The 56,890-nt window shown below is 43.6% G+C and overlaps 7 protein-coding genes and 1 non-coding gene across 9 annotated transcripts; 2 read left to right on the forward strand and 6 right to left on the reverse strand.

Moving 5' to 3' along the window:
- Window positions 1–5,575: 5,575 nt before the first annotated feature.
- Window positions 5,576–8,214, reverse strand: LOC127756623 (RING-H2 finger protein ATL8-like). The gene is made up of 2 exons (XM_052281972.1): window positions 7,579–8,214; window positions 5,576–6,224 (listed from the first exon to the last, which is right to left on the reverse strand). Exons 1-2 carry the CDS (start codon window positions 7,899–7,901, stop codon window positions 5,831–5,833), a joined length of 717 nt encoding a protein of 238 aa, XP_052137932.1. The 5' UTR covers window positions 7,902–8,214; the 3' UTR covers window positions 5,576–5,830.
- Window positions 8,215–10,755: 2,541 nt separating this feature from the next.
- On the reverse strand, window positions 10,756–10,828 carry TRNAA-AGC (transfer RNA alanine (anticodon AGC)). Its single transcript has one exon. It is a non-coding gene; the product is annotated as a tRNA-Ala (tRNA).
- A 380-nt stretch (window positions 10,829–11,208) lies between these two features.
- LOC127757866 (probable glycosyltransferase 3) lies at window positions 11,209–13,223 on the reverse strand. Its single transcript, XM_052283449.1, has one exon. The coding sequence runs from the start codon at window positions 12,953–12,955 to the stop codon at window positions 11,564–11,566; it is 1,392 nt and encodes a 463-aa protein (XP_052139409.1). The 5' UTR covers window positions 12,956–13,223; the 3' UTR covers window positions 11,209–11,563.
- Window positions 13,224–19,565: 6,342 nt separating this feature from the next.
- On the forward strand, window positions 19,566–24,579 carry LOC127757865 (serine/threonine-protein kinase D6PKL2-like). The gene is made up of 2 exons (XM_052283448.1): window positions 19,566–20,150; window positions 23,205–24,579. The coding sequence occupies exons 1-2, from the start codon at window positions 19,618–19,620 to the stop codon at window positions 24,070–24,072; spliced, it is 1,401 nt and encodes a 466-aa protein (XP_052139408.1). The 5' UTR covers window positions 19,566–19,617; the 3' UTR covers window positions 24,073–24,579.
- Window positions 24,580–27,823: 3,244 nt separating this feature from the next.
- Window positions 27,824–30,098, forward strand: LOC127757263 (protein BUD31 homolog 3). 2 transcript variants are annotated; one of them, XM_052282755.1, is made up of 4 exons: window positions 27,824–27,960; window positions 28,925–29,032; window positions 29,121–29,308; window positions 29,658–30,098. In XM_052282755.1, exons 2-4 carry the CDS (start codon window positions 28,939–28,941, stop codon window positions 29,811–29,813), a joined length of 438 nt encoding a protein of 145 aa, XP_052138715.1. In that variant the 5' UTR covers window positions 27,824–27,960; window positions 28,925–28,938; the 3' UTR covers window positions 29,814–30,098. The 2 variants fall into 2 exon arrangements, with proteins under 2 accessions (XP_052138715.1, XP_052138716.1); XM_052282756.1 differs by having other exon boundaries at window positions 27,857–27,960; window positions 28,929–29,032.
- Window positions 30,099–30,302: 204 nt separating this feature from the next.
- Window positions 30,303–34,114, reverse strand: LOC127757262 (IQ domain-containing protein IQM3-like). The gene is made up of 9 exons (XM_052282754.1): window positions 33,713–34,114; window positions 33,406–33,520; window positions 33,142–33,207; window positions 32,792–32,880; window positions 32,517–32,604; window positions 31,897–32,043; window positions 31,691–31,783; window positions 31,145–31,246; window positions 30,303–31,055 (listed from the first exon to the last, which is right to left on the reverse strand). Exons 1-9 carry the CDS (start codon window positions 33,904–33,906, stop codon window positions 30,516–30,518), a joined length of 1,434 nt encoding a protein of 477 aa, XP_052138714.1. The 5' UTR covers window positions 33,907–34,114; the 3' UTR covers window positions 30,303–30,515.
- A 4,639-nt stretch (window positions 34,115–38,753) lies between these two features.
- LOC127756612 (60S ribosomal protein L26-1-like) lies at window positions 38,754–39,497 on the reverse strand. The gene has a single exon (XM_052281963.1). It carries the CDS (start codon window positions 39,455–39,457, stop codon window positions 39,005–39,007), a length of 453 nt encoding a protein of 150 aa, XP_052137923.1. The 5' UTR covers window positions 39,458–39,497; the 3' UTR covers window positions 38,754–39,004.
- Window positions 39,498–46,115: 6,618 nt separating this feature from the next.
- On the reverse strand, window positions 46,116–47,865 carry LOC127756892 (cytochrome P450 94C1-like). Its single transcript, XM_052282279.1, has one exon. It carries the CDS (start codon window positions 47,752–47,754, stop codon window positions 46,225–46,227), a length of 1,530 nt encoding a protein of 509 aa, XP_052138239.1. The 5' UTR covers window positions 47,755–47,865; the 3' UTR covers window positions 46,116–46,224.
- Between the last annotated feature and the right edge of the window lie 9,025 nt (window positions 47,866–56,890).

Consider the following 56,890-nt stretch of genomic DNA (forward strand, 5'->3'; position numbering starts at 1 on the left):
TTTATGATTACTCAATTGTAAACATGTTTAATTTTTCAATAATTTGTGTGGTGTTTCTATAAATGCTAGTAACCATCGCCAGCATATAAATTCTAAACTAAAATTACTTAAAACCATGCATTTTTGGTTTTATAAGAAAAAATATATATGAAACTATATATCATTTGTACATAGATATTTTCTACTAAAAATATGGCTAATACGACTACATCATCTAATTAAAAGAGCTAAATATGTTGAAATGTTGATTTAATTGTAAGTATATAGTATTAAAGTATGAAACTGCGGTTTAGCGATAAATGTTTTTCTCAATCAGAAAATATATTAGAAAATGAGACTTTTATTGCTCCCAAGTTGTAGTTTATGGTTGTATACTTTGAAGTGAAATTGTGTTAGATTTTGTTTCCAACATAATGCCGAAAAGTCAAATTTCCTATTATATTTTATTTAAACTTTTAGTTATTTTCATTATATCAGTACTCCTAAAATATTTGAACATTGAGAATGGGTTTCAAATAAAAAAATGTTAAATTTAGAAAAGAAAAGTTCAGTCTTCAATTATTTTTATCATGTTATTATTATTTTTTCTAGATTTCCATTCATCCAGCATCCCTTAAATGTTTTGATCTCTGCAAGTTGGAATAGAAATATAAGTGGGTTAAGGCCATACAACTTGGCATGGGATAAAGGCATTCTTAAATGTTTTCAATATGTTGTCTATGACAAATAGATCCTAGACGGGGTACATGTTATGACATGAAAAAATGATATAATTAAAAGTTTTTTCTCTAATCTATTAGTGGCAACAGATATCATATGTACAATTTGGATGTTATGATCATCTTAGGAAAGCTTATTTATCTCTAAAAAGATCATTTATTCATAAAAGCGCATCTAAGATCAAGTATAAGTAAATAGCCCCAATATGCATGTTAAGAGAAATTAACTACTTCCACTGATGAGGAAAAATATATCAATATTTATAACACCAAATTATATTTATCGAATTCAAAATTTAATATGCTTTTATAATATAACTGTTTTGTGTTGAAAATGTTATTATGTTTTTTATAAACTAATTCAAGTAATTTGACATAGACAAAAATTTAAAATGGCTTGTGATTTGAAACAGGAGGAAAAAGGTCATTAGATGTCTAGCATGGTATTAATAATGAGTTGACCCTTTTTTAAAAACATAAGGTGGGATATTTTAATTTTTAATAAGAAATTTTAGTATTTTATTTTATTTATTGGAGGCTTCAGGGTGGATAGATGTAGTCCACAATGCAAGTCAATACGTATATTAAATTATTGATTTAATTTAAAATTACAATAGTTTAGAAATATCATAAATTGAATATACGGTATACAAATTTATGATTATTTTAAAGTATAATTTATGTTTTTTACTATAAGTGCTAGCTTGAGGAGAAAGCTGGCTAGACTGGTTAGGCAAAGTCTATTTGTGGGAGTTTTTTTTTTCCCGTAAAGATAATTTTGGATTTAGTTGCTATGAAGATAAAAAGACCATAGAAGGAATGATAGGGAGAGAGGAACAGGAGGGAGGGAGTTTTAGGATTTTCTTTTAAAGGGAGACCTAACCATATAAGATAGTGGATCCATCGATTTAAGTGGAAACAATGGTTAGATGTTTTATTTTTATTTGTCACACTTATAGATTTTTTTTAATTTATTAAAGTGTTACGTGGTGATCGACTTACAAGCGTTTATGGGCATACCATTAGGCCCAGACATTTGTAGTTAGAACGGTTGCATGATCTAATTTTTAGATAACAAAATATGAGCAATATGGATTTTAAATTTTATATTTCATTATAAATAACACAACAATTGACAAAAACTGAGAATAAAATTGTAACTTGGGAGTTATGATCATTTAGATGTCCGAATTAATTTTTGATATATTGAGTGTTAATTAGAAAATAGGAGAGGATGGGAGATTCGGAGGGTCGAAGGAGTACATACTGCATTTGTTTTTTTATCTCATGTAGGTAAGGTGTTGGTGGTTGGGATACCAGATTTATTTTCTTCGAGATGGTGATCTAATGGTTAAAATTAGCAGGTCCATCAATTCAAAACAAAGTTGACGGTGTGATTATAGAATACAACGTGAGGATATAGAAGAATGCCATGTGGCGGCCGAGAGCGTTTATAGGAAATTTAATTGGTTTTTAGTATAAAAACTCATTGAGCTTCCTATAAACACTCTTAGGCCATCACGTGGCACTCGTATAAACGCTCGTAGATCACCACATGTCATATCTCTAAACTAAAAGTAATATTAAAAATTCTGAAAAAAAAGAAAAATATCTAAATCTGTATAATGTGATTTTATATCTATTAACACTTCCTCCTAAACTCCCGTTGTGTACTTACTATACGCGTAGTAGTAGTACTGTTTGCCGAAGGTGTAAACGAAACGTACTGTTTGCAAAAAAAAAAAAAAGGCGAAACAAATAATACTTACGTATAGTAATGTATGTACGCCAGTGGAAAAAAAAAAAGGGAACGTACATACCCTGCCCGATCCTCACCTGATCCCAATGATGGTGTACGTTCTCCTCCTATTTCTTTTTCTATATATTAGTTATAGCAAACACGTCATTTTTTTTCAAAAAAAGTGGGATACCAGATTTATTTTTTTATGGAGATCTAATGGTTAAAATTAACAGGTCCACCGATTTAAAAGAAAATCGACGGTGAGATTATAGAATGCCACGTGGCAATCTAGGAGCGTCTGTAGGAGGCCACATGACGACTTGAGAGTGTTTGTAGGAAGTTTAATGGACTTTTAGTATATAATAGATGTCGTTCTCTCAATTTTTCGGTGATGTGCATCCTGAAAAATTGGATTGTTTGAGACTTAGGAAAGGATGTTTTATATGGTTTAGCCTTGCATGTTTTGTAAACCAGTTTACTACAGCACATGGGTAGGAACAAAAGCAATGGGCTCTCACTCTTTACCCCTATCATCCCTATTACTGTCCAAATATATTTGCATTCTCTGTTTGATCTATTCCATTCCTGCAAGTCGCTAAAACTTTACTGGTTACTGGTTAGACATTTCTATGAATGCAATAATGCTTCAACGAAACAAATTATAATTATAGTGTCCATGAACTAACAAAATCCCAGCAGATGGCATCTTTCAAACTTTAGAACAACAGTTTTCAGCCAGTGGCATATTATATCATGTAATGTAATGGCCCGTTAATTTGACGTCATAATTGTGGAAGTAGGATGCCCATTGTCCTATCACCAAACCTCATGTGGATAATAATAATTGGCACATCCATAACACATGAAAATTTCTAGGAACATGTAAATTTTCCCATTACGCATCATACTTTTGTAAGACACTGAAATCATCAAATTTCAGTACTTCAAATGCTTCAACTAGATCATTTTTTTGAAAAGCATATCACATCGACTAGGACCTTTTAAACCAACCATCAAGTGGGCTCTTCTTTTTTACCCCATATACAACCGTGAATACTATGATACATATCTGCCGTTGCTTGCTATGAAGGCTAGAAAGATACCACTCCAGCATCTCTTAAAGAGAAAGTGAAAAAAAAAAGATAAAAAGTGATCACACCGCCCCCCTCTCCACATTACAATTTAAATGACAATGTAAATGGCTTCACATGAAAGCATTGTTTACCATGTTGTACTTCTACTAGTAAGCACCAAACATAGTCATTGCAAACCTGCTTTCGCCAAAGTTTCAGGCTTTCAGCGGTAAGCAGCTGTGAGATCATAAAAACTGTTTAGGAATTAGTTAAACCCATCATTAAGACCGAAAAGAAAAAGGGAGAAGAGTATCAGCAGCCAAAAAGATCATGGAAATTTTTATTCCAGGATTACCCTAAACATCTGAACTGAATTTACTGTATAATATAGCTGGATTACAACTAGTCAGCTACAACAGCTCAACACAATGGAATGTAGCAGAAGAAGCAGTAATGGAGCTTAGCTCCAACATGACACCTGCATATAGATCATAGATGGATGGGTACCTGAAAAGGGACCATTTATACAATGGATGATGGATGTTTGAGCCTTGATGGACAGTCCATATCATCATGATGCTGGCGGTGGCTTGGCAACGACGACGGGGAAATCGATGATGACGACTTTGTCCATTGCTGCCATGAACGTGCCTGCAAACTCCAGGTGTTTCTCACGGCTCATGTAGCTCGTCAGATCTTCAGAGCTAATTCCCGAAGGTCGGGGAGAAGACATGAGTGAAGCCCTGCGTCAGCATCTCTTGGTTCAACACGACTTTTCCCCTGCAAAAATGTGACAGATCCAACGAGTTTGCATAACGAATTTTAGCTGTTTCAAGACTGAAAATTACAGGTTTATTCAGATACTGACACTGGTGGTCTTCATCTTAATTCTTAGGCAAATTTTATCAGAATGTACTGAACTTCAGCTAGATTCAGAGCAGAAAACTAAGTCTGAAACTCTGAATACAACAGGGGTCGATGTAGTATTATATCACTTTGTCAGAGGATTTCACCATGTCCATCTCTGAAAAAAGCTTTGGTCATGCCATGCAGGATGTCATCCACCACGGTGCCTGCCATGAACATCACCAGGCAAAAGGTTCTTGATTTCCACCATGGCCGAAAAGCGCAAAGCTCCCAGCCTTCGGTGCCTTCTCGCAGAGTGCGATGATCACCACCATGCTGGCCACCATTTTAAGGGCAGAGTGAGTGAGAATTCTGCTCCGGCGAGGACCACCACCACCACAGACATGAACCACTGTAAAGCTCACTAAGGCCTTCCTTGGCAGTACACTACTACACTTGGTTGAATCATTTCTGCATAGATGGTCAGCGCACACACTGTTGCAGCAGGGAAGAAGAACCATTGCTGCTGCTGATGCTTTGAGCACACAAAGTTCAGATCTATTGTATGAGCCATGATTGGACCGGCCGACATCCATGCGTGGACAAACATATAGGCTGTTCTTCTGCCACTGGAGGCCCCTCTGGCCCTGCAAGATTTGGCTTCAGAAGAGATATCATATCACCATCTGAACCTGAAACTTCAGATCTTGGATCAGGAATTCAGAATTATTCAGCATTGTGCTGGTTCCCACCAATGGAGGTCATGTTTGATCGACTAATCCCAGAATCACACCAATTGGGCCATTCTACCATACTGTTGGTGCCATCAGACTCGACAAACATAGGACAATGAAGCCACATGCTGCTGCTGCCGTATGAATAGCAGCCACTGTGTGATGTCTGACTAAGCTCTCCCCAAGTAGATCGAAACAAGATGGCAAATTGGCCACTGATTTAGATGCTGTTCAGGAAGAATTTCTCCACGAACTGATGAGTGCGAAAGCCCCAACTTGCCAATAGACATGCATCAAGTTCCTCTCAAATGATCTGATCAACGAACTAATCAACGAGTACTTCAACCTGTTTGCCGGTGGCGTTGTAGGAATGTAGGTACTTTTTTTCTGTGTGATTTTTTTTGCAGGTGTGCTGTTGTTAATAGTAAGCCATTGAATTTGAATACAATGGGATCTTGAATATGATGACAAACAAATGTGGTTTTCTTAACAAGAAACCTGAACGGTTTCTCATATTTACATCAAAACCGCTCCAAAACTAACCTATGACAGCAATCCACGGATCCCCCTGTGTCGATGTTTCTAATATTACAGGTAGTTTCACCTGGCAGAGAGCAGACAGAACAGCAGAAATTTCAAGCAGCTAGTTGCAGGGTCCTAGCTTAGTGGATCATGATCTGTCATGAATATGAGGACTCTACTGTTTTTTGCTGGTTGTTATTTTTCACCAGGGGGGTTAACTTCAGATGATGGCAAGCTATTCCCCCCTTCCGCCGGTGGAGTATATAATGTCCGATTCACCTGGTCAGGTTCATTTCTGAGAACCTGCGATGTCCTTGGCGAATGACCTGTTCCGACGAATAGGCAATTGCATTGATCTGATCTTGATGCTTCAGGAGAACATGGAGGTAATGGTATTATCACTGCACTTGGTACAGGAGACATCGTGTGCTTGCTATCAGGGTAGTCGCACAACGAAATTCTACAAACTGGGCATGTTGAATGGTGCATTAGCCAAATATCTATGCAGGCCACGTGAAAGCCGTGGCCACAGTAGGGAAGAACACGGAGCACATCTTTCTCTTCGTATTCTGCAAGACAGACTACACACCTGCCAGTGATGAAGCAAACAGTTTAGAATCTAGGCTTGGTGGAGTTGGGAACAATTAGTAAAAATCGTATACAGTGTCATCTCATTATTTCTACTTTATTTAGTACAAGACCATAAGAAAGCAAACAACACCAATATAACAGAAGCATCTCACTCCAGATAACAGTCAAATGCATCAAACAATCAAGCTAATCCTCAATAGCAGTACCAGCATTGTCTTTCAAAAAGAAAACCTTGCTATTAGCACATCAAGCACAGATGAGGGGGTTTAAGTGTTTGACCCACTTGATGACAGTGACCCATCCTTACCCAAGAGCAGTTAAAATTTTGTATTCCTTTTGATTGATATAGTAGCCTTAGCTGTTCAGTAGCAATGCAAGTTCAGGGATCTCAGGACTCATAGTCAATCTCCAATCAAGCACAATAATCAAGACTTCGGTACTGAAGCAACTTTTTTTTTCCTCAGGGACCAACACCAACATGGACCTAGTTAATCTATCACATAACTTTTTTTTTTCCTGCACGGTGCTGTTTTTTCAAGATGTTTTAGTAGCAGTTGTTTATGACTATGGCTTGCCATGATCAGATATGTATGATACCAGGAAGTGAATAGAAGCAAGCAGACACTTCCCAAATCTCAGTACAGAAAATGCTAAAGGCAACAGCTAATTTTAGGCAACAGGTTGAGTGACTGTTGCTCACAAATTAGCGGTTGTCTAGCACGGCTCAGTTACTGAGCTTCTCACTAATATTAGTAGCTCATAGTGCAGTGTAAGCAACAGTCACATTCAACACTTGCAAACTGAACCATGTGACATACCCAAATCCTCCCCCAAGAATAACACTACTAGTAGTACTACTAGTTGCATGTTCACGCATACGTGAAGAATGAGAGAACACCAAATGAAAGTAACATCCGCAAGATTCCCCCAACTAAACAGTGATAATGACAAGTGCCGAAGCAGAAAGTATCCAATCCTAATTTTATAATGGGTAGCAGATCCCCTTTCCTCACCCATCCTGAGGGCGCCCTCGCAACTACGAAGACCACAATTTCAACGCCACTACTCACTTCCCCCCCCAATAATCAAGCTAATACTGATATAGTAGTAGAACGTGCGGAATCTGGTTTTGACAGTTCCACTCAAACCGCAGGTTCCACTCGTGATTGGATTCACCCAACGAACGAACAATCAATTCAATTCAATCCCCAATGCAATTAAACAATCGGAGTAGCTGCGGCGCCGCAACACCGCAGAATCGAAGCTTGGATTCGACGCAAACGCGACGGCGTACAGTAGCACGGGCGGAAAACGAATCGGCGATGCGGGGGGAAGGCGAATCGAGGACTTACTGGGTGGAGGCGGAGGCGGAGGAGGAGGCGGCGGGGGAGAAGGCGCGGGTGGGGAAGGCGGCGACGGCGGCGGGGTCGAGGCCCCCGGTCCCGGAAGCGGCCCCGGCGGCCGACGAGGGCTGGTGGTGGCCGTGGCGGTCGACGTAGATGGAGAGGACCCCCGATACGGCGAGAGGGGAGGCGCGGCGGAGGCGGGCGCGGCCGCGGCGTCGCCTGAGGAGGGCGCAGGCGAGGCGGGAGCAGACGAAGACGATGAAGAGGACGCTGACGCAGAACCCCAGCAGCGTCAGCACCATGCTCCTCGACACCCCTGCCGCCGCCATGCCCGCCGCCGCAGTGCCGATCCCGCAACGGCGCCGCCTCCTCCTCCGCTCGAGTCCACTACTACTCACTCGACAAAAGCGAGGCTACATGGATGGATGGGATGGGGATTGGTTGAGGTGGAATTTTATGGAAGTTGATGGGATGGGATGGGATGGGATGGTGGGAGGTGATGCGATTTTGCAATGTCAACCGCCGCCGCCGCGGAGCAGCGATTGCGTTTTCTCGATTCGATCGGGTGATGGTGGTGGTGGTGTAGTGGTTTGTGCTACGCTACTGTTGGTGTTGGTAGCTTTCACGGCTGCGGCTGCAACGGATGGATGGATGGAGCGCGACGTACTAGTAGATTACTACTACTACTACTAGTAGTAGGAGTACCAGCCTACCAGGGTGGGATGCACCAAGGATGGGTGATGTCGATGATACCATGTCAAACCCACGTACGCAAATACTCTCTCCATCCTTAAAAAAAAAAACTCAACCTAAAAATATCCTGATTCGTTGTTATAGGAGAGGTCACATCTCTTTTAAGGTTAAATTTTTTGACGGAGAGAGTACGCAATACCAAGTTTAGTAACGCCCGAAGGAGAACAAAGCTTCGCCCCTAACGCTACGTGAACGAACCTTTTTAAGGTTGTGTTCTTCTCCCATTTTCCCAACCCACATCTCTCGTTTTTCGCGTGCATGCTTTTCAAACTGCTAAACGATGTGATTTATGTAAAAACTTTTAATATGAAAGTTGTTTTAAAAAATTATATTAATCTATTTTTCAAAAAAATAGTTAATACTTAATTAATCATGTAAAAATACGAGCTTCGTTTTGCGTGCCGGGGAGGAGGGAAAAAGGTAAGATACGCCTAATTGGGCTATTAAAACACGCACGCACCCCAGAGAGGGAAAAAAGGTAAGATACGCCTTGACCATTATTAAATTAATCACTGTGGAGTAGAATTTTTTTTTAAAAAAATAGTGGTGGATGCTCATATGGTTGCATCCAATATATTAGTATGGAGTATATATGGAAAGAACTTCATCGTCTCACCTCACATGTTCTCAGCTTGAAACCGTCCGAATACGACAACTTCTTGGACCAATTGTCTTTGAGTATTCATGCCATGTCATCAAAGTTTCCATTGCATTGATACGAAGATGTAGTTGTGCCATCCCCCTCAAGCAGCAGCATCACCGGTCGTGCAATGGTAATCGTTATCTGCATTGGTCATCTTCAAATACTCATGTTCTTCTCTGCCAATTTCAAGTACCATGCCACGTCTTCTTTCAGTTGCCACTATCGTCTCTTTTTCAACTATTTTTGTTCTCCTCTACCCGTGGATCGCACTAGTATTTCTTCCTCTACGTTGCTCTATGTGTCGCAACCAATTTAGAGGTTGTCTCTAGTTCTCTTCTGCTCTCCTTCGACAATAGTCACGGCTCATATTGGCCTCCAACCTAGCTTGTGCGGCATTGCCAACACCACTACAGGCATTTGTCTCAGGTTACCTCTGGGCCTAGCAAATCCAGTGTGGCATCTTGTCATCCACAGTTTGAAAGCATTGGCCATGCGATGTCATCTTCCTAATTATTGGCGCGATCGTGACACCATACAGTCTTTATCTTCAGTGCGTCAACATGCACCTTGGTCTACGGTGCCATTGCACGCACTCGTGACCACTCCATGGCACTCATTATGCATTTTATGGCTTGGCAGGTAACTCATCATCGGCATCCGGCTTTGACTGCCTCGTCCACTACTACCATACACACAGCTATCTATATCAGGGCTTATCAATCTCTTCGCTTTGGTTACCTTGACAATGGAGAACATAGCTATCATTGTTGAGTACTCTCGTTTGTTTCTTCTCTGGTCTTAATATCCACGATACTCACGCTTGGAATACAGGGATGTTAGAGCCTATGTATAGGCCTCTAGAGTATCCGGTTATTATGGTGAAACGGATTAGTTTTTATCTCTGTCTTTTGGATTATTTGAGATTCAAGTCATGTTATCTGACATATACCGATCTTATGAGACTAATAAAGTCAGTCCATGTTATAGGCAGACATCTTCTTGTACAAGCTTTCACATATATAGCTCAAGTTTATAACACTTGCAATGTAAGAAAAACGTCCAATGAGGAAATTAATCAAATGAACATAGCGTATATAAGACTATCAATATGAAAAAGAAAACCCGAAGATATGGGATCTTATGTTAGCAAGGAAAAAAAATTAGAAAAGTGAAATTTGAATGAAAAGAAAATAAGCTTATAGCACTACGCAGTACTGCAAGCTTTGATATAGCTCAAGTCTGTAGCACTTGCGATGTAAAAAATATCCAGGAGGAGGAAATGAAACGTACATAGCTCAGGTTTACAGCACTTGCAAATTGCAATATAAAAAAAATGAAGTTTTTGGATCTTGTGTTAGCAAGTAAAAAAACGAAAAGTGAAATTTGCTGGGGAAAAGAAAATAATATTATAGTACATGCAGTATAAAAAACGAAGTTATGGGATCTTGTGTTAGCGAAAAATAAATGAAAAGTGAAAAATTGCCGGTGAAAGAAAATAACCTTTTAGCGAGGGGAAAAAAGGAAGAAGAATGAAATTTGCAGGGAAAAGAAGAGAAATTAGAAAAGAGAAGGAAAAAGGAAAGTGAAATTTCATGAAAAAAGGCAAGATTTTTGGAGATGCTGCACTGCTGCAGTAAAATAAGAGAAATTAGAAAAGAGAAGGAAAAAAAGAAGGGAAAAGTGAAATGAAAAATAAAGAAAGAAAATTGGAGATATGCTGCAGGAAAAGAAGAGAAATTAGAAAAGAGAAGGGGGGAAAAAAAGTAAAAGTGAACTGAAAAAAAAATTGGAGATGCGGGGTATCGATCCCCGTACCTCTCGCATGCTAAGCGAGCGCTCTACCATCTGAGCTACATCCCCGATGTGTTAGTGATTTCGTAAAAGTTTTACATAATCTTTGCGTCATCGAGATGCAGACAAGGAGAGTTTGTCCCTATGCACACAAGCGCAACGAAATTACAAATAATTGGCCCATTGAACATAAAAAAAAACAAACCAAACAATTCAACCTTTTTGAGTCATGGGAAAGCATGTGTCCATTTTCTCTTATCCTACTTTCATTTTTTGTCCCTTAATCCAAATACAGAACCAAACAGCAGCAGATGGTATCATTATCGTCATCATCACTATGCCCGTTGCCTAATAAAGAACCTGAAACGAACATTCAACAAACACATACCAAAAAAAAAAAAACTTGTAGCATCGATCACACATTTGATTATCTCCATGCGTAATTCAGAGCAAAAATTCCACTCTCTATCTTGGCGTCCATCTTGAGTCATGAGACTTCACAATATTACAAATCATTCGCGCACTTAACCTAAAATTAATCAAACCAAACAAAACAATTCAACCTTTTGAGTCATGGGAAAGCATGTGCCCACTTTCTCTTATCCTGTTTCATTTTGTCCCTTAATCCAAAAACAGCAGCAGATGACTTGCTGCGTCAACAATTACTGTATCATCATCAGTTCATCACTATGCGCGCTGCCTAATAAAGAACCTGAAACGAACTGTATTTGATTCAACAAACACATACAAAAAGAAAAAAAAAACTTGTAGCATCGATCACATTTGATTATCTCCAAGCTTAATTCAGCTCTCGATCTTGGCGTCCATCTTGAGCGCGGCCTCCTTGTTGACCAGCGGGTTGTCCGTCCGGTTGGCGAGCCGGCGAACCCGGGCGCTCGCCAGCGACCGGTGCCGGAATCCGTACAGCCGGAGCACCTGGTTGTCGGCGAAGTTGAACGCGCGCTCCATGCCGCCCAGGCAGCGCTCCCGCGGGTAGTCACCGTAGCCGCCGCACGGCTTGCACCCGACGAAGTGGGTGACGAACGGCCACCGCTCGTCGCCGAGGCCCGGGTGGTGCCTCTCCATCATCTCCTCGTACTTGTCCACGAGCCCCGCCCAGAATCCATGGAGGAAGTACTTGTCCTCCACGTACACCTTCTCCATCCACCTCTCCTTTTGCGTCAGCAGTATGTGGATCAGCGCCGACTGGTCGTCCGCCTCGAACGCCGGCCGCCCCGTCAAGCTCGCCGTCAGAACCTTCCCGGCCTCGTCGCGGACGCGGCCTTTTGGTCCCATGGGCGCCCACGCGTCGAGCAGCTCGAGTGACCATTGGCAGTTACGGAGGAGGAAGCTGCCGGTGTTGAGGGCGATCCAGGAGCGCTTGGCGAAGAGGAGCTCCGGGTAGCCATGTATGACGAGGTTGCTGGTGTCGTAGCGGGCGAGCGGGAGCTCGAACGCCATGTCGGTGAAGAGCGCGTCGCTGTCCATCCACCACACCCACTCCACCTCCGGGTGGGAGAGCATGAGGCGGCGGAGGAGCGGCAGCTTGGCCCAGTAGCCGGCGAGCTCGCGGTCGAGGTGCGCCATGCTGTGGACGATCTCGATGCCGTGGATGCGGCAGTAGTCGATCTTGTTCTTGGTCGCCTTGAGCAGGTAGTGGTCGCCCGCCGCGTCGTCGCACGGCGCCGGCTGCGACCCGGTGACGAGGAGGATCCTGGGCTTGCCGCGCGCGTCGCGGGACGGGAACCCCGGGTTCCGGGACAGCCATTGCCGCCGCTTGGCGTTCCACCGCGTCACCTTGGGCCCCAGCGTGTAGGTGTGGTTCGAGCTCCTCCTCCTCGCTGCCGTGGCCGTCGTCGTCGTCGAGTTGGTCGTCGTTGTCGTCGACGCGTCGACGCCGAGTGGCTCTTCTTCTTCGTCGTCGTCGTCGTCGTCGGTGTCGGAGCGGATCTCGCGGAGGATGCGCTCGATGTCCTCGACGACCCTGGCCTCCTCGGCGGCCGCCACGGCGTCGGAGCCGCCGCCGCCGCCGACGCCGTAGGTGAGGAGGTTGATGCCGACGGTGCCACGGAGGACGAGGAGCGTGATGAAGCCGCAGATGAGCGTGATCTTGACGTTGTTGAACGTCCTCTGCATCTGCTTCCCCCTCGCCGCCTGCTGCCTCGCCGCCGGCCTCCCGCCGCCGGTCACCGCCATAGCTACACACTACTGTGCTCCTCCGCTGCTCGATCGATCGGCGAGCGTCTGGAGATCGATGGAAGAAGAAGAAGAAGAAGTAGAGTTGGGTGGTCTGGTCAATGCGTGCGATCTGGATGGCGACGTGCCGGCGAGTGGGCGGCAACGACGTTTACACCCTCCTCTCGTTTCGATTCGGATTCCGAGCTCGCTGCAGCGGGGGGAATGAGGAAAGTCAGCGGCGCGCGACGCGGGAGCGCGCGAGGTTTGAGGCGGAGGTGGAATATGAAAATGGAAGGAGTGGCAGGCCAGCTTTGATTCCTGCTCTGCAATTACCATTTCCTCGCGGAGATCTGCGACTTAATAATTGGGACAAATTTTATATGCGCCCGAGTGATTTTTCTTTCTTTTTTTTTTACTGCGGTAGGTTTGCTCTTCGATAGCGAACGGAGGGTGGTCGAGGCCTAGGGGTGGGTGACATGTGGCGGGAAGAAAGGCCATGGAAGAATATTTTAACCTTTTCCCCTTTTTTTTTGGCGGAGAGGAAGAATATTTATTTGTTTTTTTTGCGGTGAGGAAGAATATTTAAATGTTTTTATTTTACGGAGAAGAATAAGGTTCTTAGATTCCGTTGACCATTTTGTTGTTTCTTGTGCAAGCCATTTTGTTATGCTTTGAATTTGAAGTACCAAATGGGCCGTAGCCTTTCCTGGGCCTGATTGTATACTTCAGGCCCATTTCAGTTGAACCAGTTTAAGCTTAGGAATAAGTTCACTTTTTGATCCTCAAAAGTGATCGAAATATAATCCGTGACCCTAAATCACAAAACCGGATATCTCGATCCCCCAGCTCTTAAAACCGGTGCAATTTGACTCTCTCAGCGGTTTTGAAGGGCGGTTTCGCTGACGTGGCGCATACGTGGCAGTATTGACTCGGTCTTCTTTCCACGTGGCGTTGGCGTGGCGCTTAGGTGGCATTAGAAATAAAAAAATATGTGTGGGACCCATTTGTCATTTACTAAAAGTATGGGTGGGACCCACTGACATGTGGGGCCACAAATCATGCTCTCTTCATCCTCCCCCTCTCTCTCTTTCACTTCCGTTCGGCGAGCGGCGGCGGAGGGCAAGCGGGCGAGGGCCGGATCCCCTAGTGGGAGGATGAGGGGAACGACGGCGGTGGCTCGTGGCAGTGGAAGGACGAGAGGAATGGTGGCGGGCGGGAGGGGAACAGCGGCGGACGGGAGCCGGTGCCGGACCTCACTCCCAGGGAAGACACTGCTCCGATGACGCCACCATGAGCCAATGGTGGGGAGCAAGCATGCATCGGGGGAGGAAGATGGAGGACGGGATGGCGAGCTCGAGCTCACCGATTCCAATCCCCTCTGTCTCGCTTCCGTCTTCTCACCGGTTCTCGCTTGCCGCAACACCTTCCTCGCCGTAGCCAAGACGATGAACCTGAGAGCTAGCCGGCGGTGGCGACACAAATCGGCGCGCGGGAAGGAGCTAGTGGAGGAAGAGATTGGAGCGGCGAATACCAAAGTCGATGGACCAGCCATGGCTCGACCCCGCCCTTCCTCCTCATCCCTTTACTCCCCGTCTCCTTGCCCACGCTTGCCGCCGCGACGGCCGCGTTGGTTGGCCTCGAGTCCTTCCTAGCAGCGACAGCCGTCCGCGACCTCTCCACCAGCAACGTTCGCCGCCCTCCCCGCCTCGGTCCTCCGCCAACTCTCGGCTTCTTCACCACCCGCCGTTGGGCGCCGTCCTCCTCACAGCCCGTCGCCGGCCTCCTCATAGCCTGTCGCCTGCTGAGGTTGGAAAAGGGAGGAAGAGGGAGATATAGGTGGAGCCTGCCGCCGCCGCCGCCAGCTCCCGCCTGCCGCTGGCCCCCATCCCACGGCCGCCGCTCGCCGAACGGAAGGGAAAGAGAGAGAGAGGGGTGGAGGATGAAGAGAGCATGTTTTATGTGGGCCCTACATGTCAGTGGGTCCCACCTATACTTTTGGTGAATAACAAATGGGTCCCACACATATTTATTATTTCTAATGCCATATAAGCACCATATCAATGCCACGTGGAAAGAAGACCGAGTCAATACTACCACGTAGGCGCCACGTCAGTGAAACATCCCTTCAAAACCACCGAGGGAGTCAAATTACACCGGTTTTAAGAGTTGAGGGGTCGAGATATCCGGTTTTGTGGTTTAGGGTAGGATTAGATTTCGATCACTTTTGAGGGTCACAAAGTGAACTTATTCCTTAAGCTTATTTGGGCCGAATTCCACTGGTTGTTGCCGATCATGGGGCAGCCACGGCCCACAACCAACTCTCACAATTCCAGGACAAATACGACCGTCTGAAACCGTTGTTGGGTGTTACATATGCTTCGGGCTTCAAGCGCATCACCCAGCTTGCAACAGAAAACAGCAGCAACCAACTCGCAGAAACGAGGCAAACGAGCATCGCAAGAAATGCTGCCTGCCTCCGCTCTCGCCGACAGAGCCATGGGATTTAACACGTACAGATGCTGTAGGAAGCATGCAGCTAGCTCGCGTCAACTTCCAGTCTCAAACAATGTCGCCAGTTGACCCTGCCTGGCTGCCTGCCTCGTACACAGGCAAAACAAAACAAAAAAAACTTCATGTAAATGTACCTGAAGGGCCTACAAGAACAGATGTACTGTGCTACTATTAAGACAGTACTGAAGTACTCGAACGAAAAATGCTATACACAAGACCGTTATGTCCGACTCTTGTACGACCGTAACACAAGCGAGTGCACGACTTTGCCTCACGCCGTCATGCACCAAGCTGTTCTGCCGTTTAGTCGTACATCGGTCGAACAAACAAGTCGGACGTATAGCAAAGTTGTACTCGATTATGTTTGCATTGGACAAGCTACGACAATGAACAATGTATTTCAGTAATGGTGTCATGCCAAACAACATTAGTCGACCGGCTAGCTTAGCTGATCATCTGATGTCTCGCCGAGAGACATTAGGTTCGCAGTGTGTCGACGTGTCGAGTTACCTAAACGCACTAGGTAGGATATGCGCCGACGTGTTGACTCTGCTCGCGCTCCTGTTGAGCTGCTTGCCCCTTACCTGGGAGACGAGTTCTTCGACCGTCTCGAGGGCGCGCAGCGTAGGTAAATAGAACCATGCCTGCGCTGTGGAGATCGTGGCTCTGAGTCACCGTCCCCTCGCGCCGCACTGGATACGAAAACCCTAAAATCGACCTCTCGCCCCACTGATTCATGTCTCCCACACTCGGATTTGGTCACTCCCGGGCTTGTATTCTCGCACTTGTTTGGCTTCGTGTGTGAACCTCATTTCCGCCTCGTCATCTCCACCGGAGAAGTCCACCCTCTCACCTTGTGACGCAACTTGCTAGCGCCATCCCTAGACCTCTTCCCACCCTACTTCCTTGGCCGGTCAATTGGATAGGGGATACGGAAGGGAACTCACCACTATAGGCTGCGTAGCCTCGAGGCGTATCATCAGCCTGCACTAGACCCATTCAAATGCATTTGTGAGCCTACACTGCACTGTGAGAGTTGTATCTCAAGTGATCCTTAAGGGCAGTAGTAGTGCAAGGCACACTATGCATGTCTCTGGCCTATTTGTGTGATGAAATTGGCTCGAAAGCCACGCACCTCACAATGCTCATGACCCAACAAAAAATCATCGACCACACAACCACCTAACCCTTCGTGCTTATCCTCATGCATCAACAAAAAAAATCCGTCGCTTCTCCTCCCCATCACCTGCGACGCATCTTCTCCATCGCACCGCTTCTCCCCCAATCCACACCGGCGCATCGATTGATCCTTCTCCGACGGAGATGGCGAGAGGTGAGTGTGGGAACGTGGATGTGAGCGCACTGGCCTTCTCTCTCCCACTTTCCCCTTTCCACTTTCCTGGCTCTCATGCACAACAGCGGCGAGGCCACAACGGAGAGGATACGGTGTCGTTCGGCTCGTCACCGGCAAGTGCTGCCTGCCCTGATGCCGAGCGGCGACGACATCCCCGACTTCATCTCCGATAGCTATGGGGCAACCCGTGTGTCGTCCCTGCTTTGAGCAGCGGAGGGCGACGATGGCGTCACAGATCCAAAGCGCTGCGAGAGCTCGTCATTTCTCCCTCCTCCCTATCCGCTGGCGCATCGATGTAGACGGAGCTGGACGGGTGCGAGGATTCCAGCGCGGGAGCGATGATGCAGAGCGAGGGAGTGGAGGATTAGAGGGACGACCTCCACAACACAGGCATGGAGGAGGTTCCCTGCGCTGTGCGCCCTCCCTTCAACAAAAAGACTCATCTCCCAGATAAAGGGATGAGCGACTAAGCAGAGCACCGCGCTTCGTCGCCACGTATGTACGGGTCCAATGTGGCGCGGGAGGTAACTCGCCACGTCCCTGCAGTGTGAAGGGCATAAGCCTATATAGCAGCTAGAGAAACTCAAACATTTGAATGGCTTACACTGCTATGGCCGTGTTTAGTTCGGCCTAGAGTTTGGAATTTGGTTGAAATTGGAGATGATGTGACTGAAAAGTTGTGTGTATGAAAGGTTTGATGTGATGGAAAGTTGGAAGTTTGGAAAAAAACTTTAGAACTAAACATGGCCTATATATTGTCATAAGATATAATGTCCTGACAGTAGAGGCAGCAGTGTGCTCATGCATGCATGAACAAATTAATATTTGAGGGCCCTACGAAGCTTTGCAGATGAATATAATCCCCCCTGAAAAGGAAACACCACATGTCTCGCAGAATCCGACCTCAACTGCCACCCCGACAGACACGTCCGTCCTAATAACATGGGCCCCGGCCCTTCAGATTCATCAGATCGACTTTCAGTGAGAAAAAAAGCTGGAGCTCGAACAAAACAAGCGGCTAGCTTCATCACCTTGGTCCATATCGCAATATTGGTCCATCCCATGAGCTAGTATAGCAGAGGAAACGAACAGAGCAAGTTCCAGCTCAGCTAGCTACGGGGCTACGGAAGAATACACACGCATTGTATCTCCATCGTTTGGTCCAGTCACTTGTCCCGGCTACACTTGGACGTACTCGATCATGCTCTCTTCGCATCCACGTCAATGTAGTCCCATCCGTTCAAGATTGCTACTACCTTCATTTCATTTTATATTATAAGTCATTTTAATTTTTTTAAAATAATTAAATTTATAAAAAAATAAAGTAATATTTTTAACATAAAACAAAAAAACTAGCAAAATATATTCATTGTTAGATATAATAAAACTGATTTATTGCTATAAATGTTGCTGTATTTTTATATAAACTTGATTTAACTTTCAAGAAGTTTGAGAGATAGACTATAAGTCGTTTTGACTTTTTTCTAACCAATTTTTTAAAAGTTTGATTAAGTTTATAGAAAAATATAATAACATTTTCAACACAAAACAAACATATTATCAAAATTCATTCAATATTATGTACATTTAATAAAATTTATTTCGTGTTATACATATTGCTATTTTTTTTATAAATTTGATCAAACATAAAAAAATATTTAACTGTGAAAAAGATCTAAAAGACAGATTTATAATATGGGGACCGTATCCTATGCACACAGGCCCTCGCGTGTACACACCGTGTACACCAACTAAAAATTATCACAAAAAATTCTAGGAAAATTCATACATGTACTTTCAATAGTATTACATCTACGTGCAAAGTCGCATCTTCAAATTCATTCTACATAGAGAATAACAAAAAAGATAAAATTCTGACAAAATTGCAACCTTAAAACTGTCAGATTTTTTGTTTTTTTGTTATGGCTAAAATATAATGAATTTGACGTTAAGATTTTAACCCTAGGTGTAATACAATTGAAAGTATGTGTATGATTTTTTCTAGATTTTTTGGTGACATTTTTTAGTTGGTGTGCACATGTGTACATGTGAGGGCCTGTGTGCATAGGATATGTTTCCTATAATATGAAACGGAGGGGCAACTAGCTTCTCTAACCACAGTGCCACTTCTAGCTCGGTCCTCCAACGTGCGTGCGCGTGTGGTTCCAAGCGCAAGCGGCCAATCCCGAAATTATAGTGCCATGCAAACTAGGCGTTATATCACGAGATTGGGCAGGCAATTTCGTGCGGTCGCCGGCGCCGTTTGCGATTGATTTCAACCCAAGCAACAATAATCTCGTCATCGAGCTTGATTACCGGTTACTGCATGCTCGCTCGCTCGACCGGCAACTCTTCCTTTTTCGAGCCGTGAAATCACCACTAGCTAGAGTGTAGCACCCAATGCCATTAGGTCAAAGCAGTTGATCATTAACGAGGTAATTAATTTAATCTAATCCAATCAACCTGCTAATTAGTATACTGTAGCATTTGCAATGGAATGTTCTACTGCCTGTTAATCCAAGTATGGTATACTCTACACTACCCGTAGAACAGGGCCTGCATGTTCCCCGGAAATCCAACCCCAAAAACAAAGCCAAACCAATAAAAAAATAAAACAAAACAAAACAAAATAAAATAAAAACCCAATTGCGTTTGGACCGGACGCGTGATCCCGGCCCGGCCCATCACCGTCACCCTCCCTCGTGTCCTCTTCAAATTAAAAACCCACCTCATCACCACCACCACCACCACCACCACCTGCGCCCCCCCATCTCCCCACCTCCACCTCCGCCGCTGTCTCCCCCCCTCGCCGGCAATGCCTCCCGATCACGGCGGCGACGCCGATCTCGCGGCGGACGAGCTGCAGAGCCTCAGCTTCGGCTCCTCCGAGCGTTCCCGCTCCGGCTCCACCGTCTCCACCGCCACCACCGTCTCCACCACCACCTCCGGCCCACCTCCTCCTCCACCTCCCCCTCCTCCTCGCGCCGCCGCCGCACCCCGCCTCGGCGCGGTCTCTCTCTCCGACATACGGTTTGTCCGGAGGCTCGGTTCCGGGGACATCGGGAGCGTCTACCTGGCGGAGGTGAAGGGCGCCCGCGGCGGTGGGGCGGCGGTGGTGGCGGCGAAGGTGATGGACAGGAAGGAGCTGGCCGGGAGGAACAAGGAAGGGCGGGCGAGAACCGAGAGGGAGATCCTCGAGGCCGTCGACCACCCCTTCCTCCCGCGCCTCTACGGCGTGGCCGAGGGGGATCGCTGGTCCTGCCTCCTCACCGAGTTCTGCCCCGGCGGCGACCTCCACGTCCTCCGCCAGCGGCAGCCGCACCGCCGCTTCACCGAGTCCGCCGTCAGGTATAATACTGTAGTACACTACATCTCTTCGATTCGATTGCTCGATCGCACAAATACATTATTCTCATAATCTCATCCGTATCGTAAAATGTCAAAAAAAAAGTTCCATTTCTTTTTCAACTGACGAACCAACCCAGCATGAATCACTCACCACCGTCCTGTTAATTTTACATTCAGTTATAAATAAGCATTCCTATGTTTTCGTGTGTTTAGTTCACGCCAAAATTGGAAGTTTGATTGAAATTAGAATGATGTGACGGAAAAGTTACTCCCTCCGTCCCAAAAAAAGGCAAACCCTGGGTTTCCGTGTCCAACTTTAACTGTCCGTCTTATATGAAATTTTTTTATAATTCGTATTTTCATTGTTGTTAGATGATAAAATATGATTAATATTTTATGCGTGACTTGTCTTTTTATTTTTTTTTATATTTTTTTCAAATAAGACGAACGGTCAAACGTTGGGCACGGAAATCAGGTTTTGTCTTTTTTTGGGACGGAGGGAGTAGAAGTTAGGAAAGTTTCGATGTGATGGAAAAGTTGGAAGTTTGAAGAAAAAGTTTGGAACTAAACAAGGGTTTTGTCAAAATTTTAGAACTAATTCACTTTGCCACTTTTTGAGTATTGGATCCTCAAGTAGTAGTGTAGCTATTAAGCTAGTGATCATAGGCTTTTGGGAGAAGAATGTGGCTTGTTTCCTGCGTTCTACTAATTCCCTTTGGTTTTACTCTCTGTGTGTGTTTTTTTATGCATAAAGTATAGTATATTCTTGTTATTATAGGATCTAGTGGATGAAGCTCTCTCTGTTCTCTTCTTTGCTTGGCCCCATCATGTCTTCTGTTAGGCATGCATGTCCATCTTTATTCAGTCGGAATGTGTTCAATCATGAAAACATACATAATGCTATTTGATGGTAGCTAGCTGCCTTTTGGATCCATCCTTAACCCAAAAAAAAGACACACAAAAGGACTAATATATATCCTCCAAAGCAACATATGAATGCGATGTATATGAATGAGTGTTTTGCGAATTAGGTGATGGACATTTGTGCTCAAAGTGTCTCCCTTTCCTCTCTTCTGAATAAACAGACAGTGCAAGGGATTGGACATCATGGATGGGAGGGAGCTCACTGTCGCTTTACATTTTCCTTCCTATAGGAGCTTTTGAGCTACACTACACATCCGCACGCCCATATCACCTTGCAATCACTCACTATTCAGAGCGTGTTCAGTGTTTGCATGTGCACTCCTCTGCCATTCTGAAGCCAAGCCTGACCTTGTGGAAGTAAAGCTGTTCTTGTCATATGCGTTTGCAGGTTTGTTCCTTCGAGGAAATTAGGCATCTTTTGCATCACACAAAACTAGTTAGGATCTTCAGCTACCTTATCTGTAGGCGACGATCACTACGGATGCTGGTGTGATTACGCTCCGGGATATAACTTTAATGCAGAATCAACCTCGGTCGTATTTCACTTGTGAGGAATATCGTGTAGGCCATAGCCGATATTACGGAGTAGAAGACAACAAAATATGTCAACTTCTACTAGACTGTACTGATCGAGAATAATAGTAGCAGCATTATTCGGTACGTTTGTTCCCATTACAAGCATCATGTGGCCACATTCATTTAGTCAAGGGTACATCAGTATTCAGTAGTAGTCCGGCCATAGCATTCACCACACAACCTACATGGCTACATACTGCCAGTGCATAGCTTGTATGGCATTCACTATATTTTTCCATTTTTAAGTATAAAAATAACATGTGCAGTCTAACATATACTATTGAAGTTAACATTGCCAGTTAGCCTTTGGTGCAGATAAACTTTGTGGGAAAAATAATAAGAAAACCATATATAACTCACTCTCACATATTAGCTTTTTGTATCACTCATATCAGCTCAGTGAAGAAGTCTTAAAACCATAGTACAGCCTTAGATACAGAGTTGCATTGTGTGTATCCCTACAAAAAAACGAAATGAATGACTAGATCTCGTACGCTTTTATGGTGTAGTTGTACATGGATGGCACACCTACCTACGGCCAACAACATTGCCATCAATCAACTCATGGTAATGGGGTCGGTTAATTTGTGCTAATCCCGGTGTGACACGAGCCAAAGCCCTTGTGCTACGGCGCAAGAACCGTTTGGAGAACATGATCATATATTATCACTCCCTCATAGGTGTAAATTGCTGCCATTGGTCAATGAGGCTTTTATTAACCCCCATGTGATGACTGATGAGAGTTAGAATCACAGCTCTGAAAAACACATACACAGGGCCCTATGGCTAATGAATGGTTGGATTCAGAAGAGATCAACATGGGGGTAGTAGGGTACTTTGCTGTAAGGATTAATCTAATTAACCCAAGGAATTATCAACTGAGTGCCCACATGAAGAACCTTCCTTTGTGGCAATTAATTATGCTTCAGCCGTGCAACTCCCCCAGCATCAATGATGCACTGACTCGAGTACTGTCTGTTTTTAATCTCTTTTTTTCTCTCTGCTCTGCTCTTGCCTCTTTGTGACTTTTGCTTCGTACTGGAGTCTGGAGGCTCACAGTGGCATCCACCATGGTGGCAAACATGAACACAGATGTGGATAGTTGATACAGGTGGCTTTGTCGTTAGTCGTCGCTACACAGAGTTGTGGGTTCCTTAAGGTGACATGTGACTAAAGTCCCAGGATGTCATGCAACTTCCATACAGTTGCAGTATATATGCAATAGTAACTTGCTTTGTACATGCAGTGGTTGCAAAGAACACTAGCAAGTTGTAAGAATTATTAGTTGGTGATTGCTACACTTTCATCAGCTGAATTTTGATTAAAAGTTTGCAATGGGATAATACATCTAGCATGGCCAACTTGTTTGCTTTACATTCTCCATTTGAATTTTTTTAAAGATAATAATAACATGCTCCATTTTGTTTTATAGAATGACATTCTCCATTTGGTCACTCTATATGATAGCAGTGGCTGATTAATGATGGTTTTATGTGGAGCTTAGCTGAATGATCATGGCATATGACATTGTTTGTGTGATGGTGCTCATGGTAGGTTCTACGCGGCGGAGGTGGTGGCGGCGCTGGAGTACATCCACATGATGGACATCGTATACCGTGACCTGAAGCCGGAGAACGTGCTCGTCCGCGCCGACGGCCACATCATGCTCACCGACTTCGACCTCTCGCTCAAGTGCGACCCGACGGCGCCGACGCCGGCGCACGTCATCTCGGACCCCATCGCCCTCGCCGGCGGCCACTCCTCGGCGTCGTCGTCGTGCATCATCCCGTCCTGCATTGTCCCCGCCGTGTCGTGCTTCCAGCTCTTCCCCGGACGCGGGCGACGCCGGCGCCATCGCCGCAAGAAGAAGACAGCGAGTGGTGGCGGCGGCGGCATCAGCGGCAGCAGCTTCCCGGCCGGTGGGCTGGAGCTGGAGTTCGTGGCGGAGCCGGTGGAGCTCCGGTCCATGTCGTTCGTCGGCACGCACGAGTACCTCGCGCCGGAGATCGTCTCCGGCGAGGGGCACGGCAGCTCCGTCGACTGGTGGACGCTGGGGGTGTTCGTGTTCGAGCTCCTCTACGGCGTGACGCCGTTCAAGGGGTACGACAACGAGATGACCCTGGCGAACATCGTGGCGCGCGCGCTCGAGTTCCCCAGGGACCCGCCCGTCTCCTCCGCAGCCAAGGACCTCGTCACGTCGCTCCTCGCCAAGGACCCGACGCGGCGCCTCGGCGCCACGGTCGGCGCCGCGGCCATCAAGCGGCACCCGTTCTTCAGCGGCGTGAACTGGGCGCTGCTCCGGTGCGCCACGCCGCCGTACGTTCCCCCGCCGTTCAGCGTCGCGGCCGCCACCGCCGCCGCCGCCGCCGCCGACATGTCGGACGATGACAGCTGCCCCGGCACGCCCGTGGAGTACTACTAGAGACAAGCAAAGCCAAGCCAAGGAAGCTGCCACCATGGCTGGCACCACCATGTCCGTGCAAAAGGAAAGCTGCTGCCGCCATTGGCCAGCGCACGTGGTGGTGGGGATCCCACCCATGGACCGTGGCGCATGGCGCGCACGAGGGCAAAGCCGGCCGGCGGAGCAGGCGTCGAGTAGTTGCCGGGGGCGTGTCGAGGGCGCGCCGCGCCGCGCCATGGCAAGCGACAAGGAGCACACACACACCCACCGTTCCAACGACTTATTGTCAAACTCTGAATTTTTCTCTGGCATATGCTGCCCGTCTCACTCACCTACATGCTAGCATAACATCAGCATTAGTCCTATAGTATAATAGTACTACACTTTAACTTAACCCATCTAGAACAGACAATTTAGCTTTATTATTTCGTCCAATGTTTCATGCAAAGTTTATGCATTGTACTCTCTTGTAACGAGTTCAGACTTCAGAGTTGTATTTATGGGTTTTTTTTTAACAAGTGAAATCAACTGGACATTTCTGATTTCTCCGATCTTGTGATCATTGGAAACAATTGGGGACATGGCTAATGAAAATGATACGCAGTGTTAGGGCGTTGGGGGGACAAGAAGAGACTCAAAAAAAAAAAAAAGGCAAGATGGCGCGAGAGAGAGGTGGCGATCATTTCATTTCCCGGGAATTCTGCGCGGCCACTTTGCCGTGCTCGTGCGCTTCGCTTTGCAACCGCATCAGTCTCTCTTGTGGTTGTGTCACTGCTAGCTACTGCTACGACGTGAGTGAGTGGGGATCATATCATTTCTAGACGCGTACTTCTAGATGAAAACAGCTGTGTGTACGCATCATCGCCGGCAAGCGCCTTTCCTGGGCTGCACAGATGATCATCATCTTGAGGAAAAGACGACGTGTATACAGTGCAGCGAAAGATGTCCATCGTTTATCCCTTCAGCTTAATTATAAGATGTCGCTAAACTTTTAATTCTAAAACTTAATTTTAACATTGGTTTTAGGGTTTTTAAATCATAGTTTATATTTTAGTATTTTCTTAAAAGCATTAAGAATATGAAACTTTTATATATAAATTATGTTATCTTTGATAAATTTTGATGCTAGGATGCATAGCTGGGCTAGAGGCAAATGTTGCAGCTATGCACAATGAGCAGGATCATGCTTTGTGCCATCAAAAGCAAGTCAACCATATAGTAACAGGCTTACAGTTAACCGATGGGAGCAAGGCTGTCCTCCAGCTTGATTGCATAGTAACACTCAAAGGGGTCAAGAGAGGTTTTAAAAGCGCAGAGAGTAATCAAAAGAAAACAGTACATTTACCTTTCTTGGATCTGCAGGTCAGCAGGTATGCAAGCACGCTCTCTATAGTAGATATGTACTGCAAAAGCAGAGCATCCAGGTCACTACCAAATGATAACACCAAGAATTTGCTGCCACTTCACTGGCTAGTTAGGGTTACATTTTAGGAGTTATTCAACACTATCTATGTATATTAAATAAAAAGCCAATAATTCTTAAGACCGCATACATGTACATTCAGGGGCGAAGCTAGAAAACCCTCAGACTGAGCAAAGCTAATGATGATTCAAATATTTTCACAAATTACATAGCATTTAAAAATTTCTTATGAAAATGCTATGGAACATTTCATACTTGGGTGTGTTCTTTTCTCATCTTTCTCAACTTTACTTCCTTGTTTTCTACATGTGCATTTCTCAAACTACTAAATAGTGCAATTTTGAAAAAAATATATTGTGAAAGTTGCTTTAAAAACATAGTAATCTATTTTTAAGTATTTTAGCTAACACTTAATTAATTATGTGCTAATATGTTCTTCTTTTTAGCTGCAGTAGGTAGTGTGGGTGGCTGTTTGTTCTCGAACAAATGATAATAAGAAAAGGAATAAGTTTACCGGATGTCCCTCAACTTAACAGCGGTGCCTGTTTGTTCTCGAACAAATGATAATAGGAAAAGGAATAAGTTTACCGGATGTCCCTCAACTTAACAGTGTGAGATTTTTTTTAGTCCTTTAACCCCAAAACCATAAATATCTACCCCTAAACTCACTCAAAACGTTCAAAGGAGGTCCCATGGCAGTATTCTTGTCCAATTTTGCTGACGTGGCATCCTAGTCAGCAAAAAATAAAAAAATAAATATGTAGAACCCATATGTTAGTGAGAAAAAAATGTGGGGTCAACAATCCTAATCAGCATCCCTTTTTCTCTCCTTCTCTTTCGTTTTCAACTTTTCAATTTGCCGCAACAAGGAGTGGCAGCGGCGCGCAGCCGGAGGCAAGCGGAGAAGCGGCGTAGGTGGGCGAGCGCGGCGGCAGCGAGCGAGCTTCGGATCCAGGCTCGGGAGGAGCAGAGGGGATTGGGACGCGGGAGGCGCGTGGCGGGGGGCGAGTGCGGCTGCGGCTGCAGGCAGTGGTGCACGGCCGGAGCAGGTAGAGCGGCGGTGTTAGCGGGCGAGCGCGGCGGCACGCGCCACCGCTGCAAGAACACTCCTTTGCCCCACACCGTCACTGCCGTCACCGCTTCGCACCTCGCACCATCGCCGCCGTTGCTATTTCGCAGGAGTCGAGTAGACGCACACTGAGAGAGAATGTGGCGGTAGGGGTCCCTGCAGAGGGGCGGGGGTGGAAGTGGAAGAAGGATGCCGGCGAAGGGGGCCCCGGCGTCGTTGGCGGCAGAGGGGGCCTCAAATCCCGTCGGCCGGTTCGTCGCGGGAAGCCCCCGATGCCAGGCCAGACGTACAACCGCCTCGGCAGCCTCAATAAGGTCACCGCGGGCGCGCCGTCTCTCCCGTCGGTGCCACGGTCTGCGACAGTGGGGTCCCTGTAAAGGGGCGGGGCCGGAAATGGGAGGAGGACACCGGCGAAGATGGGCTTGGTGTCATCGGCGGCAGAGGCAGCCTCAAATCCCGCGGCAAGCGGCGGGCGAGTGCGGCGGTGGGTGAGAGCAGCGGCTGCCTCTCCCGCCGGCGCCCCCCTCTCATGTCGGCCGGCCTCCTCTTTCCCCTCTTTGGCTGGCACCAGCTGCTGCTACCGCCGCCGCCGCCTCTCACCCCTCTCCCGTCGCCACATGCTCAACTAGCTGCCATCTCCGTTTGGGACTCCTCCCGACGTAAGCTCGCGCAAGCATCATCCCTCCACCGCCGGCCGCTCCGCCCCTCTCTCGGCCTTCTACTCCCCCATCTCACGCCGACGCGGTCAGTCGCCTCTCCCCTTGCCGGCCACTCCGCGCGTTGCCGCCACCACAACCCAGGCGGGGTGACGGCGGGCGAGCATGGGGGTGGCGCGCGGAGTTCGTTCGGGCTTGCCTCGCTCGCCCCCATCTGCCACCGGTCGACAGTGAGCTGAAGAGAAGAAAAAAAAAGAGATAAAGAGAGAAGAAGATAAGTGGTCCCCATTTTTTTTTAATTTTTTTGCTGACTAGGATGTCACGTTAGCGAAACCACCCATATATAATGCCATAGGACCTTGTGTGTACGGTTTGGGTGAGTTTAGGGGTACACATTTCTGGTTTTGTTGTTAAGCGACCTCAAAAAATCTCGCTGTTAAGTTAAGGGACCTCTGGTGAACTTATTCCATAAGAAAATACTAGTATACTGGGCTGTGATGAAGCTTATTATATTCTGGCCCATTAACCTCGAAACCTTATGATATAACAAGTAGGCCCTATGAGGCCCAGTTCGGCCCATTCCATGTCCCCTCGCGGCCTCACCGTGGGCCAGACCAGCCGAACCCACCAAGCGGCATCTTCTTCCTTCCGCCCCGGCCCCCGATCCTCCGTCCGACCACTGCTTCCTCCCACCTGCGGAGACGGAACCCTAAAAAATTTCTTCTTCCCCTTCTCGTCCGGGCAGCGGAAGGAGCTCTATGGTGATGCTGCTACTTCTCCTCAAATTTCTAATCTGCTCATGGCGGGGGCGGGCGGGTGTGCATGCGTTTCCGTTGTGAATAAGTCCCCGCGCTCCTGTTGCTGGTGTAGTAGTATTTGCGTAGAGAATAGGGAGGGTTTTGTGCTTGGGCTTCGATTTGTGCGTGCTTGGATGGTAGCTTGCGCGATTTCGTGTTTTCCCCGATTGATTTACCGCGGTTTGGTGCTAACTTGCGATTTCGTGGTCTCTGGATTGATGATTTAGTACGGTTTCCCCCAATACTCCAGTGATGCTGTACAAGGTAGAATACTTACTCGGTAGATAATGAGTTGTGACGGGGCAGTTAGTTGTAACATTCAGTATGATGATTCTTCCTATTATTACTGGAGCAAGAGTAGCTTGATTGTGCTGATGAAAGAATGGAGCACTTGTTGCAGCAGATTATATAGTTCATTTATCTTTATTTCTTCCCCTTAACCCCCAATCAGTTAGAACCATTTATTAATATGGTGTTTCCTATGATTAGATGTACAACATGAAAAAAACATGATTGTGCTGAAGAATGGAACACTTGTTGCAGCAGATCATATATATACTTCATTTATCTTTACTTCTTTCCCCTGACCCCCAATCAGTTAGAACCATTTATTATGGTGTTTCCTATGATTAGTTTTAGAAAATGAAAAAAAAAAGGTTTTGCTGAAGAATGTAACACTTGGTGCGGCAGATTATATGGTCCATTTATGTTAACTTTTTTCCCTTAATTTTTGGTACAAATTTATATGATATTGCCCAATCCAATCTTCATGTATTTTGGTTACAACCTCATTAGAAGTGCATAATCTTTTTGAGCGGAATTATGGAATAGTTTTTTTCCCCCCGACAGATCACTATACTTCATTTCTGTTTAGTTTTCTTCCCCATTTTTTCTGTACTCAGATTTCTGATTGTATCACCATATGCAGCCAGAAGAAGCATCATGCCTAAGATAAAAACAAGTGGTGTGAAATATCCCGATGGGTGGGAGCTTATAGAACCTACCCTCTCAGAGCTCCATTCCAAGATGAGAGAAGGTCTGTCTGCTTATCCAATCTCATTACAAACATGTGCACTGTTAGTTAGTAAAACTGATGCATTTCTTACCATGTATGCTTGGTGTAGCTGAGAATGATCCGCATGATGGGAGAAGGAAGTGCGAGGCACTGTGGCCCATCTTCAAGATCAATCACCAGAGGAGCCGATATCTTTATGACCTTTACTACAACAGGAAGGAGATATCCCAGGAGTTGTATGAGTTCTGCCTTGACCAGGGACATGCTGACCGTAACCTCATCGCCAAATGGAAGAAGGTATGCACTTTGTTCTTCTTGGGAGGTGCTCATGTGCTACCTGCACCTCCATAAATACAGTTTAACCGATGACTAAACTTAACACTGGTACACCTAAAAAAAAAGATTGACCATTTCTCCAGGGAAAATTGATTATTCCTCTATGAATAGAAATGAAACAATCTGCAACTGATTTGGGATTTCAGTCCACATTTTGCTAATGGTTGAATTGGTTGAGTCCATGAAAATCTTTGATCTCTCTGAAGTGACAAATCTCACATGCACATTGGACCTCATATATTTAGTCTTAATGTTGTGGTCCAATTTGCATGGCCAACTGACTGAGTTTTTTTGCATTGGATAATTGCAGCAAGGCTATGAGCGTCTCTGCTGCCTGCGCTGTATCCAGACACGAGACCACAACTTTGCGACCACCTGTGTTTGCAGGGTTCCTAAGCACCTAAGGGAAGAACAGGTGATAGAGTGTGTCCACTGTGGTTGCAAAGGTTGTGCTAGTGGTGACTAAGTATCCACTATTGGGATTACTTTTCAAGTTACATCAGGAGCAAGTTGATGAATGTAAACTGAATAACTGATGTAGTGATATCTCTGATGTACTTGGAAAAATGCCTAGCCTGTCTAGAGAGTAGACTGAATGTACTCGTAAGATGATGGATGTGGTAATGTGAAAAAAACTTGAGTTCTTCTACCACTTCTATCTTATCTTATTTCCATTCCTTCTTTTTTCAGTTTCTGTTGACAATCTCACTAGCTTACTAATTGCTCTCTGCTGCTGTGCTCTGAGTTGACAGTACGATTTGTCCATTTACTGTTTGAGCAACCTTCCCTGTTAAATCGGTCATGGTTTTCAGTTTCTTCCCTCAGAGCTTTTCCTTATTGTCATAATCAAACTTTCTATCACATCAACTGCAAAATAGCTTGGCTTGACAGGAAATTTTTGTGCTCAAGCTGTTTCTGGGACAGTTAATGTCGGCAAACAAAGAGCAAGCAAGAGTTATATTAAACAAAATTCAAACATGGAGGATTTATATTACTAATCTTATTGATTCATTCATGGCACAAATAGATCCACATAACCTTTGAAAAGCAGCAGGCATTAACCTCTAGCATCTGACTCTGGCCAATGCATTCTACACCAAGAGCTTAACTGCAATTCTGCAATGGTGTCTCGCTGCTGCACATACTAGTTACATACTCATATGCTATTCTAACTTGGCTGGGGCAGTGAAGTCTGGATTGGTCCAAGAGGAGATGATGGTAAGTTGGGTGTAGGTGAGAGGCATGCTGGCAGCCTCCATGACGGCGATGGAGTCGACGCACTTGGTGACAGGTTTACCATCTCCAGTGCTTGCATTCTGAGCTCCATTGGGTAGTCCTTCACACATCCAATCCTTGGACCAACCCCAGTGCTCCATTTCAGGGAGAGCCTGTGCCCGAGCTGATAGGATTTCGACTCTCCCTTCGATTTCACCCTCTCGAGAATTGCTTCCCGCGGGACATCAGCAGCTCTAGGGCTTTTCAGACCACCTGAGAGGGTTCTTTGGTAGGTTGGCTTTGTTTGCACTTTAGGAACGTTATCGCTTTCGGCACCTTCAGCTTGCGAAAACGGCTCAGATGCCTTATCTTCTTCTATCATGTTCTGAGGGAGAATCAATTGTGGAGGATTGGATTCCATGACGGTAGCAAGAGGGTTCTGTTTATTAGGCACTGGATCTTCATAATAGTCTTCGTTGGTGGATGAGCGCACCTGAATACACAAAAACAAGCTAGTTGAAGCCACCTGATATTTGCTTTCATAGGGGTATAATAGGTTTCATGGGCCTGAAAATGGCATACCTCAACTTCTTTCAGATCAACTCCATTCTCTTCAAGGAAGTTCATGAAGTTGGCGAGGTTCTCTGCACTTGGTTTATAGTGACCACTATAGGCCCAGATGGACTGAAATAAGAAAGTGATCATCAGAAAATAGCAGAAAGCAGCGATGCACCCAATCAACATGCAGGAGAACAAGACAAACAAATTATCAGAATGATTACCATGCGCTAGTAAGCAGAAGGATGGGAAAGTAATGGCCAAATGTTTAAAAGAATGTAGTTTGATCAAATATACAAAATTTAAAAGTCGAGAATATGTTTCTAAAATACATCCAATCTTCAGGCATTTTCCAATCTCCCTCACAAAAGGAGGCAAGCCTGAAATAGTTATTCATGGCAATCCCAGAAACACGAAAGAATTGTTTGAAGTACTATTAGCAACTGAATCACCAATCTTTTTAGATCACAGATGTGGACACAATGTAAGAACATAAGCAGTCATATCAATAAAGGAAAACACTGAGCGTAAATAGTAACATTGACAGGGCACATAGTTCTTCATCTCTACCTTGATAACTCCATTTTCTGCTGTAAACCTCCCAGCAGCTATGGTAGCACCTCCTGCTAAAAAGCTTGAGTGCTGGAATACACCTCTCTCTTTCTGGATAGAGAAAAATCAGCTTATGATAAATAAAAATAGCAATGGTAAACTAGCTGAACATAATTTAGTTCAACAGCAACAACATGAACAACTTGCCAGAATGGGAAAACTACCTTGCCAGCATAAAGTTTCTTTGTTGTGCTCATAACAAAAATCCATTTTGTCCCTTTAGGACCCTGGCTTGTATCAAGTGGTTCTCCAGAGTGCTTATGGATAATCTTCCCTTCTGTAACTATGTATTCATAGAGCTCACGCTCTTGCTGCAAAAATCCAGAAAATATAGATTTCATGTAACATTATTTCATTAAAATAAAATAGTTTCATGCTGCAACTTTCTACGGTGTCAAATATGAGGATGAGTTAGCATGAAAAACTGAAATATTGTGTGAATGGAAGTAGGCCAGGGTATGCTACTAGTTGCTAGGGTATTATATATTGATAGTCAGATCTGTGGATTGTGCACCTCTGGCTTTGCAGGGTGTATAGCTTAATTGCACAACAATATAATAATAGCAACACAGAGACATAGCACATGTTTTAAGTTCAATAAAATTCTAAAAGGTGCACATGACAAAAAGCCTTAACTCCTACTCCCTCCGTCCCAAAAAAAGGCAATCTAGGAGGGAATGTGACCCCTCGTTGTACTAGGAGGGAGTATGCAGCTCTTCTTAGTATTTCAACAGTATACGCGATTTTGAACTAAGATAGGGAACAATTATAGACATGATCTTACCGGACCAAGATATTTTATGCATTGCTTCTTCAGGCGAGCTCTGGGACACTCAGGAAGGTCAACATCTTTTCCTTCCCCAATATCAAGCCTACATATGCATAAAGATTATTGAATTCAATGCACAACCAAACCACTCACTGAAATTTCTGAGATAAGAGTGCAACACTGAATCTATTACTCTGCCTGCAAATCTCTTGTGTCACAGACATCCAACCCATTTCTTCCAACAACATACTTTGCAAATGCAAACACACAAAACACAACCAACTTCTTACCAGTAGAAGAATGGCTGGCCGGCCTGGCTTTGGCACCAAACATCATAGTAGAAATGCAGATTGTGACCATATCTATGCCGTGGGTCAATCTATACAACAAGTAAACACAGGGTAATCAAGTTGCATTGCACAATGAACTTAAATAAACATGGACAGAAGCTTCTATGACAGTAAGATATGGAGCTTTTATGATCGATGTTCACACACAACTGAAAAGGTCCAAGTCAACCCATAACCGAAAGCGGCCTCTTTTCACATTTGTGAAACAAAAGTAGTGATATCTAAAGCTAAAGAATCCTGGTACAGCTATACTAAAAAAACATCAGTTCATCTGTACGATTTGTACTCACAGCCTCGATCCAGTGCTGGAATGCCAGCTTCAGAGCCTTGCCGTCTCTGGATAAACCCTGACCCACCTGCATCAAAGCACAATTTTTTTACACAACAATTTCAAACACAAACACGCAGAAGAGCAGTCAAACAAACACAAACACACAGAAGAGCAGTCAATGAAACTTGGTCCAAGTAAAACCCAAAAGAAATCGCTTTCTCGAGGGTTTGTGGTGGTAGCGAAGTGGTTGCACAGAAAGGGAAGGAGAGGCCGAGATCGGGACCTTGGAGGCATTGAGGCTGACGCGGTTCCATCGCGACGCTACGGTCTCCGGTTTCGGGTCGTCGAAGAAGGAGACGGTGCTGTGGCTCAGCCGCGCGAAATCCAACGCTTGCCACCTTCATCAACAATCCAATCCACAAACCATCTCAATTAAAAATCAAGCAGTTTTTTTTAGATTATGGAATAAATTCCACGAAACCGAACAGTAAACAAATCCGGAGCAAGAAGCTTCAGAAGGATCAGTAAAAGAAAAGAAAAGAAAAGGGAAGGGAGAAGAAAGATTGGGGTAGGATCTGTGGAGAATTTACCAGAGCTCCTCGACGACGACGGCGGAGTCGGCGAGCTTGCGCCGGGTCCGGTAGCTCCGGTACACCTTCTGCAGCTTGGTCGCTGCCCCATCCTCTCCTCCGCCGCCGCCGGCCACCGGAGAGGAGACCTCAACCGGAGGATTCATCCAAGAAGAGGCCGCGTCCATGCGATCCGGAGCAGCGTCCACCCCCATTCTTGACTCCTCGAGGTTTAAGGTGGAGGGAGGAGGAAGACGAGTAGAAATGGCTGGACGGGTGGGCGAATTTAATCGGAGTTGCGTCGCTGTAAACAGTGAGATTAGGGAATAAAATACAGCAATTGAAGGGAGGTTATTATATTCTATTCTGAGAATTGATTTGTTCGCGCGAGGAAGAAGCAGCTGCCATAGCTACCTACCAATCTCATCCATTTGCAAATTGCAACAAAGTTATAATAGTTCTTGGCGAGGGCAGAATCGTAATTTCTGCAGTGGCAGGGTGGCAGCAACTGAGTGGTTGATGCAGATTTTTGGATGGAAATTGACTTGCCGGCATTTCTGGTCTCTGAAGATGTACTCCTCTTCTTGAGTTCTTTTATTTTTATTAATAAGACGGATGAAAACAATGGGTGGTTCGTATTGATACCATTTCAAAACATATCATTTGTTAAAGTTATAAAAAATATGTATATATTTAGTTTTTTTTACCAAACTTTGTTAAATACATAAGGAATCCTACAATACTTTGTAATATTGTTAATTTACTAATATTTTGATATTGCCAAAATTTGATAAGGTTTATTTTGGCTACAATCTTAACAAGCCTTAAATAGTAAATTATTGTGATTAGTTGATAGGAGGAAATAGCATAAAAGTTTGTAAAAGGTAATTACAATTGATTATGGTGATAAATTAGATGAAAGAGTTCTGATGGAGTAAACTTTTAACACTGTAAATTGCTAAATTTTGAGTCAGAGAGGGTAGCCACTGGATAGCTTGTCAAGTCAACAATGGTCACTGTCCTTGCCGGTCATGCACATGTGCATACTACGACCGTGGACGCCAGCGAGCTGACGAATGTGTGGATGTCTCTGGACTGGATCGGTTGGTGCATTGTGTTTCATGGCCTCATTGAGGAGAGTTAATGATGTTGCCTGGTTAGATTACAGCACATTAATTAGTGGGGGGGAATACACATATATACACATACATATACGACAAGATTATTTTGTGTTAGGTTGATTCTCAGCAATCAGCATCACACCTGGTTTCACATCTCAAAAGTAATGGCTGGGGATGATCTGGTTAGTGAAATGGTGATAAAAGCTTTTAACTGATGTAGAATTGCTATTGGATTAGCATACCTTTGATGCTTTGTAAATAAGTACATTCCAAAGTGACTTTGGTGTTTTTTACCGTAACAAATTACGTGTTGATTGATGACACATTTCGACACCGTCTGTCTGTCTATAGTTCTATTTTAAGATAGAAGTTGGAGTTTTTGACTAGCTAAAGTTGGAGTTTTTGACTGGCAAAATTTTCCAAAACCTACCTGCTCCGCATAGAAAACGTTTTTTTTTAATTATTTTTTTGGGAACAGCATAGAAAACGGTTGGATGCGTATAGTCCAGGCAGTTTCCCAAGCTTGGCACATGTTGATTAATAATCCATTGGTAGTAGAACTAGCATTTTGTTTGCTTATGGGAGTTGTCATTTTGGCACAATCCGTGGTCCGAGGAGTAGGGCTCACTTAGGGTCTATTTTGAGAGAGTTTTAGATTCTGAGAAGCAGATGTTTGGTAGCCAGCTTCTAAGAATCTGGAAAAGCTCTGAACCCAGCTTCTCCAGCTTCTTCTACAGATTCTCAGAAGCTGTGGACTGTTTAAGGCAGCTTCTAGCAGAAGCAGCTTTTAGGAAAAGCTGCAGCTGGGAGAAGCTCCTCCAAACAGGGCCTTAGACTGTGTTTAGTTCAACACAAAGTTTAAATTTTGGTTGAAATTGGAGACGATGTGACTGAAAAATTACATGTGTATGATAAATTGATGTGATAAAAAAGGACTGGAAGTTTAGATTCAAACTTTAGATCTAGACACAGCCTTAGGTTACCTTTTTCTAAGCTGGCACGCGCTGCACGAACACAATTAATTTGCAGCTGTGTACTAGTATAATTAATTATGTACTGCAATGCAGTAAGAATGTACTACCACTATCAGCAGTAGTATCCAGCACTACTAGTGGAGTATTTTCCTAGCTGGCAGACGCATGGACTAGGAGTAATCTTAATAATAGCTTGGTAGTTATGAGCAAGTACACGGTTTACCTTCTTGATTGGTTAGAGCAGGTACAATCACAGACTATAAGCTACTATAAATATATTTTGAGAAAATAAAATAGGAGAGGGAATAGCAGAGGGCTACATATTTATAGCCAAATGCAATATGGACTCCAAGATGCATGTGTGTATGACAGGTGGGACCAACTAATTATTGTGTAGTACTCCCTCCGTGCCATAAAAAACCAACATAGTACCAGATGTGACACATCCTAGTATTACGAATCTAGACATACATATGTCCAGATTCATCATACTAGAATATGTCATATTCGGTCCTAGATTCGTTTTTTAGGGACGGAGGGAGTATACGTTTATAGGTAACTATTGAATGAATCGGCTATTAAATTAACTAGATAATTTGGAGCTGATAGTTGACTATACTACTCTTAGTGAATTTTGAGCTACATGCATGGAGACGTTGATTATTGCTAATTATTTCAAATGAGTTTTAACGAAATCGAAACAAAACCGTTCGAGATGCACATTTCAAAGTCTCATCTTCAAAATCATTTATATATGGAGCGCAAGAAAACAAAATTCTAACCAATTTATATCCTTTTGTTGGCTAAAATATAATGAATTTGAGGATGATACAGTTAATTAATATTGGAAGTATGGAAGTATATGTACAATATACAATTTTGTATAGATTTTTTTGTTGAAATTTATTAATTGATGTGCACGGTGTATACATTGCAAGCTAATCATGCATCTTTCATTTGGTCCGGTACTCCGGTAGGCACACCGACGTGGCCTTTTGTTTCTTGTGGATGATATAGAATGATTGACACGATCGTTAATTAGGGCTCCCACATTATCGATCCATATTTGGTTGGACCATTACATCACTTCGAACAATTTATATATATTGCTCAATTGACTATATTGCTCGTTTGCTAGCCACATGATGTATTTTTTTAATGAATTTCCGGAAAATGATGTTTTGCTTTCATCCTTTCAGAAAAAGGCATCTTTGTCGACAAAAAATACAAAATGATCGATGATTTGTTTGTCAATTGTCATCCATGAGTGTTTTGTGCTGTAGGGTAGGTATGGCTAGGTGGCTACCACCTACTCCCTCTGTCCTTAAAAAAAAAAAAGACAAACCCTGGTTTCCGTGCCCAACGTTTGACCGTCCGTCTTATTTGAAAAAATTATGAAAAAAATTAAAAAGACAAGTCACGTATAAAATATTAATCATGTTTTATCATCTAACAACAATAAAAATACGAATTATAAAAAAATTTAAAAATACCTAGAGTTTGCCTTCTTTTAGGACGGAGTAGTACCAATCTACCTTCATGTAGGTATAGTACTACCTAGTAGCAGTAGGCCAGGCCTGGCAGGATGAGCTAGTGCCAAGGCCCATTATGGCTGTATTTAGTTTCTGAAATTGAAGAGAAGTTTGGGGAAAGTTGGTAGATTGGAAATTTAGTTTCTGAAATTGAAGAGAAGTTTGGGGAAAGTTGGTAGATTGGAAAAAAAGTTAAGAGTTTATGTGAGGCTGTGTTTAGCTCCTGAATTTGAGAAGTTTGAGGAAAGTTGATAGTTTGGAAAAAAATTGAGAGTTTATGTGAGTAGTAAAGTTTTAGATGTGATGTGATGGAAAGTTGAGAGTTTGGAGAAAGTTTGGTATGAACTAAACCGGACCTAGTAGGAAAGATTTGAATGTGATGTGATGGAAAGTTGAGGATGTAGGAAAAGTTTGTTATGAACCAAACAGAGCCTGTACCAGGGTTCGGACCAAAATGAAGCCCTAACATTACGGGCCCGTTATCATATAGATCAAATTTCTACTCAGAATCTTCAGAATTCGTAGTTATAAAATCTAAAATTTAAATTAGATGCCAAAATAAGGTGAGAAATCCAATTTGGTGAGAAATCCAATTTTTTCACTCTCACCAATTATTTCTGACAATCTCGAGGTTATCAAACATGACCTAAATATACATCGAGGCATGCCGACATGAACCACTGCTATAAAAACCATCATAGAGATCGGTCTTATAGGTGTCCTACAGGTGCCGGTTCAGGCATTTTCTCATCTCCCCACGCTGAAAAAATAACCGGCACTTTAAGGCACACCTATTGCCAGCATCAATCTCAGCCAGGTGATATACGATTAAGGCCTTTTGGTTAATCCAACTCACAAGAGGATTAAGAGAGGATTAATTCCACGTCTATTAAAGGTATCAATCTCTTGGGATTAACCTAACAAGGAGCTGGAAGGTTTACAAAACCATGCAAGTGTGCAACTATCGCGGTTACCACGTTTAGTAACCCTTTTCAGTTTTTGAAACCATGATGTACCTCGCGGTTTCCGTCAAATCGTAGGGTGGCACTACCCTCACTCCAAACAATTTGGTAAACCCTGGCTGGAACCAAACCAAAACTTAGCAGCAGCAACACTGTATGTCGGTATGCAGGACAGCCAACATATCAACTGATCTAATGCTGCTTCTTTTGCATAATCTCGTATCAGCACTCGAGCAAATCACTCCCTGAAGTTGCACAACACACGACCAAAACCTCGTGCACAATCAGATACAAATGACTAATTGTATCAGCACTTGAGCAGATCACCCCTAAAGTATGTAACAATGCATCCACAAACCCAAGATTAATATTAACGATAATATTTCTAGCTATAACCAAAATGATGGCTAAATGATACTACTATCCTACTATTAGTTACTGACACTCTTCGAAAGATGAATGAATCTACTATCTCCCTGACGAATTCCATGTTTCCATTGCAGCTGCCTAATTGCAGTTTCAATTACAGACAAATATAGCAGTAAACGTCTAAACCATGATCAATTAACACATAATGAGTTTTTAATCTATCAAAATGGAAGACAAATATCAGTTCCAAAACTCTTAGAAAAGATAGATTATGATAATAATTCTTTCAAGCAAGTAGCATAAACTTGTAACAGAGGAAGGAGTGACAACTGACAAGGTGGTACAAAACCAGCTCCTAATCGATCTCCTGGAGCGAGGCGCCGGCGGCGGCCACGTCCTCGGCGGTGAACTTGCCCTTGGCCTTGTCGGCGGCGCGGCCGCTCGCCTTGCGGTCGAGGATGGCCTTGCGGTCCTTGTCGAGCTTGAGCTTGGTGACGACCACCTTGGAGGGGTGGATCCCGACGTTGACGGTGGACCCGTTCACCTTCTCCCTCGTGATGCGCTCGACGTGGATCACCCACCGGCGGCGGTAGACCTGCACCACCTTCCCCTCGCGGCCCTTGTAGCTCCCCCTCACCACCTGCACCTCGTCGTCCTTGCGGATGGGGATGGAGCGGACGTTGTACTTGTGGCGGAGCTCGGTGGAGAGGGCGGCGGACATGAGGACGCGGCGGACGGAGGACGGCGCCGTGAAGTGCGCCTTCCGGCACTTCCGCCGGGAGCTCGTCACGCGTGGGTTGCGCTTCATGGCGGCGGCGCGGGGGGAGCTAGGGTTTGGGGGTGGGTGAGAGGGTGGAATGCCGCGGAGGGAGGGTTTATATACCCGACGGCGATGGCGAATGGACGGCGTGGATTCGTTGGAAGGATGGAAGCGTCTGTGGGCTTCGGCCTTCAACTAGGTCTCGTTTTTATGGGCCTCAATTTCGGCCCGGTCATTTTTGTGGGCTTCAACTTTAGTAGTAGATGGGCCGGAATTTCGGTTTATCCGAACAAGGCCTAACCAGGCCACATTGCGAGGTAACGCACGGCCTTACTAAGTCTGTCATTGGGCCCATTTCATGGCCCGATCTATTGCCAATTTCCTCGTGGCACAATATAGATAGATAGATGATGCAACGTATACGCCCGTCTTTGTTGACGCTGACGCAAGGATGTATAGTAGAAAATCTCGTACGATCGTGCATACGTACACGCATACATAGACGGCTGGGAGGTCGATATGATGGTAGTACCGTTTTTTTTTTTGGGAGTACCGTTGAATGTTGATGCTTGCTAATGACTCGTCTCGTTTAATTGATTGGGAATTATTACGTGTAGCTGGTGGCTACCTGTACCGTTGATGCTATTTCACGTTGGCATATGCACCATACGTATTTTACGTGCAGTGTGTGTGAGATATGCACATATGGTCCAATGAGTGTATGTACATGTGACTGTACCGCTTTACCTCCGCCGTGAAAATGATCAGCTCCCTCACACACACATGATCTTTATAATCTTCTGCGCGTTTCTTCTAATATATTGATGTGTAATCTTTTGCGTGTTCGCGCACAAAAGAACGAATGTATTATATACTATCTCAAGAAATAATAAATGTTTTAAAATACGTGCAGCTAACACTCTTTAAATATTTTGATTCAAGTTTTAATTAATCAAAAAATGATATGGTTAGATTGGCTCTAGAACATTTTCAAAATATTAGTGAAAGTTCTATATAAGATGACTGTGTTATTGTTCAAAACATGTACACAAAAGTCACACCGTCGCATGTCTTGGTCCTACCTAGCTACCTACTACATCCGTTTCTAAATATTTGACACCGTTGACTTTTTAGCATATGTTTGACCGTTCGTTTTATTCAAAAACTTTTATGAAATATGTAAAACTATATGTATACATATAAGTATATTTAACAATGAATCAAATGATAGGAAAAAAATTAATAATTACTTAAATTTTTTAAATAAGACAAATAGTCAAACATATTTAAAAAAGTCAACGGCGTCAAATATTTAGGAAGGGAGGGAGTAGTTAGCATGCGCATCTCCGGCTTCCGCGGGCGGCGCCGGCCGGCCGCCGTCCGCCGGCAAAAGGATGGATGCCCATGCGGCCATGCCGCCGCCGCCTTCTTCTTGTGGGTCACTCATATCGCTATCAAATTAAGCTGTGCCGCGTCACCCAGCCAGCTAATTAATTAAAACCCAAAACCACACCAACTCCGCCGTACGTTAATCCGTTGGGGGAAGTATATACCTTGCATCCACACCTCATCCTATTTGACCATATATATCTGCATAATCTGCTGCTATGTACTCCCACCAAGAAATAATTTCTACTAATCCTCCGACAAATTAGTAACAGGAAGAAGAATGACTATGGTGTCTGTCTTTTCTGTTGTTTTCCTCTTTTTCATTTTTATGTAGTAGTTGCAAATTTTGCAATGTGGACAACACGTGTTTGCATATGTGCAAGGGAGAAGGATATTCTTTCCTGAATGCTAAACTTCATTCCAAATAAAACTCAACTACTTCATCGTCCTGAAAGGCAGAAAGCTACCACTATGCCATCCTTGTGCATTTTTGATTGATTTCCTTGATTCAATTCATTGTTTAAATGCCACGTGTGGTTGTTGCAGGTTACAGTGCCCCAGGTTACAGATTCCATGCTACTGATTTTTTTTTCTGGATATCCTATTCAGACTTCGCTTAATTTCCACTGCATTACATTATTATTCAGTTTCTCTTTAGAAAAAAAAAATGTCTCTGCCTCCCATGTGCCAATATGCCATGGATCGAGGTAGGTACAGACGATCGATAATGATAATTAATTAACTGAAAACTCGAGTTGAGTGTTCATCATGCAATAGATATTGATATATTGATCTAAGATTGTTGACTGAATGCTATAGCTGGGGTAGATTAGATACCTATAATATGACTAAATCACAGAGTGATGGTCGATCGGTCAATTGCGTCTCATCCAGGAATACACCAGTAATTGTATATGTTCTTATGGGCTTAATTAGTTAATTAGCACAATATCAACACACCCCAAGAACAGATCAGCCAATGATTTTGTTGGTAGAGTACCATATCACTCCAGATGCCAAATTAAGCAAGGCGATCAAATCTCCATATATAGATTGATCTATACCATGATACTACAGATCAATCATATATTGCATGATACAATCCAGTTTCTATACAATGATATACTGAAACGAATCTCTGCAGCTTCATCTCCAGCTAGCAAAGCTTCCCCCTATATGTTCAGAGCTATTTCGCCTTAATTAGCATAATCAACACTAGCTTAGCTACTAGTAGTTGATAATTACATGATGGCACAGTCAGCATGCACAATCTCTATGCTGTAGTAGATGGCATGAGAAGAAAGTGAGGCCTGCGTGCTCATTTTGGACGGCACAGAGCAGCTAGAAATTAAGGCCAGGTTAGTGCCTCCTTTTACTTTGCATTCAGGCCACTTGATTCCTCAAGTGCACATGTATTCTCAGGCAAAGAAACTTCTAGTCACAGTCTTTTTTCTTGTTTGTTTCTGAAGAGTGAAGACTAGTCACAGTTTAGAACTAGTCACGAGAGTTGTGAACATATTGGGCACAGCAAGCAAAAGACTTTTCAGGCAACTGACCAGCAGCTCATTAGCAAGAACACATGCCATGCTGCTAAGTGAATTGACAGAGGTCATTTTCTTTGGACGTCTTCCGGAAAACCACCAGTTTGTTTGATGCTTCAGTATCTAAACTCTTTTGGTTAGTGATTAATTCAACCGGGAAACGAGAAAGAGACAGTAAAATCATGGTATGAGAACAGTTCAAGCCACATTCAGGTGGCATAACATCTGACCGAGAGACGAAAACAAATACAGTTATTCCACCGTATCTGAAAATAATAGCAGACTTATCTCTCTGTCCCAGTACGATGAATTGGACTCATTTGAGAGTGATATTTGCAGTAATGGACAACGGTTGGAAAGTGTAGAACAAATCATTGCCATCCTTTCAACTTTCTAACCATCATTTGAATTGCGAAAAAAAAAGTGTTCCCGTGCCTGAAGAAGTTGTGAACAACTAGCCTTTGCAGATGCTCCACTGCCATCTCTCTCTAGAAGATGTGCAAACGTCTTTTCTTTCTCTTGATATGCCTGGACAAAAAATGGAGACAGAAGCTTGAGCAAAGAGCAAGTGATCATCAACTGGCCTGTTCTTTATCACGAACACACATGCCATATTGCCATGCTTCAGAGTGTGCTCTTTTCTTTGGACATGATCTGGAACAACAACTGGTTGATTTCTTATCCATATCTGTATTATGGACTTTGGCTCTACACTGTGGCCACAAGTTTCCTGTCTGATTCTTGGCGTGCTGGCAGCATCGGGATGGATCACGTTGTGGGCAGTGTATCAACTAGGATCAGAATTAGTGTTAAATATTGACGTTATGTTTGCCCACATCGTGTTTCAATAATCCCATCAGTGACTCATTATGTCGGAAGCGAGTAATATAATAGTGAAGGAGACATCAGGTTTAAGCAGGTGATGAATTGTGATCAAGTGACGCAGCTGACAAGGACAAGCTATCAGAATATTAACAACTCGGCCACTTTTCAAGCGGCTGTCAGTAAAATTTATCTCTAAAATATATCATGTATGTAAAAAAAAACTATTTCATGTATGAATTAGTGATAGATGAACTTGATAATACTCTTTGGAAATTGGTATACAATTCAGTGGAATTTTCTCGTAATAAAAGGGTAGGAGAAAATGACAACGGCTAATGACGCTGGATAAGAGGGGAAATGGGAATGCATGGCATATATTATCTTTGGAATCATCTTTTCACCACGTTCAAGGTAATTTCTTTGTTATCCATTAGGCTCCGTAACAGAATTGTTCTTTTATCTTATGACTGGGGAAGGAGAAAGCGGTGGTAAAGTTACAATTTCACTTTCACATCGCAACTTCAGAGCATAATTCACCGTAATCTACTAATCTGATAAGCACCGTCCGGCATTGCATCTATTCAGAGATGGAGACAAATACAGGAATCGGTCGTTTTCACCGTAGCCTTATCTGCAACCATGAGCACAATCATGCTGCTATTAGTGAACGTGCAGTAGATTCCTACGCTAGTTTTGGTGACAAAAAATATTGCAGAGTAACCGTTTGACCACTCATCAGAACGGTCTGAAACTGACACTCTTGGTCATTTGTATGTATTCTAGATTGAGCATTCAACATAGCACAGAGAGTGGAGTACAAAATATGTTGTTAAATGTCCAGCTGTAGATTAAATCCCTAGCTAATTATGGACCACAGTAGCAATGGATCTTGGCCAATTTCCATGAAGAAAGTATTCAGGCTAGAGGTAAGTCAATGACACAGATAACCAAGCTAACAGGGAGTATATCAAGTGAAGTTCTACCGAATCCCGAAATCAAAATTTTAGCATTCAAAATTTATTCTAAAATATACTCTCTACATCCTAAAAGACTATACTGTGCAATTTATTAGTGCGGAAAGAAAACAAGAAGAAGAAGAAGGGAGTATTATTGTTTAATAGAAGATAGCTACAACGAAGTACTTAAAGAGATATAATGAACCATAATCTTAAAGTACTTTTTTTAGACAAATTCTTATCTAAAACTGTAGTCTTTTATGAGGGTAGTAGCAATATTTCCTATTCATTTCAACTTTTCTTAATACATGTGCCCAAGTCCAACTCTAAAAGATGCTACATTTTTTTGAGACGAAAAGAGTATATGTAAAAATGTGTGGATTAATAAACAATGCCAGCCCAAGTGTTTTAAGTCAAGTATACCAGGGCCTTGTTTGGTTCCATGGGCTAATTATTAGCCTCACCTTTTAGCCCTGAATTAGCCCTCAAGGATCCAAACAGGTGGGCTAATTTGAGGCTAAAGTGAATTAGCCTCCCTCAAAATATTAGCCCCTCCAAGGGATGCTAATGGGGCTAATTTTGTGTGGGGACCATCAAAAGGCGGCTCTCTCTCTCTCTCTCCCTCTTTCTACTCTCTCTCCACCTTTTAGCCTTGTAGCCCATGGATATAAACATACCACCCTAGGCTAATGTTTAGTCTACCAATTTATGACTAAACATAGCTCTCAAAATTAGCCCTGGCTAATCTTCCAAATAGGGCCCAGTTTTGAGGTTGCTTCCAGGTGATTGCATAAGTATGCACATTTATTACATGTTCTTTTTTCAGAACTGTTTGAAATTTATTCTCTCCATCAAAAAAAAAAACTTTACTTCTAGTCATTCTTACACAAATTAGTGTGGAGACATAACTATAGTGCCCTTCATTAATATCTTTGGTTGTACTCCCTCCATCTATTTTTGATAGTCATATTTTATCTTGGCACAATGATCAAGGATAACTAAACAAGCGATTCATTAATATTTACATTTCTCGTAAACAAGCGATTCATTAATATATACATTTCTCGATGCCCATGTAGCTAATCTTGTGTGGAAAAATAGAGAGTCACGCATTAAATCTGAGAAAGTCATTAAGATGATAGGTGGTTGAATTGAAATATGCCTATCAAAAGTAAATTTTTCATATTTGAAAATATGCCTATTAAAAGTAGATGGAGGGAGTATTTCCTAGGCTCTAATTAAAAACATACATATTAGGATGATTGTCTATAGCTCCAAAAATAAAGTTTTTGCGGGACAAATTTTTAACTCTAAAATAAAATCTTTGTGGGACGAAGGAATGGAATTGACCGAAGACAAACCTTATGTATTTAGGGTTGAATGTGTTGTATACCAGGCAATTCAATAAACATACTTTTTCCGTTCCATTTTAAGTATTATAGTAGTGGGTTTCCATATCCAACATTTAAACATCCATCTTATTTTAAGAAAAATGAAAATATTAAAAAAAATCACGCATAAAGTACTATTTATGTTTTATCATCTAATAACAATAAAAATAGTAATCATAAAAAAAATCAAATAAGATGGACGATCAAACGTTGAACACTTAGAATAGGACGGAGGGAGTGTTAGTTCACTGTGCTTAAAAATAAAGGTGGATTTTCAGGAGAATTTCCTAGCAGCTGGCCGGTTTGGCTTCAGAAGAAGTAAAAGTAAAGAAACCTGCCAAATGAAATATATGATTGAATCTGCTCAATTTCTGGAACAGCGACAAGGCCAACCAGCCCATTTCCATATAGCAAAACCTGATAGATTATCTTTCAGAAGATACCAATGGACTAACTTGTGAACACTGTAGTAGACTGACTAGCACTTGAGCTCATAGTAACAAGACTGACAAATTTGTGATTTCAAGTTCTATCAACATCAAATTGCAGAAAATTCATAGAAAAGTGAAACATAGTGAACATAAAATAGATGAAAAATTTTGGTATATTGATTTCTCCCTTTTTTGTTCTATGTACATGCCTATTTAATTTCTTATCCAATTTGTTGATACAGTGAATGAAAAAGAAGTCTGTCTACTATGCTGTGTGCAAGTCTAAACGCGTCTGATCTTCACTGGGAGCCCACCGCTGATGGACGCGGTGAGCCCCGGCACGAATCTTGGCGCGGCGGCGCCGCCGCCGCCGCACCGGCCATTCTCGCCGACGACCTCGACGTCGAATGCCCTCACGACGGCGACGCTGACCGCCTTCATCTCGGTGATGGCGAGCTCCTTGCCGAGGCACACGCGGAGGCCGGCCTGGAACACCGGGTACTTGAAGAGGCTCTCCGGCACGAACGCGCCGCCGGCGCCGGTGAGCCACCGCTCCGGCCGGAACGCGTCGCAGTCGGCGCCCCAGATGCGCGGCATGCGGCCCATGGCGTAGGGGTGGTACATGACGCGCGCGCCGCCGTCGACGTAGGTGCCGTCGGGGAGCACGTCGGCGGCGGCGCAGAACTTGGAGTCGAACTGCACCGGCGGGAACAGCCGCATGTTCTCGTACAGCACGGCGTGGGTGTAGTTCAGCCGCTTCAGGTGCTCGTAGCTGACGGCGGCGCTCTCGCCGGCGGCGGCGCCGGCCTCCGCGCGCATGGCGGCCGCCACGTCGGGGTTCTTGGATAGGATCATGAACAGAGTGGTGAGCGCGGAGGACACCGTGTCCCGGCCGGCGAGGAGGAAGCTGACGACGATGTCGCGGAGGAACTTGTCGTCGGCGGCGCCGCGCGCGTCGTCGCCGGAGGAGGCCATGAACCGGGACAGGAGGTCGTGGCTGTTCGCGACGCCAAGCTTCCGGCGCTCCCGGATCATCGCCGCCGCAAGCCCGTCGATGAGCTTGATGGCCTTCTTGAGCTCCCTCTCCGACCCGACGTTGAGAAACCGCTTCATTTTCCACAGCAACGGCGACGCCGCCGCGCCACGCATGGCGGACAGCCGCGACGCGGCGTCGAACGCGTCGGCGAGCTCCGACACGGGCATCTCCCGGTCGAGGCAGCCCGGGTCGAGGCCGAAGGAGATCTTGCAGATGGTGTCGAAGGCGAAGCGGCGGAACACGTCCTGCAGGTCGACCACGGCGCCGCTGTCTGCGGCGTTGGCGAGCACCGGCATGAGGCGGGCCTCCACCTCCTGGGCGACGATCTTGTACGCGTAGGATCTCACGGCGACGCTCCCCAGCTCGAGGCTGGCCATCTTCCGCTGGTGGCGCCACGCGTCGCCGTCGACGTTGAAGATGCCGTCGCCGAGGAGGTCGCCGAGGAGCGCGGCGAACGGCCTCCCCTTGGGGAAGTTGTCGAAGCGCGTCTTGAGCATGTACTCCACGTTCGCCGGGTTCGCCGTGACGGTGCAGCCGAGGACGTGGACGTGGACGGTGCCCGTCGGCGAGCGGCGGAGCAGGTCGGCGTACCAGTCGCCGAGGTTGGCGAACTCCCTCCTCCACGACCCGGCCAGGTAGGCGCGGCAGACATGGCAGCCGCACCACGGCCACCGCCTGAGGAGCAGGAGCACGACGCCGAGCGCCGCCACGCACAGCGAGGACACGAAGAACGCCGCCGCCGCGCACCGCGCGCCCCATGGCAACTCCACCTCCATGGCGGATCAGTTACACTCGACAACAATAATCAAAGAAGCGGAAATCGAGCGAGAGCGAGAGAGCGAATCGTCGATCGGAGGAAGAAGAAGAAGAGAGGAGGAAAATGTGGAGCTTGTGTTGTGTGGGAGGGGGGAGTCAAGGAGGCCATGGCTTATATACACGCGTATGGAGGAGGAAGACGCACATGGGACACGTGCGCTAAATATTAAACAATTACTAATTCTTCCACGCAGCACTGGCATTGTATTTTCGTCACGTGTACACCTGCTCATTGCCCCCAGCTCATGTTGACCACCTGTATGACAGGTGGGCCATGGTAACATAATTTTTTTTGTGTGTGGATAGCTAAATTTAGTGTACTGGCGATATTGAAAATATCGTTGATGTGTGATATCTCATTCATATCTAAAGATTTTTGGTTCATTGGTGTGAGATCAACATAAGAGTGAGCTACTGAGCTAGCTTGTTTTTAGAGACTTTGTGAATATTTTAAGCAAGAACATTTATATTAGGAAAAGATGCCAAAAATAGATAGCCACTTCTGGAAAGAAATTAATCTCTCTTTTTTTTGAGAGAGAGAGGCCGGGTACATAAGAAATTGTCCACCAATTGTGGGATATACCCCCTCCGTTTCGAAATATTTGACACCGTTAACTTTTTAGCACATGTTTGACCATTCGTCTTATTCAAAAACTTTTGTGAAATATATAAAATTATATGCCTACATAAAAATATATTTAACAATGAATCAAATGATAGGAAAAGAATTAATAATTACTTAAATTTTTTGAATAAGACGAATGGTCAAACATATGCTAAAAAGTCAACGGCGTCAAACATTTCGAAACGGAGGGGGTAATTATTTAGCATGGCTAAAAAGGAAGCAACAATAAGATTCATAGTATAAAGTAACTCAATTCCACCACATGAGAAGGGAATAAGATTTGGGAAAAACAGCAAGAATTTAGCCTATAGTTCCCATTCCAAATAATTCAATTGCATATATTTGTTCTGTCCCAAAAAGAATGTTATCTTAGCTAGTCAGAGAGATTAAGAAGGAGGGTTAAAAGTAGGGATGCAAGTGGGTAGTCCTGCTATCCACATAAAAACCCACTTGCTAGTTCATTTCTCACATGGTAGTATAAAATTTAGAAGAAAAAATAAAATAGAAATGAGATAAGCGGGCTAAAAAAATCCTCTTGCCCACACCGCTTGTATCCCTAGTAAAAAGACTGCTGTCTTTTATTAACATGGAGAGAAAAAGAGAGAGAGAGAAAACCAAGGAGGAGGGATTAGTATTGGTTGGATGGTTAAAATGAGAATAAAGATAAAATAATATTAAAGAGTTCTAGTGGACTCACCTTTAAAAATACACCCTTTATGTGATAAACTATTATACTAAAAATACACTCGGTGTGTACTATATACACAATCCAAAAGGCATCAACTAATATAAATAAAGTGACTAACGGTTGTGAATATATGACTTCACCTATCAGGGTTTAAATCCTGGTGTCTACCAATATTATACACATGTAGGTGTGTTTTCAATAGAATTTTAGTAAGAACATAGATCTAGTCCTAGTTTCCGTGATTCCGTCTCTTAAAGCATATGTTAGCATATGTTAGGGGGGACACATTTATGGAGGCGTGTGAGTGTAATATTGTGTGTGAAATGGTGTATGCGTGTGCGCCTGCGGTGCAATTAAAAAGAAATAGACTAATAGCAGCGATATTCAGTTACTATATTCACCGAAATGACGGCTTCATCTAGTAGCTACTACTCCAGCAAGTAGTAGTAATAATTAATTACACTTTGAATTTTGTACACTGAATTGAAGACAGGGAGGTGTTAATTGGGTGCTGAATTGGTGACCTTTTCTTTGGGGGTGCTTGCATAGCTAGATCACCGGCGCTTTGGCTGCCATGTATTTGAGTCGCTTAATTTGACTGCCATGCATGCATGCATTTGACTAGTGTGTGTGTAAGTCGAGGCTCGAGAGTGACTCGATCGTGTGATAGAACAGCAGTCAGCGGAGCCCGTGCCGTAAGTATGCGTACACTGATTTTTCTTTTACCTTCAATTAAAAACACAGGTATATAGAATTATCGGAATACTCCTACATACATACAGCTTAATTTTTTCGTCTTAAAATATAAGCGATTTTAGATAAATATGACATATATTCTTATTTTCATGAATTTGGAAGTGAACCTGTTCAAGATTTGTAGGATATATCTTATCTACTCAAAATCTCTTATATCTTACGACGAAATGAGTATATATGTAAATGACGAGTCAAATGAGTACTCACTATAATAGATATGTTCAACTGACACGTATTATTTATTGGTTGTTGAAACTGCATTCGCGCAGTCCATAAATATAATAAGCACTTTAAAACATCAATATGGTCTTTAATGTGCGCTATTTTGATCACCGGATACTACATACGTGTTTCACGATAAATCTTGTAACAACATTCGTTAATCTTTTTAAAAAATATTTCTATTGGTAATTAATGTTAAAAATATTTAACTTAATATTGTTTGAATATACTTATTATATTTGTGGATAGAGATAGTATTTTCATCTATAATCTCAATAACTACTGATCATCCTTTTTGAAAAACAAAATGAAATTGATCGGTTCGTGTCTGATTTGATTGTTCCAACAAATACAGACACAGATTCGTAACGTGATTAATTATCAATCACCATGGATATCGTGCATGTGATTAATTGAGCAGATTAGTATATGATTTAATTGCTCGATCAAGATCCGATCGCCGAGCATATCATGCATGTGAGCACATGCATGCATGTATTATTCTCATATAGAGAAACGCCCAAAAATCTTCCGGATAACTTCATAAGGTGATGGACTATACAATCTAGATTTGAAGCCTCACCGGTTCTAATTATTTGATATTAGTTTTTTCCCTAGTATTCGTGTTTTTTTATTATTCTCATATGCTCCGTGCGTATATGGAAAATGGAAAACGATAATTACCACTACCAATTGTCACTTTCCGCTGGTATTGGAGGCTTCCAAACAATGGGCTAGCTAGCAAGCTACTAGCAGCTTGGAAACTGATAATGGTTTTATTACGTACTCGTAATTTGCTACTGCCACTGCTTGCGTGATTGCTTACATCATCACCATTTCACCAGCAAAACCACCACAAATTCAGACATAAGTATTGCAATACAATGTGCAGTTTGCTCGATCTCTGTGCAGTACGTACGCTAGCTACTAGAACTAGTGACGCAGCGAATTCATTTTGCATATACTTATTATTAGTTGGTTGTATCTTGATGTGAAACTAAAAAAAAAAACTGTATATTTAGGCATTGCAAGTTGAATGGCCGCGAGTGTCATGGACCAACTTGGTTTCAACAACAGTCCATATATAAATATTCTAGTACCTGCTAGAGTGCTAGTACAAATTAATATGTTAACACTATGCATGACTAAATGGTCAACATGAATACATGATTACGTCTTTCAAAACATGGTTAATGGGAGGACATAGTTTGGTGCCATGTTGCATCTACCTTGTACGGTCATTCTATTAGAAAAAAACATAGCTTGCAATTGTTATATTAGTTTGAGCCATATATAAAAATTACTTAGCTGATTTTAGAATAATAACATGTCTCATTTGGTACACATGGATTCCGTGGAAGTCTTTTTTTTTTGTTGCAAAATTTACTACATGATATTCAAAGTTTATGACATTTGCTCATGAACACCGTAAAAATGTGTGATACAGCCAAAGTACACCTTAAAAATTAGCAATTGATAATTTGCTAGAGGATACCGCAACATTGTTTTACTATTTTTTGACCAAATGTATGGATTCATACATGTGTCCAAATTTAATCTAAATGAGAGATGAAAATATCAAAACATTTCGATTTTGCTAAATCTTTGTCGACAGATTTTCCGTTGGAAATCACTCATTTTTTCAACCCTCCAATTTATGGTGAGATTCGTGCTAACAACATCCAAAAAACTAAGGCAGCTTACCACCGAACCTCGGGGCGGTAGGATTCAATCTCACGATCGGATGTTTACCATGTGCAGTGCTTGGCCAATTGAGCATGGAAGAGAATTTGGCTGTATATATAAAGCGATATTTACAATGTAATATAAAATTACATTGTATATTGTAATATATATATATATATATATATATATATATATATATATATATATATAAACTAAAGTTACATTTATAAATTCAGTTGATATGACATATAAGTGCACTGTAATTTTGATAAAAGATAATCTGTAAGTAAATATGTATTTATTATTTTCTTAAAAATATAAAATTACAGTCATATATAACTAAAATTACATTTGCAAATTCAGTTGATATGATATGTAAGTGCACTGCACTTTTGATAAAAGTCTGTAATTAAATATATATTTGTTATTTACTTTTGTTGTCCGCTAGATGTAAATCTAAGGGTATAAAAAATCAGGGTGATTGTTTGTTAGCTAGAAATCACCCGACAAATGGATAGGTTTACATTGTGGAACCGAGGGAGTATCTAAGAAAGGGAGGAAGTTTCTGATTTAATTTACTGTACAGCTAGCTATTTGTCTCCTATAAACTTTGCATGTATAAAACACAATTAACCTAATACCTCTCGTATGAATACAATATACAGTGCACGTATATATACATATTCGTACCCAAACAAAACAACAAATTCGACTTGTACAGCTGAGCTAAAAACAAAAGAAAGAAAGAAAGAAAAAACTATACCTGACAAAATATACGTACGCGCTTGGGTAAGCATCACTGCATCAGATCGAGAAAACTGCATCGATCCAGCGCCGCCTGTAACGTAACGTACTATACGTAGTACCTTGTCTGCGCCTTGAATACGCTAGCTATAGATGATTTGATCGATCGAAACCAGTTGGCGCCAGAATTCTGCACGTTTAATTTGTTTGTTCGATCTCTCTCCTCATCCTGCCGGCTGCCGCGGTTTTCGAGTTCAGAGCCCAAACAATGCAGTATTGCAAGGCTAGCGGCCGGTGATCGGCCGTTTTTTCAACAAATTGATCATTTTCAAAAACTTATTTTAAAACTAGCATGCAAAAAACTTCAACTAAAAATAGACCGTAAACTTAGAAACAAGTTATATGGCATTGAGCTATAATATTTTAGCGCCAACATCATTGACGCTAACCACTAACCAACCACTAAATATCATTAGCGCTGAATTTGCTGAGTTATCATAGGTCAGTCTCGCAAGTAACATATATAAGCAAATCTGTGATAGCCTGGTGGCTGATGGCTTTGGCTGTGAGCCCTAAGGTACTATGTTTGAATCTTGGTATCCCTCCTCTCCTATTTTCTTTTGTATTTTTGGGTTTTTATCCTTTTCTCTTCCTCCTAGTATTCTTTTAGAATTAACTAGGTGAAAAAAACCTTTTCTCTTCCTCTTAGCATTCTAAAGTTTTCTTTTGTATTTTTGGGTTTTTATCCTTTTCTCTTCCTCCTAGAATTCTTTTAGAATTAACTAGGTGAAACCCCTCGCATTGCTGCAGAAATTTAGTATGATAAAAAAATAACGTGTAAAATAGCTAGATAACATCAGATTAAGTAAATTAATGTGGTTTATGATAATTTAAACTTAAATTGTAGAATCCTGTTTTCTTTTGTATTTTTGGGTTTTTATCCTTTTCTCTTCCTCCTAGCATTCTTTTAGAATTAACTAGGTGAAATCCCGCGCATTGCTGCGGAAATTTAGTATGATAAAAAAAATAACGTGTAAGATAGCTAGATAATATCAGATTAAGTAAATTAATGTTGTTTATGATAATTTAAACTTAAATTGTAGAATGGTGATTCAAACGTAAAAAGTAAGGTGGTATGACTTTATGTAAGAAGAAAAGCAGGGAGATAGTTTGGACCGTAGATTAATCATCTGAAGGCTATAAACTATTGATGTGATACGACTTAATTAGAGGAAAAAAGGAGAAAGATAATTTGGACCGTAGATTAATCATTTAAGCACTAACTAAGTGAGGATGAACTATATAAGTATATAGGATATCATAAAACATAATAAAGATATACATTGAAACATTATGTGAATTATGTTGGATGATAATTTAACATGTTTGTATTTGAAAAGCTCTTAAATTATAAAAACTATAAAGATATAGCATGTTTGCATGATGTTTAAATGTGACGATTGTTAGTGGATGATGATGTGGCATCTTGTTAATTAGTGGATGATGATGTGGTATCTTGTTAATTAGTGGATGATGATATGGTATCTTTGTATGTTACTTAAGGAGTTAGTGGGGGATAACTTTATAGTAAGATAGGATATATTTTACAAAATAAGTTTTGTTCTCTTGGCTACTCACTCTTATTGTTTGCATCTTATTGTTTACAAAATGTTTTATTTTGAATTTGATTTTGAGTACCAATATGAAAGAAGTATATGCTCCTTTCAAAATTCTATATTTTTTTATTTTCAATTTTATTTGAAATTTCAGTTTAAGTTCCCATTTGCCATATAATATACCACTTCAATACTTTTTTCAAATTCAAAAAAAGTTGCATATTAAACATATATTTGGAAGATAGTATTACGAGAAAAAAAAGAAAAAAATAAATAAAGATAGATAAAACGAGAGAAAAAAACATATTAATAAAGAGTGAGAGAGACAAAAAAGAAAAAAACGTACATTAATAAAGAGTGAGAGAGTTCAGTCAAAAAAAAAGAGTGAGAGAGAGAAGAAAAAGGGAAAACTAAAAAGAAAAAAAAAGATGTGACCGAAATCGAACCCTGCTCCTTACAGTTAATGTAGAACTCTACTACCATACTATTATTGTGCTATCAGTGGGACTTTGTTAGAAATGCCTCCGCATTAATTTAAATTGTTTGGACCTCAGCGCCAAGTTATTTGCCACTGAGCTATGATGACTCAGCGAACTCACGGCACCTCGAATTAGAGGTTAGCGTCAATGACGTTGGCGCTGAAACGTTATATCTTAGCGCCAAGGTCCACGTTATCACGAGTAAACATTTTACTTGTAGGTTTTTTACTTATGAGTAAAATTTTCCTGGGAGTAAAATTTTTACTCATCGTGATATGGACGAAACTCATATGTACATTTTTCGATACAACGGTAGTTTCTAGGTTTCTACTACATATGTGGTTTGCACTACATATTTTTTTCGATACAACTGTAGTTTTCAGGTTTTCACTACATATGTGGTTTGTATTATATATTTTCCATGAGAATGTGCCTATAGCTACCAGCTGTATACAGTGAACTAGGGACGTTGAACTTGATGAAGAAATTTACAATGACGTTACGGGTGAGATGACCATGATACAAATGGAAAATAAGATGGCTACAACACAATTGGAAAAGCAGTATAGAATACGGGGTACATACGTAGACACCTATTGTGAAGATCATGACGGACTTCTATTTGCAGTGGCCACCACAGGAGTAATAGCAGATGGAGGCATGGGCGCCACTACTGCTAGTTTTTCAGACTCAGCCTGGATTGGATGTATAACAGGAGCAAAAGGTTCTCAGAGCTTATCCTTTAGCTTTGTTTTTTCTTGTATAGTTTCTTTCCTTACTTGTACCGTTCATTTTTACTCTTACTATATTAAATAGGAAAAAAGTACGAATTACCCCCCAAAAATAGGAAAAAAGTACGAATTACCCCCGAACAATCGCGGCAGTGCGAATTACCCTCTGAACCTCAAAACCGGACATTTGATACCCTAAACTATTGAAACCGGATAAATTACCTCCTTGGCTCAGCCCGAAGTGGTTTTGCTCCTACGTGATATACACATGGCGGCGCCAAGGTGGCAATCCAATTAGAAAAAAATAATAAAAAACTATGGGCGCACTTATCATACTCATACCTCACCCCCTCTCTCTCTTTTCTCTCTCTGCCGCTGGGGGGCACCGCGGGCGCGTCGGGGAGGGCGGGCGGCGACAGCGAACGCGAAGCACGGGTGTCGGCGACGTGAAAGATGGAGCTTTGCAGGAGGCGGACGGCAGCGAGGAGGGCCGTCATCGCCGCTCCTCCTTTCTCCCTCTCCTTCTCTTACGACTCCCTCCCTTTTCTTGCAGTGTGGTGGTGGTGGTGGTCCGGGCAGAGAAGGTGGTGGCAGTGGCGGTCTAGGCGGAGAAGGCAGCGGCGTCGATAGTGGTCCGGAAAGAGAAGGTTGCGGCAAGGAAGGGCGGGCAGCGGACACGGCGGGGAGGGCCGCCACCTTCACAGGAACGTGAGCACCGCACCGTGCATGCGCCATGTCTCTCTCTCTCTCCCCCTCTCTCTCTTGGGCCGTTGGGTGGAGGTCGAGCGGCGACGGGAGGTCGGCGCGCAAGGGCGGGTGGTAGGCGCTGGCGGCGGGTCGACATGGACGTGTCTCTCTTCGTCCTCGACGCAGGTCGAGCGGCGGTGGACGGTCGGCGCGCACGGCATTGCGCGGGGCGGGGTGGTGGGTGGTGGTGCAAAACGCGGACCGCGGGCCACGGGCACCGGCGAGGAGGGCGCTGGAGGCCGCCGGCGGGTCTGTGGCGTCGCGGACTCACGAAGAGGGTGCGGGAGGCGGCGGGCTGCGGCGAGGAGGGCGATCCCTCGTCGGTGCATCCTCCATCCACATCCTCCCCCCTCCCCACCCCCTCCCGGCGGCAGCTGGATGTTGTCCGCCTCCTCCGCCCGTGCTTCTCTTTGGAGGCCGCCGATCAAGATCCACCTCCTCCTCCTTGCTCGGCTCTTCCGACGGCGCCATAGAAAGAGAGAGAGAGAGAGAATGAGGAGGAGAGAGAGACGCCTGCCATCTCCAATGTCCTCGGTGCTGCCCGCCGCCCGTCTCGCCCTTCCCACCACGCCCGCCGCGTCCTCCCCGGGGAGGACTCGTCGCCCGCCGCTTGCCTGAGCCGAGAGAGAGAGAGAGAGAGAGAGAGATGGATGATGATGACGACGTAGCCTGCCTCCTCCAATGCCCTCCTCGGCGCCGCCCGCCGGCCGCCGTGCCATCCCCGCGCTCTGCCGCCGCTGCCCCCGCACGCCGACCGCCCATCCGCGCGCCGCCACTGCCGCCCACCGCCCATCCACGCATG

Source organism: Oryza glaberrima, chromosome 12 (assembly GCF_000147395.1).
Source record: "Oryza glaberrima chromosome 12, OglaRS2, whole genome shotgun sequence".
Taxonomy (NCBI): domain Eukaryota; kingdom Viridiplantae; phylum Streptophyta; class Magnoliopsida; order Poales; family Poaceae; genus Oryza; species Oryza glaberrima.

Excerpts from the sequence above, each read along its gene's own strand:
- LOC127756623 (XM_052281972.1), bottom strand. The coding sequence starts at position 7,901 with ATGGCGGCGGCAGGGGTGTCGAGGAGCATGGTGCTGACGCTGCTGGGG. Across the intron at positions 6,225-7,578 it reads TCCGCCTCCGCCTCCACCCA|GTGTGTAGTCTGTCTTGCAG; the intron begins GTAAGTCCTCGA and ends CATCACTGGCAG.
- LOC127757866 (XM_052283449.1), bottom strand. The coding sequence starts at position 12,955 with ATGGCGGTGACCGGCGGCGGGAGGCCGGCGGCGAGGCAGCAGGCGGCG.
- LOC127757865 (XM_052283448.1), top strand. The coding sequence starts at position 19,618 with ATGCCTCCCGATCACGGCGGCGACGCCGATCTCGCGGCGGACGAGCTG. Across the intron at positions 20,151-23,204 it reads TTCACCGAGTCCGCCGTCAG|GTTCTACGCGGCGGAGGTGG; the intron begins GTATAATACTGT and ends TGCTCATGGTAG.
- LOC127757263 (XM_052282755.1), top strand. The coding sequence starts at position 28,939 with ATGCCTAAGATAAAAACAAGTGGTGTGAAATATCCCGATGGGTGGGAG. Across the intron at positions 29,033-29,120 it reads CCATTCCAAGATGAGAGAAG|CTGAGAATGATCCGCATGAT; the intron begins GTCTGTCTGCTT and ends TGCTTGGTGTAG. Across the intron at positions 29,309-29,657 it reads TCATCGCCAAATGGAAGAAG|CAAGGCTATGAGCGTCTCTG; the intron begins GTATGCACTTTG and ends GGATAATTGCAG.
- LOC127757262 (XM_052282754.1), bottom strand. The coding sequence starts at position 33,906 with ATGGGGGTGGACGCTGCTCCGGATCGCATGGACGCGGCCTCTTCTTGG. Across the intron at positions 33,208-33,405 it reads TCAGCCTCAATGCCTCCAAG|GTGGGTCAGGGTTTATCCAG; the intron begins GTCCCGATCTCG and ends GCTTTGATGCAG. Across the intron at positions 31,247-31,690 it reads CAGAAAATGGAGTTATCAAG|TCCATCTGGGCCTATAGTGG; the intron begins GTAGAGATGAAG and ends TTCTTATTTCAG.
- LOC127756612 (XM_052281963.1), bottom strand. The coding sequence starts at position 39,457 with ATGAAGCGCAACCCACGCGTGACGAGCTCCCGGCGGAAGTGCCGGAAG.
- LOC127756892 (XM_052282279.1), bottom strand. The coding sequence starts at position 47,754 with ATGGAGGTGGAGTTGCCATGGGGCGCGCGGTGCGCGGCGGCGGCGTTC.